Source organism: Lactuca sativa, chromosome 6, assembly GCF_002870075.4.
Source record: "Lactuca sativa cultivar Salinas chromosome 6, Lsat_Salinas_v11, whole genome shotgun sequence".
Taxonomy (NCBI): domain Eukaryota; kingdom Viridiplantae; phylum Streptophyta; class Magnoliopsida; order Asterales; family Asteraceae; genus Lactuca; species Lactuca sativa.
The window spans coordinates 125731168-125803256 of record NC_056628.2 but is presented as its reverse complement, the minus strand read 5'-3'; the positions used below and the strand labels follow the sequence as shown (position 1 = coordinate 125803256).

General features: G+C 40.0%; 3 protein-coding genes across 5 annotated transcripts; all 3 read left to right on the top strand.

Annotated features, from left to right (window-relative positions):
• The first annotated feature begins 24645 nt into the window (after window positions 1-24645).
• On the top strand, window positions 24646-28058 carry LOC111880475 (probable GTP diphosphokinase CRSH, chloroplastic). The gene is made up of 4 exons (XM_023876910.2): window positions 24646-25272; window positions 25828-26760; window positions 27109-27399; window positions 27657-28058. Exons 1-4 carry the CDS (start codon window positions 24850-24852, stop codon window positions 27792-27794), a joined length of 1785 nt encoding a protein of 594 aa, XP_023732678.1. The 5' UTR covers window positions 24646-24849; the 3' UTR covers window positions 27795-28058.
• A 27042-nt stretch (window positions 28059-55100) lies between these two features.
• On the top strand, window positions 55101-57361 carry LOC128126718 (uncharacterized). The gene is made up of 2 exons (XM_052764709.1): window positions 55101-56293; window positions 56599-57361. Exons 1-2 carry the CDS (start codon window positions 55345-55347, stop codon window positions 56634-56636), a joined length of 987 nt encoding a protein of 328 aa, XP_052620669.1. The 5' UTR covers window positions 55101-55344; the 3' UTR covers window positions 56637-57361.
• A 4145-nt stretch (window positions 57362-61506) lies between these two features.
• On the top strand, window positions 61507-70512 carry LOC111880477 (ABC transporter B family member 11). Of its 3 annotated transcripts, none has more exons than XM_023876913.3 (14): window positions 61507-61562; window positions 61775-61863; window positions 62609-62931; window positions 63043-63097; window positions 63312-63487; window positions 63697-63918; window positions 64560-64798; window positions 65010-65535; window positions 65621-65894; window positions 66026-66870; window positions 67930-68196; window positions 68500-68763; window positions 69609-69902; window positions 69986-70512. In XM_023876913.3, the coding sequence occupies exons 3-14, from the start codon at window positions 62650-62652 to the stop codon at window positions 70340-70342; spliced, it is 3801 nt and encodes a 1266-aa protein (XP_023732681.1). In that variant the 5' UTR covers window positions 61507-61562; window positions 61775-61863; window positions 62609-62649; the 3' UTR covers window positions 70343-70512. The 3 variants fall into 3 exon arrangements, with proteins under 3 accessions (XP_023732681.1, XP_042751796.1, XP_023732682.1); XM_023876914.3 differs by having other exon boundaries at window positions 61521-61625; XM_042895862.2 differs by lacking the exons at window positions 69609-69902; window positions 69986-70512 and having other exon boundaries at window positions 61517-61863; window positions 68525-68660.
• The last annotated feature ends 1577 nt before the right edge of the window (window positions 70513-72089 follow it).

The window sequence follows — 72089 nt, the reverse complement described above, 5'->3', positions numbered from 1 at the left end:
TAACCTTCTCTTCCTCTGCTTTCCTCTTCCCGAGGTGCTCCAAATCAATCTCCCTCTCCCTCGCCCTGGAAATCATGGACTCCATGGTCGAGCAGGATGAGTAGCTGACATGCTCCCGAATATCAGCCCTCAACATATCATGATAGCGAGTCTTCCGCATCTCCTCATCCCCTACATACTGAGGTACCAACAAGGCCCTCTCTCGGAACTCGGCGGTGATCTCCGCCATTGACTCTGTAGTCTGTCTCATGTCAAGAAACTCCCTGGCCAGCTCCTGAAGCTCCACAGCTGGCGCAAACTCAGCCGTGAACCTGTTCACAAAGTCTGACCAAGTCATAGCCTCGATGGTTGGGGCTCCCAGTGACTCAGAAACTGACTCCCACCAATCCCTAGCCCTATCCCTCAAACAACCCGCTGCAAAGCAGACCTTCAACCCCTCCAGGCAGAAGCTCGTCAACTGAGTAGACTCGATGTCTGTGATCCATCTCCTAGCAGCAATGGGGTCCTTCGTCCCCATGAAAGTCTGGCGCACCACTTCCCCTGAAGTCCTTGAAGGACATTGTGCGCGAACCCGACTGGCTGGATGCCAAGTCACTCCTGAATGTACGGAGACGATCCTCCATCAGCTCAATAATCCCCTCCTTGATCGACCCAAAAATGTTCGGGGTCATCTCAAGGATACCTCTCATGATCTCCGACGCGATGAACTCGCGTAGCCCGTCATCAACCTGCTCGGATCCTGCACCCGAGCCTGAGCTTGATCCTGATCCAGACCCTGAACCTCCTGCTCCATGTCGCGTAATCGCCATACTCAAATAAAACACATAAACGTCAGGGTCATACATATTCTCGAGAGGTCTCACACACTCTCCAAGTTTCCTGGTTCTATCTCAGCCCTCCTTGATTCAAGTACGGATCCTCTGCTTCAAGTAGTACGAGCCCATACTACCTTCCACATCTATTTGTACTTTCCTCAAGGATTGCTTTGACTTCATCAAGTCCCTTCTACTAATACTGCTTTCCAAACTCATCTCATCCTAGGCTTGTCCTAGGGCACTCTGCGACCTACTCTCCGCCATCAGTTGCACAAGGATTCCCTACCATCTTTCCCTAACTAGCCTGCGGATACTATTACATATTCGATTACTACTTAGTTAAAGCTAGCTAGGACCCCTATCAGCACAAAGCAAGCAACATTCGTGCATTGAGTAACCATTACCAGGCATAACCTAATCAGGCTACCATACTGGTGACTAACCAGCCCAAGCATATAGCTCAAAAAACTCATACAACATGCATGTAAGGCATCCTTCCTAGATCCTTAGCCCTAATCTAGCATGTAGTTCTCATATTCACATAACAGGCATATAAGGCATCCCCCTAGATCCTTAGCTCTAGTCTAGCATGTAGTTCTCATAATCATATAACATAACATAACATAACATAACATAACATAACATAACATAACATAACATAACATAACATAACATAACGTAACGTAACGTAACGTAACGTAACGTAACGTAACGTAACGTAACGTAACGTAACGTAACGTAACGTAACGTAACGTAACGTAACGTAACGTAACGTAACGTAACGTAACATAACATAACATAACATAACATAACATGTATGGGTATCTTGGGGAAAACATAACATAACATAACATAACGTAACGTAACGTAACGTAACATAGCGTAACGTAACGTAACGTAACGTAACGTAACATAACGTAACGTAACATAACATAACATAACATAACATAACATGTATGGGTATCTTGGGGAAAACTTACTTGAGCTAGGTCGGTCGCACGCATCACACACCTTATTTTTTTTTTTCAAACTCCTTATTTTTAATATTTAGAAAACTATTTTTCTTGTAAAAATCCTTCAAGCCCTCAGTTTGAGTCCAGATACCCCCGATGGTGTGCCCGAATCGCTCAAACCAAGGCTCTGATACCAACTTGTAACATCCCAAAATCAAGACCCAATTTTTTTTGTTTAATTACATTACTTATAAAAATAGTTTACGGAAAACATCGTTGCTATCATTTCAAAACATCAAGTCACAAATCACAAGTCTCGAAAACCATACATCAAATAGTAAAATATCAGAGTATGATCCTAGGGTTCTCAAAGCAGAAATCATACATGTGTGATGCGCTGCTACCCTGTCGGCTCCTTCCTCTTAGCTGAAGAGGTACCCGAAACCAAAACTAAAAACGGTAAGCACGAAGCTTAGTGATTTCCCCCATCATACCGCATACCATACAACCATATATACTATCAGGCAGTTCTAGGGTGCCTGGCCTACCCATGTCAAGCTATTCTGGGGTGCTGACTTACCCATGTCAAGCCATTCTGGGGAGCTGACCTACCCGTGTCAGGCCATTCTGGGGTGCCTGCCTACCCTCCGGTCTATCTCTCCCGGTCAGGGGACTATTTCACCCCTACTACTATCACATAATAATATATATCATAATCATGTTCTCATCCATATCTGGGGTGTCCGACCTACCCTTCGGTCCTAACGACCGAATCGGGGACTATTCCCCTTCCTACTAACACTAGCACATAGAACATATCATACTGGCACATAGAACACATCTAATAATAGCAAGCAGAAAATTATCACATAGACAATCATCTCTACTGTAATCAACTACTAGTGGGTCAGCCTTGGTGCCTTAGACCCATTTCTACTGGAAGGCAACTCACCTCAATGTTGTGTTGTGACTGCACTGTCCTCGGTACAGAAACCAACTCTTTTCGACTCCTCGATTCCTATACGACAACTTTTCTAAGTTATCAATTCATAATCATAATCCTTACAAGGGTCACTTAAATCCCAGTCATAGTCAAGGTCAAAACCTTGGTCAAAGTCAACCTTGGTCAAAGTCAAGATCTGGTTGACTTGACTCGCCGAGTTGTTCCACCAACTCACCGAGTCCCCATGACTATAAAATTTTGTAATCCCCTCCCTACTCGTCGAGTCTAGCAAGAGCTCGACAAGTTTGACTTCAACTACACATCAGACTATCTTCAACCGACTCGCCGAGTTCTTCCTTGAACTCGTCGAGTTCATCTTCATCCATATGAAGGTGTTCAGTCTATGACTCGCCGAGTTCATCCTTGAAAACATCGAGTCCGTCTTCATGTGGTTGGGACATTGCCTTGAACTCGTCGAGTCCTTCGATCTTCAAGTCCATAACAAACTCATAACAGGTTGATTGTTCCTTGCACTCAACCAAAGACCATTTCCAGAAGGCATTTAGGGAAAATGCGGCCCGACTCGCCGAGTCACCCAAGTGACTCCCCGAGTCCCTCTTTGTCCAAAACTATTCAATCGATTATAATGGGTCTCATTGCATCAAAACCATAGATCTGGCCTCCTAGGGTCCATTTAACAAGTAAAGCTACAAACTTGATGTCCATGCATGGGGCCTTTAGCTTAAAAAGCCATAAAAAGGGGTTTATATGTTGCATGGATCTCCCAAGGCCATAAAGTTGGCACCTTTATGCCATGGGAACCTTTAATGGTTCCAGATCTGAAGTGCAACTTCCAAATACATACAAATCCGAGTATAGCCCCTCAAAAGCTTATAAAAAGTAGAAAATAGCCCCAAAACAAGATCTAGGAGATAGATGGTCAAGGTTCAAGCTTTTTACCTTGAATGAACTGAGAATCAAGCAAAACCTCTGGATCTACTAGCTTCCACTTGAACTCTCAAGCTTTCTTCTTCTCTTCCAACTTCAAATGCACTTAAAAGTGACTAAAAAGCTCAAGAACACTCAAAAGAGGCTTAGGGTTACGAGTTAGGGTTCTCCGCGTTGGGAGGGACGATGGGGGCTAGGTTGAGGTAGAATAAGACGTTTAAATAGGGTGCAAACCCTAAGATTAGGGTTTCCTCCAGACAGCTCCTACTCGTCGAGTCGGTCCCCCGACTCGTCGAGTAAGTCACTAAACCTCCAGGTCAAAAGTCGAGTCTACTCGATGAGTTGGGCCTCCAACTCGCCGAGTCCCAGGGAAAAACATGGAAAATACTTGAATTAAATACGTACCATGGACCGAGTGTTACACTAATTGAGGGTTGTCCATATATAAAGAGTGAGATGGACTCCTTCCTGGCCACCATCCTCAGTCAATAAACCCTCTTAAACCCTAATCCTCGTTCATGAGCTTGTGTGTGTCCATTTGAGAGCCTTAAGTGAATTTGTTTGTTCTTGGAGTAAAGAGGGAGCTTTGGAGAAGAAGGAGTGAGAAGTCCTGGCCTTGCATCTGAGCATATCTGAGTTGGGAGCTTCATATTGAGGTATTAAGCTTCAAGATTTCTCACTCTTTTGTTTTGATCTTCATATTAGAGTATTTTAGGGTTTTTGTCCCAAAAGTTGGAGACTTTATGAGTTATTGAGTGCCAGAGACTGTGACCAACCACATTTGGGTGTATTTAGTGGTGTTGTGTCATAAAAATCAAGCCTTGGACGTTGGAATCAAGCCATGCATGAGTAATGAACATTTTGATTTAAGAGAGTGAGATTTTTGTGTTTGTGACCTTATCAGCCATGCAAAGGCTTAAAGTCACTGACTTTATGGAGTAAGAGCTATTAGGGAGTCCAGATCAGTGATATGAGTCAAGGTCTTAACTGATTAAGACCAAATGAGTAGAAAGAGTGAATCTGGGGAGTACGCTAAGCGTAATTCTAGTATACCCCGCGTACTGCTCTAGTGTCCCCAATGGCCAATCTGGATTCGTGAGTACGCAGAGCATACCAAGGGAGGTATGCCTCGCATAACCTCACTGTGGACTTTTAGGCTAAGTCTTATTTTTGGGCCTTGAATGTTGGGCATCGAGTTTGGGCTTGTTGCAATAGAGTTTTGGACCAGAGGATTATATATATATATATATATATATATATATATATATATATATATATATATATATGTGTGTGTGTGTGTGTGTGCTTAGGGCCCTTGAGTTGGGCTTGCCATTTAGATTTGAGAGTTAGGCCTCGGGAGAGCCCATTTATTATTGGGCCTTGGTGGGCCCAATGGGTTTTAGGTTATGGATGGGCTAGTTAGTGGACTACCTTTAGACCTAATGAGTAAGAGTTTGGACTTAGTTCCTAATTGGGTTAATTGTGGGTTTAGCTCAGAGTTAGAGGTCATGCGTAGCAGCAACGTTTATAGGGGTTGTTCATCATCAGAGGTGAGTCTTCTCACTATACTTTACCTAGAGTGGTAATTCTTGTGTAACCGGAGAGTCTTATGTGTTTATATTGAGTACTGTGATATCATGCATTATGTATATGTGATTTATGTTGTGTATTATTTTGTGCTTACTGAGTTAGGACCGGAGGGTGCACTTGAGTTATGGGACCGGAGGGTCCCACTGAGACACATTGACTGGAGGGTCTTACTGTGTTATAGCCTCAAGTGGCTAATGAGCTGTGCGTGGTATTTTGGAGAACTCACTAAGCTTCATGCTTACCGTGTTATGTGATATGTGTTTCAGTTTTTTCTTAGGATCGCGGGAAGGCACCGACTTGCTTGTACACACCAGTGAAAGAGTTATATTTTGAGGATCCTGGGTTATTAATCAAACAATTATACAGTTACGATTTGAAAGCTAAATAATTGAGATTTTTGTGAAATGTATATGAGAATTATGTGATTTTAAAATGAAAAATTTGTTTGAAAATTTACGGTGTTACAAGATGGTATCAGAGCCTTGGTTTGAAGGATTTGGATGCACCTTCGGGTATGTCTGGACTCAAACTGGGGATTTGAGAGAGCTTTTCAAAAGAAATGATTTTTCTAAAACGAGCAAGAGTTTCTAAGAGAAAAACGAGAAGGAGCAGTGTGTACAATTAGTCAGAGCCCGAACGGTGATTTCCCAAAATACCCTTATTTATTTGTGTTATGAGTTATTAATGAGATATAAGTGATGCATGCTAGAAGATAGGCTAGGTGTTTCATATTTTAGGGCTAGAGTTGCCTGATTTGTGATGCCTTAGCCTAGGAATGTTGCTATCTGTGATGTGCTTTGAGTATGTGCGGAGTAAGAGTATCCAACAAAAATCTTTTAGAGAGAGAGCTTTGAGTAGTGGAGTAATCTAGAAGAGATACCTAGATGAGCATTAGAGGAGCCTACTGAGAGAGTAGTTAGATACCCACGTGGGGTAGAGTTGTTTGAGTTCGGTGACACCTTTTGAGTGTGAGTAGAGCAAATAGAGTTGTACCCTAGAGTAGTTTTACGTGATGGTGGAGATTATTCGATGCCTGCATGCTACTTGCTTTGTGCTTTGTGGAACTCTTGGTGATGGGAGTCAGCTACTAAGTGAATATGACGATATTCAGGAGGTAAATGGCTGGCATCATAAGGAGTTCTTCAGCAGTTGATGGCAGAGAAGTGTGAGAACCTAGGAAGAGCCTAGGGAGTGACCTTAGTCAGATGAGTACGCTGATAGATTAGAGTATTCGCTGGGGAGCGACCAGGTTTAACGGGATTGGTGATCGAGAAGGTTGATCAGCCACTTAGGAAATCTGGGACGATCCGTGTGGAAAGTATGGGTAGATGTGGCAGGTAGTATGGGCCCGTACTACTGAAAGTAGAGGACCCGTACTCGAAACAAGGAGAATTCCAGAGGTTCTAAGTAGCAGATTGAGAAGTGATAACATGGTTCGGGTACCATGATTCGTAGCAGATTAAGAGGTGATAACATGGTTCGAGTGCCATGATTTTTAGCAGATCAAGAGGTGATCACATGGTTCAAGTACCATGATTCGTGGCAATTAGTGTTTATGGTTTTACCAGTTATCCCGTTGGGATTGAGTAGACTGAGAGCAGATATGATAGAGTGTGGGCCCAGAGGGCCATGTCGAATGAGTTTCAATGGAGCTTACCTTGAGAAGGAAATCGAGTTAGTTTCTAAGAGATTTTTTGTGAGATGCCAGTTGGAGTCGCAAGACTTAGGGATAAGTAGAGATGATGCTTATTAGGAGATCGCGATCTAAGTTGAGCAATCGACTGGTAGATGAGGCGTCACCTTCTGTGACAAGAGTTGTGTTATCCCTATTTTTGGGAGACGCGAAGGAGATAATGGTTTTCCGGTTTCAGAGTTTGAAGGTAAACCCCGTGGGGTAACATAGGGTTGCAACCTTTGCGCCAGAGTATTTGGGTAGTATGTTTGCTGTGAGGTATTTTCATACCATGAGACAGTCATTATTGGGACTATGATGGAAGAGAACAAGGAGGTGCCTTATTGAGGGAGGCATACTTTTAGCAGCAGTTCCAGGTGATCAAGAGGAGTATATCGGGGCGGTGGCCCTCGTTGTCTACATTGTGTATCTACTGTGAGAGTGAGATCTCTTGCTTTTATGATGATTCCTGCGATGAGAGGTTGGTCGAGGAATCAGTGACGAGGTGCGTGATAGTGTATTATTTTGAGATTGAGATGACTAGAGGCAGTCACGTTGGGAGGAATCTGAGATTTTTGTTTGAGTTACGGGATATTTGGAGTTGCTTGGTTTCCATTGGGAAGATCATTGAGTTTACGAGGTACGTTCCAAGAGTCAAGTGTGGTGTAACTAGTGAAACAGTATGTGGAGTAGATTGTTGGTATGCCAATTGGTGATGGTTCGAACCCTGAGTAGGCCGGAGAACTAGGTATTCTATTGAGGGGATCTGCGATCCGTTCAAGTGCGGTTAGGGACCTGGTTATGGAGGTCGGCGGTGCGGACACATGAGACCTGGGTTATTGGTGGATGAGGCGAGGTGCAAGGCAGGATAATGTATGGGTATGTGCTTACAAAAGGATGAGTGAATACACGACGGGTGGCCGTTGGTCAGAGAATTTATTGGGGCCAGGGAATCTTTCGGGTTTGCAAAGGTTGAGTTCGAGGTGGTTGGGGCGCTGAGTTCAGGGTGCAATACCTAAGATATGCGGGTATAGGTATAGATTGTGATCTATACTCCAGGAGGGGCAGCAATTTATTTGTCAACCAATTTCATATTCGGTATGAGTAGTTTCGTATGGGTGGTGATCAGTAGAGGGTGGATCTTCAGATTTTCATGAATGTGTTTTCAGTCGTTGACGATTCCTCCATGTTTCAATTTGGGAGATGGGAGTATTTCGAGGTTTCGAGTTGCGTAGGTGGAAGATCAGTGGTTGAGGCAAGACAGCGCGAGGCGCTATGATGGTGTACTGAGGTACCCGAGTATGATGTCCTGATTTTAGTCATGTTGAGACTCGAGTTGTGAGATGGCGAGTGGAGTACCGAGAGACTTTGGCTCCAGTGGGAACCCATCAGTTAAGTGTCGCCAGAGTGCGACTGTCTAAGGGTGTATCTGTGCTGAAAAAAGTGCCTTGCCTACGAGAACTACATCAGGAGTGGTGGTGCATAAGATGGGTGGGTGTAAGCACCCATCTATGTTGAGCTGCGAAACTTGAGTTAGTGAACTCAATGTAGTGATAGCTTGATGATGAAGATTATGGGGTGATAAGAGAGCAAGTGGATCCGAGTAGGAATAATCTCTTGGGATTATCAGGAAAACCATGGAGTGAGCCCATGGTGAGTCAATGAGCGAGAGAGTGTTGTAAGACTACGAGGAACCGTAGTATCCATGAGTCAGCGAGAGAGTGTTGTGATACTGCGGGGAGTCGTAGTATTCACTGGTTAGCGAGAGAGTGATGTGATACTGCGCGGAGCCGTAGTACTCACTAGTCAGCGAGGGAGTGTCATGGTACTGCGGGGAGTTGTAGTATTCACTGGTTAGCGAGAGAGTGTGGTGATATTACGGGGAGCTGTAGCATTCATGAGTCAGTGAGGGGTGTTGTAGGACTACCGGGGGGGACCGTACCACTCAGTAGTCGATAAGAGCGAATATTGTTCTACCGGGAGCTGTAGTATTCACTAGTCAGAGTATGACACAAAAGAGTTCTTAGGTTTGGGTAGCCTTACCAATTAAGTCTTAGGGAACCTGGTTGCCAAACCAGGGGCGAGACTGAGGTCTCCGTGACGGTCGGGAATCGTTATATCCCTAGGATGAGGAGGGATTATCGTAATCGGAAGGAATTGGAGAGATGCGGTGTGCATAAATTCACGAATCTTGGGTAATGGGTTGAGTACCAGATAGGAAATGAGTGGTTTCAATTCTGCTGTTGAGTCAGACTCTCGAGTTGAGTTTGGGTCAAATCGTGTATTGAGTAAGCGAGGTGAGGTTCCGGATTTGTAGATGGGTTTCATTTTTAGGGGTGTTGATCTTCATCTAATGTCTTAGATTGGAGCGGGTCAGTTTCGTTGGTATGAGAATACTCGCGAGACGCGTGGAACCTATAGGTGGCAGGCGACAGAGGTCGGAAGTGAGACGATTTCAGATGGGTTTGTAGTATTCGCTTGGGGTAAAGCGAACTTCATGACTTGTGTGTCACGATGAGCTGAGATAGTTATTGTGAGAAGGAAGTCGGTGAGACGTTTTTGGTATGCAATGAGTAACCTTTGGAGGTTCATCTATTGGGTCGGGAGTTGACCCGGTGTTCAGTGTTGAAGGGGAAATTTGAGAGGATGTTGGGGCTTATGTCTATAGATGTCATAGGATACTTCCAAGCAAGCATGGTATTTTTCTTGTGTTTGAGGTCAGATTTTTGGAGTTCGTTCTTTCCAATGAGTTCTGATAGCTGTTCAGGCGGTGGGTCATTAGTGGGTTATGACCTTTCCGTTCCTCTTGAGTTCGACCGGGATCGATTAGAGAATCAGAGTTGGTAGAGTGTTCTTAAAGTCAGTTAATCGATGAGCGATTAAGATGATATTTTGCGAGGGTGGTCTGGTAGGGAGACAGACCACTAGATTTTTCAAGTTCGGGAGAGTCATATCGAGTACCGCGGCGGCAGATAGGTCTATCCTTCTTCGAGGTAGGAAATTCCTGTTGGGATCAGGTGTCTTTAAAAGAGATTGTTGTATGATATGATCTCCTTTCGGTAGTGCTTCTCGGGTTATTGTGTTCGATCTATGTGTTGATAGGAGCGATTTAGAGGGCGAAATCTAATTCAAGTGAGGGAGAATTGTAACATCCTGTTCCAGATCGTATGAGACTAGGGTTTGGGGGCTGCAACCCAGGCATGAGGAAGTCTCGGGGTTGCGACGAGTTGCTATAAGCATACGGCATCTCAACACCTTTTCGTGAGTATGAGGTTCATTGGAATCGCAGTTATATCGAGGAATCTATGGAAGTTTGAAGTTTTGGCAAGATAATTCCCTCATTTGAGAAAGGTGGTAGCTAAGTATGTTGGGCGTACGTGTGAGTACACTTAGCGTACTTATGTGCGTGACTTTTAAGCGGAGCCACATAGTACGCTGGACGTACTAGGCTCATAATGAGAAAACCTAATTGAGGGGTGTCCCCGTATAAAGAATGAGATGGACTCATTCCTGTCCACCATCCTAAGTCAATAAACCCTCTTAAACCCTAATCCTCGTTCTTGAGCTTGTCTGTGTCCATTTGAGAGCCTTAAGTGATTTTGTGTGTTCTTGGAGTAAAAAAGGAGCTTTGGAGAAGAAGGAGTGAGAAGTCCACGCCTTGGATTTGAGCATATCTGAGTTGGGAGCTTCATATTGAGGTATAAAGCTTCAAGCTTTCTCACTCTTTTTTGTGAGCTTCATATTAGAGTATTTTAGGGTTTTTGTCCCAAAAGTTAGAGACTTTATGAGTTATTGAGCTCCAGAGACTATGAACAACCCCATTTGAGTGTATTTAGTAGTGTTGTGTCATAAAAATCAAGCCTTGGACGTTGGAATCAATCCATGCATGAGTTATAAGCATTCTGAGTTAAGAGAGTGAGAGTTTTGTGTGTTTGTGACCTTATCAGCCATGCAAAGGCTTAAAGTCACTGACTTTATGGAGTAAGAGCTATTAGGGAGTCCATATCGATGATATGAGTCAAGGTCTTAACTTATTAAGACCAAATGAGTAGAAAGAGCGAATCTGGGGAGTACGCTGATCGTAATTCCAGTACGCCCCGTGTACTACCCCAGTGTCCCCGATGGCCAATCTAGATTCGTGAGTACGCTGAACGTACCAAGGGAGGTACGCCCCGCGTAACCTCACTGTAGACTTTTGGGCTAAGTCTCATTTTTGGGCCTTGAGTGTTAGGACTGGAGTTTGGGCTTGTTGAAATAGAGCTTTTGACCAAAGGATTAATATATATATATATATATATATATATATATATATATATATATATATATATATATATGTGTGTGTGTGTGTGTGTGTGTGCTTTGGGCCCTTGGAGTTGGGCTTGCCATTTAGATTTGAGAGTTGGGCCTCGGGAGATCCCATTTATTATTGGGCCTTGGTGCGCCCAATGGGTTTTAGCTTATGGATGGGCTGGTTAGTGGACTACCTTTAGACCTAATGAGTAAGAGTTTGGACTTAGTTCCTAATTGAGTTAATTGTGCGTTTGGCTCAAAGTTAGAGGCCGGTGCGTAGCAGCAGCATTTATAGGGGATGTTCATCATCTGAGGTGAGTCTTCTCACTATACTTTACGTAGAGTGGGAATTCTTGTGTGATCGGAGGTTCTTATGTGTTTATATTGAGTACTATGATATCTTGCATTATATCTATGTGATTTATGTTGTGTATTATTCTGTGCTTACTGAGTTAGGACCGGAGGGTCCCACTGAGACACATTGACCGGAGGGTGTTACTGTGTTATAGCCTCAAGTGGCTAATGAGCTGTGTGTGGTATTTTGGGGAACTCACTAAACTTCGTGCTTACCGTGTTATGTGATATGTGTTTCAGGTTTTCTTAGGATCGCGAGAAGGCACCAACTTGATTGTACACACCAGTGAAAGAGTTATGTTTTGAGGATCCTGAGTTATTAATCAAACAATTATAGAGTTGCGATTTGTAAATTAAATAAATGAGATTTTTGTGAAATGTATTATGAGAATTATGTGATTTTAAAATGATAAATTTGTTTGAAAATTTACGGTGTTACAAATATGCAATAAGTCATCTATTAAGTTCTTTTGAGCTTTAAGAGCTTCATTTAGCCATGCATGAACATAAAGTTAGCAACTTTACGTGATAATCCAACTTAAGGAAGTCAGATCTACGTTTTAAAGCAATGTCTTAATGGATTAAGGGTTAAAAATGGAAGATGGCTGAATGTGGAAGTACGTTGGGCGTACAAGCCAGTACGTTTCGTATATAAGCCCTAAAGCGTGTACGCTTAGCATATAGCTGAGTATGCCCTACGTACTTAGTCAGTGGGTTTCAGACATTTTTGGCTTCAGTTTGGACCATTCTATTGGGCTTAGATGCTTAGGGATTTGTTGGGCCATCTGAATGCAAGTATTTTGGACTAGGGATATTTTTTGGGCCTTGGGTTACGGCCCATGTAAGGGTTTGGACCCAATTTGGAAAATTGGGCCATGAATGGACCTTTGGATTTTAGGTTGGGGCCTTAGTCTTAGACCAAACTAGGTAAGGGGTGAAATGGTCTTTTTACCCAATTTATGGACTGTTGGTTTTGGATTTTAAATCCAAATATTTATGGGATGTTATTTGGTATTGATAGCTCGAGGATTTGTCAGGCCGACAACCAGAGATCTTTCAATGTGATTCAGCAGCTCGAGGTGACTCTCTCACTATACCAATGGGTCGAAGGCACCAACGTCGGCCCATTACTTGACATATGGAAATGATAGTTGTCTATGTGTTTACTTATCTGAAGACCCCATGGGTAGCCCGTGGCACTTATATGAAAGACCAAGGGGGTAGCCCATGGCACCTAGATGTCAGACCATGGGGGTAGCCCATGGCACTTGGAAGTCAGACCATAGGGGTAGCCCATGGAAATCATAGGCTTAAGGTCGTTTAAATAGGACCCAACCCCGAGAAATTAGGGTTTCTCTGCCCAGCACCTACTCGGCGAGTCGACGCTCTGACTCGTCGAGTCCATTCATTAATGTCACGCGGACAACTCGACTCTACTCGACGAGTTGGACTCACAACTCGCTGAGTCATTCCACGAATCTCAAAGTTAAACACCTTAATGCACCTGAAAGTCTGGATGTTACAGAATCTGTGGGTCGAAGGCACCAAGGCCGGCCCACTAGTGTTGATATAGCTTAATAATTGTCTTTGTGATAATTATTAAGGTGGCATGTATTGTTGGATTTTTATTTGAGATATGCATGATTTTATATGGTAGTGGTAGGGGTGAGATAGATCCTGTAATCGATTGCAATAAGACCGAAGGGTAGGTCGGGCACCCAAATATGTCTGATAAGGGTAGGTCGGGCACCCAGACATGTCTGGCAGGGTAGGTTGAGCACCCAGATATGCTCAGCAGGGTAGGTCGGGCACTCGAATATGCTTGATAGTATGTTAGGTTGTATGTGTATAGTGAGGGAAGCTCACTAAGCTTTATTCTTACCGGTTAGGTTTGTGTTTTAGGTACCTCTAGCTTGAAGGGGAAAGGGTCGGCTTGATCGCATTGCATCACACTATGATTTTCCGCATTTAAGATTTTGGGATTTATACTTTGATGATAACTTTCTATGTACTGTCTTGATTGTACAACTAAAACTATTTTGTGTCCTTCTGGTTTTGAAAACAATGATGTTCATATTATGATTTGATAAACTTGAAAATGAAATTTTAGGTCGTAATTTTTGGGGATGTTACATTATGCATGCAAGTTATACATAAATAGAATCACATACATTGTCAAATAAAGTTTCTACCCTAAGTCCACAACCAAACAAGGAATAGGAAATGAGGCAGAATCCATCATTCTAGGGCTATGCAATCCTAAGCATATATAACTTTGAAATCATACACTTAGAAAATAACAGAGTCAACATTGATTCCAAAAAATATATGGCATCGAATTTTCCTACGCTATAAGGCGTCACACAAATCAAAAAATTTTATCACACAATCCCTGAAGGTATCCTTAACCCTACTCTAGCATGCATTTCACATACTAACATACTAGTTGCAATACATACACATGCTTAATTTTTGGGAAACACTTACTTGAGCTTGACCGATCGCAGGCATTGCACTATCCCTTTTACTTAAGAAAAACCTTTTTAGAAAATTTTGATCCTTTTTCTTTTGAAAAGATTGTCATTTCCTCAGTTTGAGTTATGACACACCTGAGGGTGTGCTCGAATCCCTTAAACCAAGGCTTTGATACCAGCTTGTAACAACCCAAAATCCAAATAAATTTTTTCAATTTCAAAAAGGAAATTACATCCATAAATTGTTTCCAAAATCCATTCCACCTTAAACATGTTCCATTATCAGAGTTACAATATCAGTAAGTCCGGAAAAATAGTGGAGAGTAAATGTTGCGCCATCAAGCCGAGCCCTTCCCCTTAGTGCCGGAATTACCTGAAATCACAATCAAATTGTAAGTAGAAGCTTAGTGAGTTCCCAAAAATACCACATAACATACAATCACAAAATACCATGCAACATATATATGATTTCCATGGGCTACCACTAAGGGGAAGGGCTCGGCTTGATGGCGCAACATTTACTCTCCACTATTTTTCCGGACTTACTGATATTGTAACTCTGATAATGGAACATGTTTAAGGTGGAATGGATTTTGGAAACAATTTATGGATGTAATTTCCTTTTTGAAATTGAAAAAATTTATTTGGATTTTGGGTTGTTACAAGCTGGTATCAAAGCCTTGGTTTAAGGGATTCGAGCACACCCTCAGGTGTGTCATAACTCAAACTGAGGAAATGACAATCTTTTCAAAAGAAAAAGGATCAAAATTTTCTAAAAAGGTTTTTCTTAAGTAAAAGGGATAGTGCAATTCCTGCGATCGGTCAAGCTCAAGTAAGTGTTTCCCAAAAATTAAGCATGTGTATGTATTGCAACTAGTATGTTAATATGTGAAATGCATGCTAGAGTAGGGTTAAGGATACCTTCAGGGATTGTGTGATAAAATTTTTTGATTTGTGTGACGCCTTATAGCGTAGGAAAATTCGATGCCATATATTTGTTGGAATCAATGTTGACTCTGTTATTTTCTAAGTGTATGATTTCAAAGTTATATATGCTTAGGATTGCATAGCCCTAGAATGATGGATTCTGCCTCATTTCCTATTCCTTGTTTGGTTGTGGACTTAGGGTAGAAACTTTATTTGACAATGTATGTGATTCTATTTATGTATAACTTGCATGCATAATGTAACATTCCCAAAAATTACGACCTAAAATTTCATTTTCAAGTTTATCAAATCATAATATGAACATCATTGTTTTCAAAACCAGAAGGACACAAAATAGTTTTAGTTGTACAATCAAGACAGTACATAGAAAGTTATCATCAAAGTATAAATCCCAAAATCTTAAATGCGGAAAATCATAGTGTGATGCAATGCGATCAAGCCGACCCTTTCCCCTTCAAGCTAGAGGTACCTAAAACACAAACCTAACCGGTAAGAATAAAGCTTAGTGAGCTTCCCTCACTATACACATACAACCTAACATACTATCAAGCATATTCGAGTGCCCGACCTACCCTGCTGAGCATATCTGGGTGCTCAACCTACCCTGCCAGACATGTCTGGGTGCCCGACCTACCCTTATCAGACATATTTGGGTGCCCGACCTACCCTTCGGTCTTATTGCAATCGATTACAGGATCTATCTCACCCCTACCACTACCATATAAAATCATGCATATCTCAAATAAAAATCCAACAATACATGCCACCTTAATAATTATCACAAAGACAATTATTAAGCTATATCAACACTAGTGGGCCGGCCTTGGTGCCTTCGACCCACAGATTCTGTAACATCCAGACTTTCAGGTGCATTAAGGTGTTTAACTTTGAGATTCGTGGAATGACTCAGCGAGTTGTGAGTCCAACTCGTCGAGTAGAGTCGAGTTGTCCGCGTGACATTAATGAATGGACTCGACGAGTCAGAGCGTCGACTCGCCGAGTAGGTGCTGGGCAGAGAAACCCTAATTTCTCGGGGTTGGGTCCTATTTAAACGACCTTAAGCCACCTCATCAACCTCCTTACCTCTAGAGAGAAACCCTAATAGCTTAAAGGCAGCCAAAAGAGAGAAGAGACATAATTTTGGGCATGTTGTGACCTTTTGGAGGAAGAAGTGGAGAGCATCAAAGCTTGGATCAAGAAGAGGCTTTTGGATCCAGAGATTCTTCAGAGTTTTTATTCATTTGGAGGTAAAAATATGCTAGCTTGACCATTTCCTTATGAGATCTTGTTTAGGGAATCTTTAGGGTTTTCTTCCATCTAACTTGAGTCATAGAGTGATTGGTGCATGGATTGAGGTTGGAACCTCAGATCTAGACTATAAGTGGCCTTGTGAGTCTAAAGACTCGAGCTTTATTGAGCTGGAGGCAAGCTCTTGTGCATCTAGCCCTTGTTGGTGCATGTGTTGGCATTATGAGCATTATATGCCATGTATGCACGTAAAGCTTGCAGCTTTATGTGCTATTTGAGACTTCGGAAGATAGATTTGGAGTGTAGGTTTGTAGATCCGCTTAGAATCGTCTGAATAAGAAATCAGATCGAAGGGACTCGCCGAGTCCATGGCCTGACTCGACGAGTCGGTGAGGGTTTGTCTCGATGAGCTTGATCGTGTGATAACTCGGCGAGTTGGGGGTCATCTCGACGAGTTGAGTTGGACCTTCATGAGACTTCTGAGGAAATGAGTGGACTCGACGAGTCACATAGGTGCACTCGACGAGTCGGGTCAAACATGGACGGTTGACTCAAGTTTGACTTCTATTGACTTTAGGGTTGGGTCAAACATGAGTAATGGAGACCATGGAGGGGTAAAATGGTCTTTTACCCACTTCAAGAGTTAGAAAGAGGAAGAATAACCTTTGGTTTACATAGAGTCGAGAATCAAGTATTTATTGAGATAATTACCCTATGTGTTAGGCGGTGGCTAGTTCGAGATTCGAGTTCGAGGATAATTGCTTGCTTTCTTGCAAGGTGAGTCTTCTTACTATACTTTACCTTGAGTGGTATTTATGAGTGACCAGAGGGTCTTATGTGCTTAATTGAGTTATGCATTTTCTCTGTGTGATATATATGCTATGTTATGTATTATCGAGACCGTACCGGAGGGTCCAACAAGCTGTGAGACCGGAGGGTCCTCACCGAGATCGGACCAAAGGGTCCAACGAGCCGTAAGACTGGAGGGTCCCACTGAGACACATAGACCGGAGGGTCTTACAGAGTTATAGCCTCGAGTGGCTAATGTGCTATATGTGGTATTTTAGGGAATTCACTAAGCTTCGTGCTTACCGTGTTATGTGTTATTGTTTCAGGTTTTCTCAGGATCCCGAGAAGGCACCGACTTGATTGTATACACCAATGAAAGAGTTATGTTTTGAAGATCCTAGATTTTAATGAAACAATTATGGAGTTGTGATTCATAAATTAAATAAATGAGATTTTTGTGAAATATGTTATGAGAAATATGCGATTTTAAATGAAAATTTTATTTGAAAATTTATGGTGTTACAAGTTGGTATCAGAGCCTTGGTTTGAGGGATTCGGATGCACCTTCGAGTATGTATGGACTCAAAATGAGGATTTGAGAAAAAATTTCAAGAGAAACAATTTTTCTAAAACGAGTAAGAGTTTCTAAGAGAAAAATGAGAAAGAGCAGTGTGTACAATCAGCCAGAGAGCTCGAACGGTGATTTCCCAAAATACCCTTCCTGTTTGTGTTATGAGATATTTATGCAATATATTATGTATGCTAGAGAGTAGGCTAGGTATTTCATATTTTAGGGCTAGAGTTGCCTGATTTGTGATGCCTTAGCCTAGGGATTTTGGTATCTGTGATGTGCTTTGAGTATGTGTGGAGTACGTATCCAACAGGAATATTACATAGATCGAGCTTTGAGTAGAGGAGTAATCTAGGAGAGACACCTAGATGAGTATTAGAGGAGCCTACTGAGAGAGTAGTTAGATACCCACCTGGGGTAGTGTTGTTTGAGTTCGGTGACACCTTTTGAGTGTGAGTAGAGCAAATAGAGTTGTACCCTAGAGTGGTTTTACGTGATGGTGGAGATTATTCGATGCCCGCATGCTGCTTGCTTCGTGCTTTGTGGAACTCTTGGTGATGGGAGTCAGCTACTAAGTGAATATGACGATATTCAGGAGGTAGATGGCTGGCATCATAAGGAGTTCTTCAGCAGCTGATGGCAGAGAAGTGTGAGAACCTAGGAAGAGCCTAGGGAGTGACCTTAGTCAGATGAGTAAGATGATAGATTAGAGTATTCGCTAGGGAGCAACTAGGTTTCACGAGATTGGTGATCGAGAAGGTTGATCAGCCACTTAGGAAATCTGGGACGATCCGTGTGGAACGTATGGGTAGATGTGGCAGGTAGTATGGGCCTGTACTACTGAAAGCAAAGGACCCGTACTTGAAATAGGGAGAGTTCTAGGGGTTCTAAGTGGCAGATTGAGAGGAGATAACATGGTTTGGGTACCATGATTCATAGTCGATCGAGAGGTTGCCACATGGTTCGAGTACCATGACTCGTGGCGGTTAGTGCTTTTGGTTTTACCAGTTATCTCGTTGTGATTGGTTAGACTGAGATCAGATGTGATAGAGTGTGGGGCCAGAGGGTCATGTTGAACTAGTTTCAATAGAGCATACCTTGGGAGGGAAATCGAGTTAGTTTCCGAGAGATTTTTGGTCATATGTCAGTTTGAGTCGCAAGACTCAGGGACGAGTAGAGATGGTGCTTATTGGAGGATTACGGTCTGAGTTGAGCAATAGGCCGATAGCGGAGATGCCACTTTCTGTGACCAGAGTTGTGGTATTTTCTGGGAGAAGCAGATGGGATATTGAGCTTTCGATTTCTGAGCCTAGAGGTAAACCCATGTGGGGTAGTGTTGGTTGCAATCTTTCACCTGAGTATCTGGGCAGTATGTTTGTCGCAAGGTAATATTATAGCATGATAGGGTCATCATTAGGGAATGAGATGGTCAGGGACATTGATACACCCCCATTTTAGGATAGTAGGGCATATGTTAGTAGCAGTGTCGGGTGATCAAGAGGAGTATTTTGGGGCGGTGGCTCTCATTTTCTATGATAGATATCGAGTGTGGGGGTGAGGTCTCTGCTCTGATGATAATTCTCATGATGGGACGTTGGTTGGGGAGTCGAAGATGAGGAGTGTGATAGTTAATTATTTTCAGACTGTGAGTCATGGCTACTACGGGACAATTGAGATGTCCGGTAGTGTATCTGTGTGAGATTTTGGATAATGCGTTGGGAAGTTTTTTGAGGATTTTATCTGAGATTCGGGATGTTTGGAGTTGCTTGGTCTCTATCGGGAAGATCACCGAGTGTTATGTGGTACTTTCCAAGAGTAAGTGTGATGTACCTGGTGGATCAGTATGTGGAATAGATTGTTGGTGTAGAAAATGGTGATGGTTTGAGCCCTGAGCGGGGGAGAACCGAGTATTTTATTGAGAGTATCATAGATTTGTTCAAGAGTGGTTAGAGGACTAGATATAGTGACCTACGGTTCGGATACATGAGACCATGGTTATTGGTGGTCGAGGCGAGGTGCAGAGCGAGATAATGCATGTTGTACGGGTTCAGGAAAGGATGAGTGTCTCCACGGAAGGCGACTATGGGGCGGGGACCTTGTGGTGGTTCGGAATTCTTCGAGGTTGTAATGGTAAATTCAAGGTGGGTGGCTCGTAAGGATAGTTTCGGCGGTTGAGAATTTCTGGTTCAATGTATGGGTTGTTTTATGCACTCCAGGAAGGGTAGAAGTTGATTGGGCAACCAACTTCAGGGTTAGTATGTGTATTCTTGCATGGGTTCTGAGCAATAGAGGAGGGAGTTTCGGATGGTCGTCAACGTGTTCTGAGTCATTGATGAATCCTCCGTGTTTCAATTGAGAATTGGAATATTCCGACATTACGAGTTGTGTGAGAGGAAGATCAGTTATGAGATTTTGAAAGGATGCATTGCTGTATCTGAGTATGATGCCTTAAGTAGGAGATTAGTGGTTGAGGCAAGACATCGTGAGGTTCTGTGATGGTGTACCAAGGTATCCGAGTAGAATGCCCTGAATTTCAGATTATTTTTAGACTTGAGTTATGAGATGGCAAGTGAAGTATCAAGTGACTATGGTTCCAGCGGCCTTCAGCTAATTGTCATCAAATGGGAGTATCTGAAAATGTGAATTGAAGCGAGAAAAAGTGTTGGTCACGACGGTTGTCGTCAGGAGTGGTGATGCTTAACCTGGGTGGGTGGGTGTACCTATCTATGTTGAGCCGTGGAGTATTCACTAGTGAACTCAGTAGGGTGATGAATCGAGGAGGAGATTATGGGAGATAAGAGGGTGAGTGGATCCGTGTGGGAGTAATCACTTCGGATTATCAGGGGAAAACCATGGAGTGAGCGCATGGTGAGTCAGTGAGAGAGAGTGTTGTGATGCTACGGGGAGCCGTAGTGTTCACCAGTCTGCAAAAGAGTGTTGTAATACTACGGGGAGCCGTAGTGTTCACCAGTCTACAAAAGAGTGTTGTGATACTACGGGGAGCCGTAGTGTTCACCAGTCTGCAAGAAAGTGTTGTGATACTGCGGGGAGACGTATTATTTGCTAGTCAGAGCATGACGCAAAAGAGTTTTTAGGCTTGGGTAGCCTTATTCTTTGAGTTTCGGGAACCTGGTGGTCGGACCAGGGGCGAGACTAGGGTCTCCATATTTGCCAAGGATTGTTATATCCTGTGGTTATCGCAATCAAGAGGAATTGGAGGAGTGATGTACGTGTGGGTTGCGGGTCATGGGTCATGAGTTGAGTGCTTCATTGGGACGAGTGGTTCCAATTCTGTGTCGGACCAGACTCTCGAGTTTGAGTTTGGCTTTGGTGGTGTATTGAGTTGGCGAATGAGATTCCAGATTCAGAGATGGGTTTCATTTTGATGGGTATTGTGTGTCATATAATGTCTTAGACCTGAGTGGGTCAGTTCGTTGGCATAGGAAGGACCGAGAAATGCTTGGAACTAATGAGTAGTAGAGGACAAAGGTCGAGGGTGAGACGATTTCCGCTGGGATTGTAGTATTCACTTGGGGTAAAGCGGACTTCGTGACTTGTGTGTCACAATGGGCCGAAATAATTGTTGTGAGAAGGAAGTCAGTGAGACATTTTGGGGGCATGCAAAGGGTAACCTTTGGAGGTTCATCTATGGGGTCAGGGGTTGACCTGGTGCTCCGTGTTGAGAGGGATATCTGAGAGGGAGCTGGGGCTTATGATTTTTAGATGTCAGAGGATACTTCTGAGCAAGCATGATCATTTTTCTTGTGTCTGAGGACAGAGTGTTGAGAGTTCTTTGTTCAGATGGGTTTCGATTGCGGTACCGTGGATGGGTCTCTGGTGTAATTTGACCATTTCGTTCCTTGGAGTATGATATGGATCATTTTGTATGTCTGGTATGAGTGATCGGTAGCCAAATTTTGGGCTTTGACTTTTTCTATCAAATCGCAACGAGAGAATCAGAGGGGCAGTAAGTTATCGGGGTCTATTATTCGAAGAGCGAATAACATGGTGATATCTTGAGAGGGCGGTCTGGCAGTCAGACAGGCCACTAGAGTTTCCAGATTCTGGAGAGTCAAAAGGGGTATCATAGTGGCAGAAGGGTCTGTCTTATTCCAGTTTTGGGAGTTCCTGTTTGGATTCAGGTGTACATGGAGAAATATATCTGTGTGGTATGAGATCCTTTTAGTGGTGCTTTTCGGGTTATTGGGTTCGATCTATGTGTTATTGAGGAGCGATTTCGAGGACGAAATCTAATTCAAGTGGGGGAGAATTGTAACATCCAGACTTTCAAGTGCATTAAGGTGTTTAAGTTTTAGATTCGTGGAGTGACTCGGCAAGTTGTGAGTCCAACTCGTTGAGTAGAGTCGAGTTGTCCGCATGACATTAATGAATGGACTCGACGAGTCAGAGAGTCATGTCGCCGAGTAGGTGTTGGGCAGAGAAACCCTAATTTATCGGGGTTGGGTCCTATTTAAAGGACCTTAAGCCGCCTCATCAGCCTCCTTACCTCTAGAGAGAAACCCTAATCGCTTAGAGGCAGCTAAAAGAGAGAAGAGACATAATTCTGGGCATGTTGTGACCTTTTGGAGGAAGAAGCGGAGAGCATCAAAGCTTGGATCAAGAAGAGGCATTTGGATCCAGAGATTCTTCAGAGTTTTTATTCATTTGGAGGTAAAAATATGCTAGCTTGACCATTTCCTTATGAGATCTTGTTTAGGGAATCTTTAGGGTTTTCTTCCATCTATATTGAGTTATAGAGTGATTGGTGCATGGCTTGAGGTTGGAACCTCAGATTTGGACTATAAGTAGCCTTGTGAGTCCAAAGACTTGAGCTTTATTGATCTGGAGGCAAGCCCTTGTGCATGTAGACCTTGTTGGTGCATGTGTTGGCATTATGAACCTTATATGCCATGTATGAACGTAGAGCTTGCAGCTTTATGTGCTATTCGAGCCTTGGGAGGATAGATCTGGAGTGTGGGGTTGTAGATCTGCTTAGAATCGTCTAAATGAGAAATCATATCGAAGGGACTCGCCGAGTCCATTGCCTGACTCGACGAGTCGGTGAGGGTTTGTCCCGATGAGCTTGATCGTGCGCTAACTCGGCGAGTTGGGGGTCAACTCGACGAGTTGAGTTGGACCTTCATGGTACTTCTGAGGAAATGAGTGGACTCGACGAGTCACATAGGTGCACTCGGCGAGTCGAGTCAAACATGGACGGTTAACTCGAGTTTGACTTCTATTGAATTTAGGGCTGGGTCAAACATAAGTAATGGAGATCATGGAGGGGTAAAATGGTCTTTTACCCACTTCAAGAGTTAGAAAGAGGAAGAATAACCTTTTGTTTACTTAGAGTCGAGAATCGAGTATTTATTGAGATAATTACCCTAAGTGTTAGGCGGTGGCTAGTTCGAGATTCGAGTTCAAGGATAATTGCTTGCTTGCTTGCAAGGTGAGTCTTCTCACTATACTTTACCTCGAGTGATATTTATGTGTGACCAGAGGGTCTTATGTGCTTTCTTGAGTTGTACATTTTGTCTGTGTGATATATGCTATGTTATGTGTCACCGAGATCGGACCGGAGGGTCCAACGAGCTGTAAGACCGGACCAGAGGGTCTAACGAGCCGTGGGACTGGAGGGTCCCACTGAGACACATAGACCGGAGGGTCTTACAGAGTTATAGCCTCGAGTGGCTAATGTGCTATATGTGGTATTTTAGGGAACTCACTAAGCTTCGTGCTTACCGTGTTATGTGTTATGTGTTTCAAGTTTTCTTAGGATCGCGGGAAGGCACCGAGTTGATTGTACACACCAGTGAAACAGTTATGGTTTGAAGATTCTAGATTTTAATCAAACAATTAGGGAGTTGCGATTTGTAAATTAAATAAATGAGATTTTTGTGAAATATGTTATGAGAAATATGCGATTTTAAATGAAAATTTTATTTGAAAATTTACGATGTTATAGATTCCATGAAGGGAGACTCACCTTAACTATGAATGACGAATCGTACTCCACAAATGACTTTGGGCTTCTCTCCCTAAAACACAACAACTTCCTAACTAGTTATTGAATCCAAATATAACTCCAAAGGCCCAATTCTAACATATAAGGCAAAGGTTCCTAATCTTTGTCCCAATTGGGCCTCTTCTTCCCAAAGCCCAACTTCCATAATAAAATGTCCAAGCCCAACTGATTAAGCTTTAAGGCCCAATATAATAATCCCAATTCTAGGCCCAAGGATTTCAATCCATATGTGGGCTTAAGACCCACTAAATCTAAGCCCAACGCTCACAGCCCATAAAACAGCCCTTGGGCCACTATTTTATGATGAAGAGTAGATGATGATTTGACAAAGCTATGTATGATTAGGGGTGTTCAAAACCGGATATCCAAAAAATTCGGATATCCAAAAATTCGGATAGTTGATTTTTGATATCCGAATTCGTATCCGAAATTTCGGATACGGATTCGGATATTAAATCGGATATCCGAATTTCATTAGTTTTAAATAAAGAAAATAAACCCTCCAAGAACAAGAACGTTTCCATGCATTTGTTAGGTATAATAAGACTTCATTTGGTCCGGTTAAATGCAAGTTACCTCATGATACCTGCAGATCTTGAGAAATCAAACTCAAATTACTAAAATCAACATAAAAAAGGTAACATTTATACCATCCTCACTTTGCGTACCAAGTAAAAATGTTAATAATTTATCTTTTTGAATTTCAAATGAAAAACCCAATGCATTAAAACTATTTTTAATACTTTTTTATATTATATATTTCGGATTTCGGATATCCGAAATATCTGAAATTTTCACATTTTAATATCCGTATCCGAATCCGAAAAACCGGATATCCGAATTTTGGGTATCCGATTTTTCGGGTATTTTCGAATTTTTCGGATCGGATGTTCGGATGCGGATATTTTTGACCACCCATAGTATGATTGTGTTTTTATCCAAAGTAATTATCTCATTTTCTACAAATAACTCTTAAAATATGTTATATTTAATTACTTTTTTTTTAATATTTTTTTTATTCTTTATGTATGAGTTTCACACATATACTCAACCGTCGACAACATACCAAGAAAGCCGGGGTTGTGGTAAAATGGTGAAATGACGTGCTTCCTTCTAAACCAGAAAGCCGTTGTCGGTAGTCATCGTCGTTATCAAGGAACCAAAACACACAAACACACAGTTTTCTTCTTTTCCCTCTTCACTCCGTAAAGCCCTCGCAAACAACTTCAATGGAGGTTCTTATGCACACTCGATCGCCATACCATCTTACGCTCATCTTCCCCAAAAGTAGCATTAAGATCTCCACCAAGTTCCCTTTCCTTCTTCAAACCTCAACCACCTCCCGTGGACTTCATCACACTTCCTTCTTCGTCGCCGCAACCAGTACCCCTCTTCCACTTCCTCCAACTTCTCCAGTTTCCCTTGAACAGCCTGGAGGGAAGATGGTGGTGGAACTGGTGGGGACATTCAATGAGCTAACCGAGAGGATGAAGAACAGTAATCGCCAATTGCTCTCCACCAGCTCTTCTGGATTGCTCTTCAAAACCCTAAAACTTTGTCTCCCGATTTTACAGACTCTACCTCTTGCTCCCGATGGTCGTTCCCCTCTCTCCCGTGCACTATCTGCAGCTATCCTTCTCGCCGATCTTCAGGTAACCACATATATTAGACGATTTAAACATGGGGTTTTCTTTCATGAAGGGATTTTCATAATCTTGAGTGAATAAAGATTGAATCTCGTATGCCACTCCCAATTTGATTATTAGATAATTATATTCTCATTTGCAATTGCCAAATTTCGCATTGCCACCACCCAATTATATCTTCTTTTCCCGATAAAATTGTATATTAAAGGAAACACCCTAGATAGTAACCAAGTTTTAGACTTGTTCCAAAAGGGTTTTACAATATAACTTTCAGTTATAAGAATCGACACCACATACTAAAAAGTTTAACACTTTTCCAAATAGGTTATATAACCATTTAACTTTCAAACTTGCTCCATTGGTATGAAAGCAGATGAACAATTTTGCAAGGTTATTGAGTCAATTTCATAAAACAGTAACCAAGTTCCATAACAATAGAACAAAATTGAAAGTAGGTGAAAATTCTTGAAAAGGGTGAACATGTGTGAAACTTGATTGCTATTTAGTGATATCATCCTTAAAACAAACTACTTCTAACAATTAAATTTCATTCCCCTCTAGATGGATGCGGAAGTTATTTCTGTTGGTATTCTACGTGAAGTTCTTGAAGCAAATGCCCTAACAATGTACCAAATAAAGGATAGAATCGGTATTAGCACTGCTCATTTATTACACGAAACCTTTCGAGTCAAACACATCGCGTCCAAAATCGACATATACGATGAAGAAACCGCTTCCGCCCTTCGAAAATTTTGTCTAACATATTACGATGTACGCGCCTTAATTCTCGATCTTGCCCTTAAGCTTGATAAAATGAGAAACCTAAATCACCTCCCACGATACCAACAACAAATGGTATCTCTTGAGGTTATGAAGATCCATGCTCCATTAGCACACGCTATAGGGACAAATTCTTTATCACTCGAACTTGAAGATCTTTGTTTTCGTTATTTGTTTCCATACTCCTATCTTCACGTAAACACATGGTTAAGAAGCCACGAAACCGGAAGTAAACCGATAGTAGACATTCTCAAGGAACAACTGCTCCAACTGCTAAAATCGGATTCGGTTTTAGGGGAAATGGTGGATGGGATATCGGTTGAGGGTAGGTATAAAAGTCATTATAGCACTATGAAGAAGTTATTGAGAGATGGGAGAAAGCCTGAGGAGGTGAATGATATTTTAGGGTTACGTGTTATACTGAAGCCTTCGTTGAAGTTGATTAAGGAAAATGAATGTGAGAAAGCGTGTTATAGGGCTCAAGAGGTGATTAGGGGTTTGTGGAATGAGGTGCCAAGTAGATCAAAAGATTATATTTCACAACCTAAAGCTAATGGTTATAAGAGTTTGCATATGGCGGTTGATGTTAATGGTGGTGGTGGGGTTAGACCGCTAATGGAGATACAGATAAGGACCGAAGAGATGAATACGTTTGCATTGGATGGAATGGCTTCACATGCTTTTTATAAAGGTGGTCTTACTAATCCAGAAGAAGTAAGGTTTTATTTCCTTTTTTTTTCATTAAGTGCAAAAACGGAGTTAAATGCAAGAAATAACAATGTACTTTCATTTATTTGTGCATCTATTTTTTTCTATCACAACATTGTACTTTCAGTTTCTTTTTTAAAAAGTTCTTTAATAGGTGATCGTTTTGATGAGAAAAAAATTGAAAGTAAAACATGATAATATAAAGAAATGAAACTAAGAAAATGAAAATAAATTGCTATTTCTTGCATTTAGACCTTAAACAAAAAAGAAACAACACCTAAGTTTCTTACACACATGACGCATTCATTTAGTTTATGTGGTTTTGATTATTAACAATATACTTGTAATCCACAGGCGAAACACCTGAAGACAATTATGATTGCTGCTGCAGAATACGCTGCATTGCGCTTAAAAGATTTTATTTCCACAAACCCTAAAAATCATGTGATTGATGACGGGAATCGGAATCGTGTATTCCGATTCCTGGACAAGAATGGAGATGGTAAAATTAGCATTGAGGAGCTCACGGAAGTGATGATAGAGCTTGGTGCACAAGGGGATGATGCACGTGAGATGATGCAACTCCTTGATGCAAATAGTGATGGTTCTTTGAGTTCCGATGAATTTGATATGTTCCAAAAACAGGTAAACATTATATTGTATGTGGGCCCCACTTTTTACTGTATTTGGTATGTGTTGGACTGACAACGACGTTACTTGACATCATATGACTGACTGATGTCAATGAGACAAAAATTGTACTCCTGACTCACAAGAAACAAGGTGGGAGAGGGTTCACTCTCGATTTCTTGTTTGTACAAAAGATGTGAATGCCCTCCTTATCATCTTCATCATCGTAATCAAAAATAGCCATAAATGATGTGGTGTTTTGTATTGGACAGGTTGAACTAATGCGTGGTTTAGAAGATAGAGATGATGAATACAAGACGATGTTAAATGAGAAGCTTCAAGTTACAGATGGCAGTGGTTTGATCCAGGTGTACAGAAAAGAACTTGAAGATAGGCTTGCCATAACTTGAAGATATACAAATTATAATTTATTTAAGAACCCATGTTTTAATTTAATGTGGTTTTTGAATCTGACCCTTGGCTGTAAATAAACATTGTAAAGTGGTGTATATTTGGAAAACAAGATTGCCAGATAAGTTAGTGTATATATGTTGGTTTTAGAAAGGTTTGAGAGGCCAAAAGAATTGAACATATGTGTGGCTATGTATAATGTATGTATGTATGTATGTATGTATGTTTGGAAGTAGTGTATATGAAAGGTAGTTTCTAGTAAACATATATGAATATATGTATGTTTAGAAGTAAGTGTTAGAATTTTATAGGATAAAGGAAGTAGTCACCATCTGTAATTCAGTGCGTTAAAAATGAAGAGGTTTGTGTGATGATCAAAATGCAAAATGAATATGGTTTCATGGTGGACTCGATGAGATTGGAAAGTTTCATGGCGGACTCGATGAGATTGGAAAGAAGGCATTCAAGGAAGCGTACTAGGAAAGCACATCCATATACAAGATCCAATCAAATTATCCAGATCTAAGCCCAACACAAGATCCGATCAATTTATCCAATTAAATATCCAATTTGATATCTAATACTCCAATTACCCAATTGTTAAACAAGCAAGCAAAGAAAAAAAAAAGATACATTACAAAAAATAATTAATGTGGTGTGTCAATATGAGATACATCTACCTATACAAACCAAATATCTCTTCTATTAAGCAATTGTTTCAAATGATACATTGGAAACCCTAGTTACCAATATTTATAACTAAAAACCCCAACAATTATTGGGTCGAACCCATATATAAGTAAATATGAAATAATTAAACAGATCCATACATGTTGGTTCCGCCCCCTCACACTCTCCGTAGGAAACGTGTTTTGTCATGTACAGTTTCGAACATAATGGCTCAAATCCTACTTCAAACATTTATCCTTTCAGATGAATTTTCAACGTGCTTGGCGAGCATGTTGATAATTTAGGTCCTGTAGATACTAGTTAAACATTTCCTATTTTTAGATATGTGTCTGTCTTTATACAGTTAGATACAAAATTGTCTATTTTTAAAACCGGAATTAAAGTAGTAGATCTTTTAGCCCTTTATCGTTGTGGAGGAAAGATCGGACTATTCGGGGAGCTGGCATGGGTAAAACACTACTTAATATGGAGTTGATTAACAATATTGCCAAAGCTCACCAAAGGTGTATCTATATTTGGTAGAGTATGTGTGAACAAACTCGTGAAGGAAATGATTTTTATGTGTAAATGAAAGAATATGGAGTAATTAATGAAAAAATATTCCAGAATCAAACGCATCTCTAGTTTACGATTAGATCAATGAATTGTCGGGAGCTTGTATAAGAGTTGGTGATTTTGGGTTTCGTCACTTCAATCAGGTCCGGTCATAAATCCGTTACCACTATCAAAAACCAAATCAGGCTCCAGCAATCTCCGCATAGACTTGAACCATCCCTAACCACCAATGTGTAACATCGTGATTTTCACCCAAATTTTTTCTTTTTATTTTAAACACTTTTTAACAGAATAATGCAATGAAAGTCTTATTAAAAGTTTATTTGAAAACATCACCAATGTTACTTAAATATCGAAAGCAACCTCTTTCAAAAGTTTAAGTTCACCAAACAAGTTTTAAAAACCAAAAGTAGATAAAATCTTATCGACAAGTACAAGGTAGTATCATCACTAAAAATATGCTAAATGGACTACATAAGTCCTCATACTCACCAAGCCATCAAATTACGCTACATGTACCACTGCAAGGCAAAAAACAAGGAAATAAATAAGTGCCAACATACGCTAAGTGACCCAGTCATAAGTACGATGTTATGGAACGTACATATCCCAAATGAGTCAGACACTGCATCATATAAACATGCATTCAAACACTCACATATCATGGCATCAGATACATCGCATAACCAACACAATAATGTAGAAATACTATTATTCTTCTTTTCAGGTTTTTGTAACATCCATAAATTTTACGCCAAATTTAAACTTTTTCAATCATAATTAGAATCAAACAATGTTTGTTTACAAAAATGTTTTCAAATCAATATCCATCAGAGTGTCCCAAAATCATAACATAAGGATGAAGAGCGGTACGGTCACACCTTCGTCTTGCCATGATCTCCTGAAGTACCTGAAACAATAAACTGAAAACTGTAAGCCCGAGGGCTTAATGAGCTACCCCCAAAATACCAATACCACACCGCTAATACCATATCAATAACAGATAATCAACAACATCCATACTGGGCCTTCGACCTGATTGGACCACCCTACAGGGCCTACAGTCTATATGGATCTATCCCGAGCCATCGGCATGACTGGTCCGCCACGTAGGCCTACAGTCTCGCCGGACCGCTCATAGGGTATGTTGGCCTTCAACACAAAGCAGGACCGCCTCAACCCAACCAACAAGCAAATAAACACGTTCGCATAACTACCATATACTGGCATATATAAACATCAAACACATCTATCTCACTGATCATCAATCATAGAATTCTCTTGTAACTAGAGCACCGACCTAGCAGGTCACTAACATACCAATCCCTACGGATCATAAGAGCATAACATACTGTCTACCCTGATTCCGATCTAACAGATAATAACACGACATAACATACCATAACAATAACAACTAAAGGGTCGGCCTTGGTGCCGTAGACCCTATCAATATAGTGAGGATAACTCACCTTGCAGATGTCGACTCGAAAGGTAAACTCCAACTCTCGGATCACTTGACACAGGCTCCACCACCTATTATCATAGTACCACATACTCATAAGTCCTTAACCTTATAAGGTACTCCATAACCCACTAGTCAACCCCTGGTCAAAGTCAAAGTCCTCAGTCAAGGTCAACAGTCCATGTTGACCTTAACTCCCCGAGTACCCTCGGCTACTCGCCGAGTTCCTTGAAGCACTTTCCAACTCGCCGATTTATCGGGGTGACTCGTCGAGTTCCTTCGATTCTCGATCAAACTTTAAGGCCACCCGTCGAGTTTCCTCCTTGCAACTCGACGGACACACACACATACATATCCTGGAGAAAACCCATCTGATTCGTCGAGTTGTTCTTCAACTCGTCGAGTTTATGGCAATATTCATCGGACTCGCCGAGTTGTTCATCCAACTCGTCGAGTTCACGGCCATCTTCATGTGACTTGCCGACTCAACCTTGCGACTCGCCTAGCCCATTCAGTCCTTTTTCTATACAGACTTGTTTTGAGCCATGCAGCGACTTCAAATCACAGATCCAAGCTTCTAGGGCATGCTTATCACGTAAAGTTGCAAACTTTACGTGCATGCATGGCTATAAAGGCTCTAAATGCCTATTTTAAGTTCTTAATGGAGCTTCATGCTCAAGAGGGACCTTAATCATGACCAAAACTGCAACTTTATGCTTCTAGAACCCAAGGAGGGTCCAGATCTGAAGTTACAACTTCAGATCTAGCCCATAGCTCATCTTGTCAACTTAATATTCCATAAAAACCCTAAAACTCAACCAATAGAAGAGATCTACAAGGAAAATGGCGATTTGGGTACCTCTAGAAGATGATAAGTGAGATAAGTGTTGATTCCCACACTCTACTTTTTCCAATATCCTTCTCCTCCAAGCCTTCTCCCTCCAAAGGTCCTCTTTTCAAGCTTCAAACACACAATGGGCACACACACACACACACGTATTAGGGTTCTCAAGGACTCTCTAGAACTGTAAAGAGGCCCAAGGGAGGCTAAGGTTCCTTTAAATAGGGTGCAAAACCCCAGGATTTAGGGTTTCATCAGCCAACTCCTACTCGTTGAGTCCCAATCTGGACTCGTCGAGTAGGTCACTTAACACGCGATCCCACCCCGCTGCTACTCGACGAGTAGGGCAACCAACTCGTCGACTAGGGCTTAACCCAAGAAATCTTATTTAAAACAATACCTGAGAATCGAGGCGTTACAGTTTTACATTTAGTTACACTTCATTATTCATCTTTGAAACTAGTTATTACTTAATTCATCACTACAATATTATAAGATAAGATTAATCTCCATTTTCATCATTAACAATTACTCTCCTCTTAATCACCTTCGTAATTATTATCATAATACTTCCTATGACGAGTCTATATCTTCATCAGTAATCCCAATGTAAGTATCATGTTCGCTACTAATATGACCGACATGACCTAATGTATTATATGAGATGTGACTCTCACCCGTAACATTGCCCCTAGTTGATGCGTTCAATACTCCAGAGTTGCATATACTAGTACATGCATTGTTGTTAAGGATTGATATAAATGATGCTAATTCTACCAATACACCTCCCGAATACCATGTGGTGTTTGCGCTGACGTTCCATCAATCGTCAAAATCACTCCAGCCCTGGAAATCATGGACCATGCCTCGAGTGGTTGTTTAGAAAAACCACTTGAAGTCAATGATGGATTAAGCTCTTATCCTATAGGTGTTTTTCAATGTACTAGGCCATCAGACAATCCGAATAGGATACACACCTAAGTCTTGGTTGCTACCCTTGCCCCTCTAAGTGTATTCCTCTTTTTAATTACTAAGTTATTAATTTATCATACAAATATTATTGTTAAACCTCCTTAAGTAATTATGCATAATTATTATTATTTGTAAGAGCATTTTACTTCACAAGTTTCTCATTATGTAAACATGCAAACAAGTCAATACAAGTTAAAGCATTTACATCATCACATACTATCATGCATATTTGATCAGTTCATAATGATGGCTTATTACATCACTAGCATGCTTTGTCCTAATCATCATAAACAAGAATTTTTCAAGAAATCATAACATGCATACATCATGCACAATCAACACAAAACCCTCTTTCTCTCATGGACCTAATGTATTGTTGGAAAGAGTGTCCAAGGTCATTAACTATTGGTAATATTTTTAATAATAACATTGTCATATTGGGTTGCACTCAAGACCTAGATTGAGTAGAATAAAAATGGAGGAATTGGTTCATGAATTATTATAGTTTAATAATTAATTAGAAACTAATCGTAAAATTTGGAAATTAAAACAGTTTAATTAATTTAAGGGTTGAATATCAATTAATCAATAGTTGGTTGATCAGGAATATTCCAGAACCTTAAGGGATATGGGGATGGACAAACACTCCTTGTCCTATATGAGATGGAGGAGAAAACCTAGGAAGGGATCCAAGGCTATAAATAGGCCTTAGGGTTCACATCCTTCCTTACACCTTGGCTTGATTTTTCGCTTTTTTCTTTCTCCCTTTCAGGAAACGAAATTCTTAACCCTCTTTAGGGTTTGTAGAATTTTCATCCCACCTCATAGTTATCTTCTATTCTACCCTTTTGAGTTCATTGGGTGTGAACCAAGAGAGAGATTCTGGTTGGGATCCTTTCATCCAAACAAGGTGGCATGCACAAGGGCTAAAGCATGAATGTTGTTGGTTGCACGGGAGGTATGTGGTTTTTCCTTTTGTATTTATATTTCATAGGGTAGCTGTAATTAGTATGAAACCAAGATCCTAGGGTACATGTACACTTATCTATATCACAGATTGATTTTCCGCTACCTAGTTTAAGTGTATTTGATGCATAGAAAACCCAACAGTGGTATCAGAGCCACATACAACTAAATTTAAAGAGTTTCAAATTTACCCCTTATATATTTTAGAATTGTATCTATTATATGATTAAAAAAATGACAACATGCGTCCTCGCATATTTAAATATTGACATTGTCTATCTTACCATGACAAGGCTCACCTACTTTAATGTAGACGTTTAATAAGATATCTATGATTCCTAATGGGGTTTGGTTTTAATATGCTTCATACTTACCACCCTCACCACCTTATTGCATTTTGATAATGGAGTTACCGAAAGTATTTGATTGTGATAATGGTCGATCTAAAATTATTAACACTAAAAGCATAAAACAAAATCCCATTTCATTAATTAAATGTGAATCTTATGTTATCCATGAAAGTTGCACACATTATCTTTATAACTAGTTGATGGAGCTCATGTGGTCAACCGGCACATCAATTTGAGAGTATAAGTAGAAAATGATGTGGAACTCATGAATCTCAAGCGTTGTAACACCCGGATTCCCAGGTATATTATTTTATTCCTTTATATTTCGGAGGTTGGGAGGGGACTCGGCGAGTTGGTGTTTAGACTCGCCGAGTATGGTCGCGGATTCTTATCCGGGTTCACAGCTGGACTCGACGAGTTCATGAGTGGACTCGGCGAGCCACGCTGTTTAATGAAAACCTAATTTCCTGGGTTTGGGACCTATTTAAAGGCCCTTAGGGCCATCATTTGCGGCTACCACACCCCAGAGAGAAACCCTAAGAGATCTAGAGCGGTTGTGAGGAAGGAGAGGCCATTCTTGATCATTTTGTTGGTGTAATTGCAAGAAGGAGGTGACCAAGGCAAGAGGAGGCTGAAGGAGGTGCGATTCTGGTGACTTCAGAGTTCATAGACTTCATCTTAAGGTATTTATTTGGACCTTCTTTAGTTTTGGTGTTGATTTTTAGAGTTAGGGTTTTCTAACCCCTTTAGAGGATGGATATGTGGAGCAATTGGTCCCCTCTCGAGTTTATGCTTTGGATCTGGACTCAAAGAGGTCCATAGACCTTAACCCTTGGAGATTTATGAGTTATTTTGGGAGCCATGAGCTTAGGATGTTATTTTTGGGGCTAAATCACCAAGCGAGACCATCTAGATGTTATATGAGTGTCAAGGTCTGGACTTTACATGATTATCATGATTGGGAAGGTCAGATCTATGGATTAAAGGAACAGATCTGACCTCGGGAGGTCTATGGAGTTTGTGCATGGCATGAACTTGCCGAGTCCAAAGATCAGACTCGGCGAGTAGGGTGAGGGTTTCCCATAAATCACTCAGTGAGTAGACTTGCCGAGTTGGGGAAATAACTCAGTGAGTCAGAGGGGGGTTAGGGGACTGGAGTTCAAGGCGGAACTCGCCGAGTTGTTCTTGAGACTCGGCGAGTTGAGTCGGGGTGGCCCCGCGATTCATGTCAGGTGTGACTCATCGAGCAAGGGGAGGAACTCGATGTGCCAAGCGGTACTAAAGAGTTAGTGGACACGTGTCGACTCGCCGAGTCGCCCAAGTGCACTCGACAAGTCGGGTCAAAGTTTGACCATTGACTTTTGTTGACTTTTAGGGTTTGGCCAACAATGTGGCCTTTGAGCTAAAAGAGGGGTAAAATGGTCTTTTGCCTGCTGAGGGTGCCTAGAGAGGGTTGAGTCTAGTCCCGAGAGTTATATTTATGAGAATATTTACTTTATGTGATTAGGCGGAGGCTAGATCATATTTCTACCGAGTCAGAGATTTACCGAGACATCTGAGGTGAGTCTTCTCACTATACTTTACCTAGTGTGGTAACAAAATTATGTGACAGAGTATCTTAGAGTTATATGCCAGGGTATTTGCATGTTTTTATGTGTTGTGATTATTTTGATATGTGATATGTATGATTCAGAGTTTACAGAGTTAGGACCAGTGGGTCCACAGAGTTATGGGACCAAGAGGGTCCCACGGAGATATTCGACCGGAGGGTCAACAGAGTTACAGCCTTGAGTGGCTGATATGTGTTTATGTGGTATTTTGGGGCACTCACTAAGCAAATATGATTACAGTGTTATGTGTGGTTTTTCAGGTACCAGCAATGATCGCGGGAAGGCGCCGGCATGACTCGTACACATGCACACTGGAGTTCATATGTTTTGATCTTGGGGTTTTGTATTAAGATAATGATGATACAATGTTTTAAAATGTGGATGTGAATGAAATTATATGGTTTTTAAAATGCGAAAAATTGTTTAAATTTTTACGGTGTTACAAGCGTAACTTAAGCTGGGGAGCGTAGAATTTTATATGAATGATCCACCCTCTATTCAATGATATGCGATGACTCCGTCATTGGATTTGAGATGAACGTAATATGAGATTAACATGTCATTGATAGTAAATGAATCTCAAAGATCTAGGAATTTCTTGGTAATTCAAATTGGCAAATGACTTTGCCTACCTAAATAACTTTATGGTGTGTTTACGACGACCCTTTACACATCATGAAGCCAAATATGGATCCTAGACATAATTTTATTTAGGGTAATTATTTTCTAATAATAAGCAAAACAAACTATAATGGAAATTGATATTGAATGATGTCTATACTTTTATCCACTTAAAATCTACTACTCCTAAACCTCGAAAAGGATAAGTTATAAGAATGATCAATCTTGTCCCAATTCTTAGTTTAGGAATAGTTCTCATAAACGAAAGAAAGATCACGCCTTTAATAAAGCTCTTCCTAAAGTTCCTCCAACCACTGCATTTTTAAATAGTAGAAAGAGCATTTATCAATATATGTTGTAAACTGACATATTGAAGTAAAATGGAATTTCCTTGAGTTAGGAGCTGACTAGGGCTAGTCAACTAGCTAACATGTACATATGATCAGTTCACTCTGATTTTTATATAAACAACATCGAATTACCATGGAGGAATTGTATGACATGTTAAGGTTTCCTTTTGGAACTAACATGGGCAATCATAGAAACTCAAACTTTAAATACTCCCATATATTTACTATCATGAATAGAAGTGTCAAGAAAAGGAAAGCAAGTTGTTTGTGGGTTAAAAGGCGATTAGTGTCAGTATACCTAATCTGGGCCCAAACGCCAAGGACAAAGAAAGGCTTATTCTGTGAAATGTTCTAATAGGCTATTCGTTTTCATAACATGAAAAGGACCAACAAAGCATACATGCCCCATATATATATATATATATATATATATATATATATATATATATATATATATATATATATATATATATATATATATATATATATGAAAGGACTAAAACATGGAGAAGATAATTTGATCATGGATTACGAGCCCATGCTACTATCCATAAGATCCAAAGACAACTCGTTCCCCCTTAATGTTTGGTCTTCAATCAAATATATGAATTAATAATACCACTAAAAATTACTTCTAATCATTTGAGTATTTTACTAAGGATTAAGTACTAACATTTTCAAGAACGTACAACGACTAGACGAAAAATGAAAAAGGTAATTTGATCATGAACACTAAGCCCTTACTACTATTCATAGAATCAGCTGACAAATATTTTTCCCAAATGTTTTGTCTATGGTATTATAATTCAAATTTTTTATACAAATTTTCATGATATCGTTTGGACTTATATAAATATAGAACATTATTACATGTTAAAGGAAAGTCATGAAATCTATGAAGCTAGTATAATGACTATAGTTCAAAGCTGTTTCGAATATTTGAATAAGATGTATTATTATGGAATCATCTTCTTGGACATCAGAATTGCATTACCAAATATCCAGCTGGATAGGATTTCAGAATTCCTTTGAACGCAAGTTATATGATAAATTCTAGTCATTTGTCAAGATGGATGATGAAAATACTACCCTATAGTAAGAATATATGTTGGAATTAGTTCAACTAATGGATCATCTAGACTGACCAATATTCCACTATACATACTGATTTAAATACATCCAAAAGGCTTTGGGTGAAGTTTATTTTTGGAATTATATTCTTGATCATATAAACAAGAAATGCGTTACCAAGTACCTAGTTAGATCATATTGAGGATATCATTTGATCATAATTCTTATGATAACTACAATTCTTGTTTATCAAGATAGTTGATGAATACATCACTAGGTGATGTGAATATCTGTTGGAATTAGTTCATACAAATGGACCTTTTAGATTAACCACGATACATGGTAAGACCAAATTTGTATGAACATGGGTCTGGAACCTTTTAGGTGTTCAGAGAACTCATAAAGCAAAGCTAAGAATCAACTAGGAAATAGGATGAGATAGGATAGTGAGCATCTCAGTTAAAACTTTATCGACCATCTACGAAACAGTGAAAGAGTTTCACGAGCTATCTCCACCTGGAACACTACCACAAATAATGTTAGTTAGATAGAGAAACAAATCATTGATTGATTTTGCACTGGATGAGTTGTACTACGCTTACTAAAAGTTCATGGACTGTACCATGAATAATGTTATGAAACGTCCTTTGGTCTTGTACCAATTAAGAAAGTTCATGAACACTCTATGATATGTTAAGTAGGTTTCACTCCTCACTAACACATATAGAAGACTATTATTATGAGTCTTACGTTTATCATGAAGTGCTCGAAACTATAGAACTTAGAATAAAGATGTGTTATCTCATTGAACATCCCAACAAGAATTTTGGATATTTCTTTAAGAAGCCTTCCGAGAACAAAGTGAGTGTTGCTCGAAAGAGAGTCTTCCAAGAGAGAGAGAGAGAGAGAGAGAGAGAGAGTTGATATCTAAAATTGCTAGTGGGAGCCATATTAATCTTGATAAGATTTGAGAGTCAACCAACAAAGAATCTAAAGTTAGACCTATCATTCAATTCAAGATTGAAAGAGTTACTTAGGAAATTGAAATACCTCCACCTCTTTCTTATAGATCCGATAACCGAAGTCATACACGTAATTATATAAGAGTTTATGTTACTAGGTTATATGAGTAACTAGTAGATAGTAATCAGAGAATGCCAGTTACTGGAAGCTATGGTTGGGCATAAAGGCTGCAACATGGAAGGAGGACATGGAGAGTGAGATTCAGTCCATGTATGTTGAAACTTGGTAGATCAAGCATTTAGACTTAACTGTTAAGTGTAAGTGGATCTTCAAAGCATGGATAGTAATAAACACATAATCAAACCAAGATAGGTTGTGAAGGATGTGTAAGCTTGAGAAGTTCATTTATGGACCAAAATGAGAATCTCACAATTAGACTCTTTATTTTAATGAGAAAGATCAAGGAGTTTGAATTTTGAGAAATGAAGATGAGCAATATATATATATATATATATATATATATATATATATATATATATATATATATATGTCAAAGCTAATAGGAGCAATTGGAATCCTTATTTCAATGAGACAGTTTAAGGAGTTTGAATTTTGAGAAACATAGATGAGCCATATATATATATATATATATATATATATATATATATATATATATATATATCGATGCTAGTGGGAACATTATTGTTACCCTTATGTTGTGTATAGAGAGTGTATGATTCATAGGAAATTATGTTCTAACTTCGCAAGTGTAAAAGCTTAGCTTCGTTTGGAAATGGTTTTGTTATGATACACATAGGAGATACATCACACATGTAAAATATAAGGATCTATGGAGATAAATATAAGTGATTCATTGGATTAAGCCATAGTACATGGAATATTGAGGAAACTCAACTTGCAGAACTCAAAAAGGGTTCGTGCTGAGTAAAATACGACATGAATTTAACATAACGTCCTAGTTCTACTATTGAGCAATATAAAATTATTCATGCCCTACATGCTTATGTTATAGGATCAATCATATATGCCATGACATGTACATGATTTAATGAATCGTATGCCTCGAGCAAAAGAATTCAGATTAGATCAATTTGGTGAGATCAAGAATGGAAGAGATCAATGTAAAGGTTACATTGATGCTAAGTTCCACATTGATAAAGATGTTCTCGTTCGCGGTCGGAATTCATGCTTTTACTGAATGTTGAAGTATCAGCTTGGACAAGTACCAAGTAATACACCATAATGGATTTAGCAACAAACTTAAAGTATATTGTAGTTGGTTCAATTGAAAATAGAAAAATGTGACTAAAAGAGATTCATTAGTGACATCATTTTGAAATTCAATCATTGACGGTCCTTTTAAAGGTTCTTGTGACTATAAGGGTGAAATTACCTCGTATGTTGTTATTAGTATACATAACAGTGTAGATTGACCTATATACATCGATTACAAGAAATTTTCAATATATTTTTGTTGGGAAACAAATAAAAACATCACTCATTTACCCATCTAAATTTCCATGCCTAATATATTATGTGTTTCACCCAAATCCTTCATCTCGAACTCACTTTTCAGTGAAACTTTCCAGTCATTAATTTTAGTCATATTCTTAGCTGCAAATTGCATTGCATTCAACCAAATCCTTCATCCTGAACTCAATTTTTAGTAAAGCTTTAACTCATATTATGTTTCGAGTCATCATAGATCGTTATTCTTGAGTAAATATGTTAAACTTTTGTTTGACTCTTCGGTTTGACAGAAGATGTTAAAGATATTTTTTTTGTAACGACCATAAAATTCGAGCCAAATTAAAACATTTTAATTCATTCAAAACCATTAAGTTCATACATTTGTTTTCAAAATAGTTTGGACATCAGAGCATTTCCTAGAACCATATCACATAAATCACAAAACATGAGGAGCGGTACGATCACGCCTTCGCCTTGCCACAACCTCTCGAAGTACCTGAAACAATACACTGAAACTGTAAGCCCGAAAGCTTAGTGAGTTACCCCCAAAATACCAACCAGAATACCACACACATATCATAACATATCATAAATAGAACGGCCATGCGTATCAAGTCTACAGTGTGACTGGTCCACCTACACCAGGCCTTCAGTCCACCCGGTCCACTCTCTCTCCGAGTCTACAGTATGACTGGTCCGCCCACACCGGGCCTTCAGTCCACCTGGTCCACTCTCTGAGTCTACAGTATGACTGGTCCGCCCGCACCGGGCCTTCAGTCTGTCTGGTCCACTTTCCGAGCCTCGGCACTTCTAGTCCGCCCTCTTGGGGCCTTCAGCCTATCCGAACCGCTCGTCGGGCCTTCGGTCTAACCGGTCTGCCCCGGGTATGTTGGCTTATAGCACAAAGCAGGACCCGCCTCAACCCAACCCCAGTCCAACAACGATGTGCACATAAACGTATAATCATATAGAAATTCACAACTAATCAACCGATCTAGAAGATCACATAACATAGCAACATCCTAACCCGGATACTAACATAGCATCATCCTATATACCAGGATACCGACCTTAACCAGGTCTCTAACATATACCATCCTAACTACCAGGATACCGACCTTAACCGGGTCTCTAACATATACCATCCTAACTAACAGGATGCAGACATAGCAAGGCAATAACATAACAAACAACTACCCGGATTCCCATCCGATAAAGGGCCGGCCTTGGTGCCTTAGACCCTGTTGATAGAGTGAGGATAACTCACCTGAAATTGAATTGTAACACCCCGAGATTCAGGTGCATTTCTTTCACCCTTATTCTTTGTCAATTGGTCGTGATTGGTCCTTGAGCGGAGGAAACCTTGCAAGTGAGTATGATAGGCGTACCAGAGGGGTATGCCGCGCATACTCATGCGCTTATTTTGGACGCGGAGTCGCTAGGTACGCTAGGTGTACCCATAGTTACGCCGGGCGTACCCGACCCAGATGCAAAACCCTAATAAGACTTATGCACTATTTAAAGGATGCTAAGGCTCATTCCTCAGCCTCCATATCAGTGAGTAAAACCTAAAGAGAGGGCCTTCCATCATCCTTAGTGAGTGTGTGTGTTCTTGGAGCTAATAGTGCCTTGGTGTGTTATTGAAGAAGGAAGAAAGGAGCTTGTGGAGACTAAAAGTTTGAAGTGTAAGCTTGGATCTGAGATCTACAGAGAAAGGAGCTGCATTTAGAGGTTTAAAGTTCAAAACTTTCCTCTTCTTTTTGGTTGTGGTTGCATGTGCAATTTCTAGGGTTAAAAACCCCAAAGGTGGAGACTTTATGAGTGTAAGGTGCTCCATGGTCCAAGATCTGTCCCTTTTCTATAGTATTTGTGGTCTAGATCCATAAAGTCCCCATTTTGGTCGATGATATGAGGTCATGCTTGAGTTCTATGCCTTCTAGGGTTAGAGAATGAGATGTTTTGGGTGCTAGTGACTTATTCAGCCATGCAAGGGCTTAAAGTCATCGACTTTATGGTTTTGGAGGGTTAGATATGGTCAGATCTAAAAGTTGGACGTGGGTCTTAACTGTTTAAGACCCCAAGAGCTGAAGGACTGAAACTGGGTATTACGCCGGGCGTAATTCCAGTACGTGCAGCATAGGGGGTGGCGCACCCCGATCTTCTGATGTTATCGGTTACGCCCAGCGTAACCCGAAGGGTTGACTTTTGTTGACTTTTAGGGTTTGGTCAACTTTAGGGTATTTGAGCCATGTGAAGGGTAGAATGGTCTTTTACCCTCATAAGAGTATTAAGAGAAGGGATGGTCTAGCCTTGGTAAATGTGTTGATATTGAGTACTTATTTCATATGATTAGGTGGAGGCTAGGCCTTATCCCACGGAGTCCGAGATTTCCGAGATTTGCGAGTTACCGAGCTACACGAGGTGAGTCTTCTCACTATACGTTATCTAGAGTGGTATTTATGTGGACCAGAGGGTCTTAAGTGTTATGTATAAGACTATGTGAATCTATGTGCTATGTGCTATTTTTATGCTATATGATTGTGTAGACCGGACCGGAAGGTCCAACGATACAGACCGGACCAGAGGGTCCAACGATTTAGACCGGGCTGAGGGCCCAACGAATCAACGGGACTGGAGGGTCCCGCTGAGACACATCAATCGGAAGGTCGTAATATAGCCTCGAGTGGCGTATATGTTGTATGTGGTATTTTGGGGAACTCACTAAGCATTTATGCTTACAGTTGTGTGTTATGTGTTTCAGGTACTAGTGATGAGCGCGGGAAGGCGCGGACATGATTCGTACACACTTATGGAGTTTATGTTTGAGATTTTGGGGAGATTTTGGTATCAGATCCTTGGTTTGAGGGATTCGGATGCATCTTCGGGCGTATCTGAACTCAAACTGAGGATTTGAGGAAAATTTCGATAATAAGGTAAAAAATTTTGAAAAGAATAAAAAGAGTTTTGAGACAAACAGAGCAGAGCCGTGTGTACGATTAGCCAGCGCCCGAACGGTGAATCCCCCAAAAGTACCCTTACATTATGTGTTATGAGATATGTTATGTCATGCATGCTAGAGTAGGCTAGGTATACATATTAGGACTAGAGTGGCCTGATTTGTGATGCCTTAGCCTAGGAGATTTCTGCTGCTGAGATGCTTCGTGAGCGAGTAGATAGCAGTTAGGAACTCATGAAGATAAAGTACTTGTAATCCAAGATCCAAGGAGGAGGACTTGGAGTGAATGCTGATGCGGTGTGGTCAGTAGTATTGGGCCCGTACTACTGAAGACACCGGATCAGTGGGCATTCCAAGTAAGAATCTTTTGGACAACGGAGGACAAGTAGGGTTGCGTCATCGAGTTTGTGTATGCTCGATCGGGTCTCTGATAATTTTGTTGTATTTCAGAGGCATCATGGTTGGGACCCGACACACACCAGAGAGCAGTGGTGTCAGCGACGAGGAGATCCGTCGATTGATTCATGAGGAGGTGGCTGCTGCCATCCGGGCTGAGATTCCTGAGATGTTTGGGGACATCAAGACCACATTGATTGATACTTTTGATGAGCGGTACGCAGCGTTGACTGAGACTGCTACAGCTGCAGCTACTGCTGCTGTTGCTGCTGCCAGACCTCAGGGAGGTGACTCGTTGTTGTTCCGGGAGTTCGACAACACGAAGCCACCAGAGTTCGACAGGACGCAGGATCCGATTGTCTCTATGAGGTGGATCTCTGACATCGAGAGATGTTTCTATATGTGTTCTTGCCCAGAGCACTTGAGGGTTCGGTTCGCCTTGAACCAGCTCCGCCTGGGAGCGAATGATTGGTGGAAGTTCGTGACGGCGAACTTCACTTTGGCTGAGATTTCCGAGGTGACCTGTGAGAGGTTCACCGCTATGTTCAGAGAGGAGTATGTTCCCCTGGTGGAGAGGGAACGGTTGATTCATGAGTTCTTGACCCTCAAGCAGGGTACTGATTCTGTAGCAGTGATCACCAGGAAGTTTCATGAGAGGGCGATGTTTTGCCCTGAGCAGGTGTCATCTGAGCAGGCTCGTATGAGCCGTTATCTGAGTGTGATGAGGAGAGATATTCGGGAGTTCGTGGCGAACTCGACTTATCGGAAATTTGCTGAGCTCCAGGCAAATGCCCGGAAGAGGGAGATCGAGTTGGAGACTCAGGCCAGGGAGGAGGCCGAGTCACAGAGGGTGGATCGGCGGCCGGCTCAGTCTCAGCCGGCAGCCAAGCGGGCTAGACCCGCTTATTTGAGATCTGGGGGTGTGAAGGGGCGCACTTGTGGGAAGTGCGGTAAGAGTCACGAGGGGTCGTGCAGGGCTGGGGTATGCTACAAGTGTGGGAAGGAGGGGCATATCGCGAGGGATTGCCCCAAGGGATTTTCGGTTTGCTTTCATTGCAACCAGACCGGCCATCAGAGGGCCGAGTGCCTGCTGCTTCTTCAGGGATCAGCACAGGGATCTGCGCCTGCTGCTAGGACTACCGAGGTTCGGCCGGTGAAGGTCGAGGCCTCGAAGGCTCGTGGGAGAGCATTTCAGTTGACCGCGGAGGAGGTCCGCGCGGCGCCCGATGTTGTGGCTGGTATGTATTCTCTTTCCATCTTTTATTTGAGTTGAGTTTTATGCTTATATGATGGTATGTGTAGGTACTTTTCTTGTGAGTTTTGTGCCTGCGTTGGTATTATTTGACTCGGGTGCGAGTCGGTAGTTTGTTTCCGTAGCATTTAGTCAGCATATTAGTATCCGTAAAGAGGCGTTGGATCGGCCTTTGCGAGTCTCCATAGCTGATGAGCGAGCAGTGTATGCTTCTGATGTGATTCGTGGATGTGTTCTTGAGATCTTCGGTGTGGAGTTTCTGATAGATCTGGTTCCGATCGCGATGGGGGACGTGTGTGTCATAGTGGGTATGGATTGGTTAAGCCGATATGGAGTTGTGATAGATTGCAAGCGTCAATTGGTGACGATTCGAGACCCTAGTGGGGGAGTTCTTACGGCGACGAGGGTACACGCTCAGGGTCAGCATTTTGTTCGGCCGCCAGAGCGAGACAGAGTCTACAGCAGGGTTGTAGGGGATTTGTGGCATATGTGTTGGATGCGAGGGTTGATTTAGAGAGACCGGAGTCAGTTGATGAGGTCCCGATAGTGCGTGAGTTTCCGGATGTATTTACAGAGGAGTTGTCGCGTGTGCCTTCGGAGAGGCAGGTAGAGTTCGGTATTGAATTAGTTCCGGGAGTTGCGCCTATCGCCATGGCACCATATCGCCTTGCACCTCCGGAGATGCAGGAGTTATCCTCGCAGCTTCAGGAGCTGCTGGGGAAGGGGTTTATCAGGCCGAGCAGTTCATCATGTAGGACACCTATTCTTTTTGTCAAGAAGAAGGATGGTTCGCTCCGGATGTGCATTGATTATCGTGAGTTGAATAAGCTAACGGTCAAGAACCATTACCCATTAGCGAGGATCGATGATATGTTCGACCAGTTGCAGGGAGCATCTTGGTTCTCTAAGATCGATTTGAGGTCTGGTTATCATCAGGTGAGGGTGCGGGAGGAGGACGTCCAGAAGACAGCATTCCGGACTCGTTATGGGCATTACGAGTTCGTGGTGATGCCTTTCGGACTCACCAACGCACCGGCGGTGTTCATGGACCTCATGAACAGGGTGTGCAGACCGATGTTGGATCGCTCAATGATCGTGTTCATCGACGACATTTTGGTGTATTCGAGATCCAGAGAGCAGCATGAGGAGCATTTGAGGGAGATCCTCGGAGTTCTGAGATCGGAGAGGCTTTATGCCAAGTTCTCCAAGTGTGAGTTCTGGCTACGAGAGGTTCAATTTCTGGGGCACCTCGTTAACCAGAATGGGATATTGGTCGATCTGGCCAAGATTGAGGCGGTCATGAGGTGGGAGGTGCCAAGATCACCCACCGAGATCAGGAGTTTTCTGGGTTTGGCCGGCTATTATCGAAGATTTATTAAGGATTTCTCCAAGATCGCCGTGTCACTCACCAAGTTGACCCAGAAGGGTGTTGTGTTTTCTTGGGGTCCGGTGTAGCAGACCTCGTTCGAGACGCTTCGCCAGAAATTATGCGAAGCCCCAGTGTTAGCCCTTCCAGAAAGGATGGAAGATTTTGTGGTTTATTGTGATGCATCGATATCCAGATTGGGAACGGTGCTTATGCAGAGGGGGCATGTGATTGCATATGCATCGAGGCAGCTTAAGCCTCATGAGTCGAGATATCCCACTCATGATTTGGAGCTGGGAGCGGTAGTGTTCGCTCTCAAGATCTGGCGACATTACCTGTATGGGGTTCGGTGTACGATATACACGGACCACAAGAGCTTGAAGTATTTGATGGATCAGCCCAACCTGAATATGCGCCAGAGGAGGTGGTTGGACGTTGTCAAGGATTATGATTGTGAGATCCTGTACCACCCAGGCAAGGCTAATGTGGTAGCTGATGCCTTGAGCCGTAGAGCGGAGGGCGCTCCAGATCGAGATGTTTGTTTGAGATTGACAGTGATGACCCCAGTGTTGGATGCTATTCGTGGGGCCCAGGCTGAAGCTGTGAAGCCAAAAAGCTAGAAGAGAGAGCGAGTTGTCGGGCCGGTATCGGAATTAGTTACCGATAGCCGGGGGCTTATGACATTTCAGGGTCGGATTTGGGTACCGTCCGTGGGCGGCACGCATACCATTTTGATGGAGGAGGCTCATCGATCGAAATTCTCGATCCATCCCGGGGCCACTAAGACGTATTTGGACCTAAAAAAGGATTATTGGTGGCCCTGTATGAAGAGGGATGTCGCATGGTTTGTAGAGAGATGCTTGACCTGTCGCAGGGTGAAGGCCGAACACCAACATCCACATGGTAAGATGCAGCCATTAGAGATTCCCGAGTGGAAATGGGAACAGATTACCATGGATTTCATCACCAAATTGCCGAGGACCGCGAGGGGTGTTGATGCAATTTGGGTGATTGTGGACAGATTGACGAAGAGTGCTCACTTCCTGGCCATTAGTGAGAGCTCTTCCACGGAGAAGTTGGCAGAGATGTACGTGAGAGAGGTGGTATCGCGGCATGGAGTGCCAATCTCGATAGTCTCAGATCGAGATGTACGTTTCACTTCCAGATTCTGGAAGAAGTTTCATAAGGAATTGGGTACGAAGCTACATTTTAGTACCGCATACCACCCACAGACTGATGGGCAGAGTGAGCGGACGATTCAGACGCTCGAGGACATGCTCCGGGCATGTGTGTTGGATTTCGGCGGGAGTTGGGACATGTTTTTGCCCTTGGCGGAGTTTTCCTATAACAATAGCCACCATTCGAGCGTTGTCATGCCGCCCTTTGAGCTGTTGTATGGAAGGAGGTGTCGAACCCCTATTTGCTGGGGAGAAGTAGGGCAGATTGTGATGGGCAACACCGAGATTGTGCTTCAGACGATAGAGTAGATCCAACAGGTCAGACAGAGGTTGTTGACCGCTCAGAGTCGTCAGAAGAGTTATGCGGATAGACGCCGGTCCAAGCTCGAGGGGCAAGTTGGGGCCCCGATATATTGGTCCTTTCAGGGTGATCGCGAGGGTAGGCAGGGTAGCCTATCGTTTGGAGTTTCCAGCAGAGTTGAGGCAGATTCATGACACTTTCCACTGTCGCAGTTACGAAAGTGTATAGCCGATGAGTCGGCAGTGGTGCCATTAGAAGATATTCAGGTGGATGCGAGCCTGAATTATGCTGAGAGACCGGTGGCGATCAGGGATCGGAAGATCAAGGTTTTGAGGAACAAGGAAGTGCCTCTGGTTCTGGTTCAGTGGCAACATCGGAAGGGGTCCGAGATGACTTGGGAGTCAGAGTCGGAGATGCGAGGGCAACATCCAGAGTTGTTCGAGGAATGAGACTTCGGGGGCGAAGTCTGGTTCTAGTGGGGGAGAATTGTAACACCCCGAGATTCAGGTGCATTTCTTTCACCCTTATTCTTTGTCAATTGGTCATGATTGGTCCTTGAGCGGAGGAAACCTTGCAAGTGAGTACGCTGGGCGTACCAGAGGGGTACGCTGCGCGTACTCATGCACTTATTTTGGACGCGGAGTCGCTAGGTACGTTGGGCGTACCCATAGTTACGTCAGGCGTACTCGGCCCAGATGCAAAACCCTAATAAGACTTGTGCACTATTTAAAGGATGCTAAGGCTCATTCCTCAGCCTCCATATCAGTGAGTAAAACCCAAAGAGAGGGCCTTCCATCATCCTTAGTGAGTGTGTGTATGTGTGTTCTTGGAGCTAATAGTGCCTTGGTGTGTTATTGAAGAAGGAAGAAAGGAGCTTGTGGAGATTAAAAGCTTGAAGTGTAAGCTTGGATCTGAGATCTATAGAGAAAGGAGCTGCATTTAGAGGTATAAAGTTCAAAACTTTCCTCTTCTTTTTGGTTATGGTTGCATGTGCAATTTCTAGGGTTAAAAACCCCAAAGGTGGAGACTTTATGAGTGTAAGGTGCTCCATGGTCCAAGATCTGTCCCTTTTCTGTAGTATTTGTGGTCTAGATCCATAAAGTCCCCATTTTGGTCGATGATATGAGGTCATGCTTGAGTTCTATGCCTTCTAGGGTTAGAGAATGAGATGTTTTGGGTACTAGTGACTTATTCAGCCATTCAAGGGCTTAAAGTCATCGACTTTATGGTTTTGGAGGGTTAGATATGGTCAGATCTAAAAGTTGGACGTGGGTCTTAACTGTTTAAGACCCCAAGAGCTGAAGGACTGAAACTGGGTATTACGCCGGGCGTAATTCCAGTACGTGCAGCATAGGGGGTGGCGCACCCCGATCTTCTGATGTTATCGGTTACGCCCAGCGTACATGTTTGGTACGTGCAGCGTAACCCGAAGGGTTGACTTTTGTTGACTTTTAGGGTTTGGTCAACTTTCGGGTATTTGAGCCATGTGAAGGGTAAAATGGTCTTTTACCCTCATAAGAGTATTAAGAGAAGGGATGGTCTAGCCTTGGGAAATGTGTTGATATCGAGTACTTATTTCATATGATTAGGTGGAGGCTAGGCCTTATCCCACGGAGTCCGAGATTTCCGAGATTTGCGAGTTACCGAGCTACACGAGGTGAGTCTTCTTACTATACGTTATCTAGAGTGGTATTTATGTGGACCGGAGGGTCTTAAGTTTTATGTATAAGACTAAGTGAATCTATGTGCTATGTGTTATTTGTATGCAATATGATTGTGTAGACCGGACCGGAAGGTCCAACGATACAGATCGGACCAGAGGGTCCAACGATTTAGACCGGGCCGAGGGCCCAACGAATCAACGGGACTGGAGGGTCCCGCTGAGACACATCGATCGGAAGGTCGTAATATAGCCTCAAGTGGCGTATATGTTGTATGTGGTATTTTGGGGAACTCACTAAGAATTTATGCTTACAGTTGTGTGCTATGTGTTTCAGGTACTAGTGATGAGCGCGGGAAGGCGCCGGCATGATTCGTACACACTTATGGAGTTTATGTTTGAGATTCTGGGGAGATGTTTTGTGATGATAACAATTGATACAATATGTTTTGACAATATTTTATGAGTATGTGTATGTTTTAAAAATGAAAAATTGTTTTGAAAATTTTACGTTGTTACAGTCGACTTAAGAAATAAGATCACGCTGCTCCAACCACCGACACGAACTCCACAACTAATCAATACCAAATAACTGAACTCAATAAATACCAATAATTACCAAAATATCCTTGGAAGTCAACTGGTCAACTCTTGGTCAAAGTCAAAGTCCTCAGTCAAAGTCAACCTTCCTGGTTGACCCTACTCGCCGAGTCAACTCATTGACTCGTCGAGTCCCTATACTCAGAAACACCCAGTCATGACTCAAATCGCCGAGTCACCCCAAGACTCGTCGAGTCCAACAATCTTCGAGTCCCATCCTGCTCAACTCACCGAGTCATTCCTCGACTTACCGATTCACCACTCAACCAGAAAAGGCTAGGGTTCCACGACCAGACTCGCCGAGTCTAAGGCAATCTTCAACAGACTCGCCGAGTCCAAACGTGACATCTTCATTCAGACGATTCCAGGCCATTCCATTGCGTCCAATACATAGATCTGGACTCCTAGGGTCAGATCCACACGTAAAGTTTCCAACTTTACGTGCATGCAAGGCTCAACAAGCTCTAATCAAACTAAAATGAAGGTTTAAGTCAAGGACACTCTCAATCAATCCCCAAAGCTACCACTTTCTAGATTCATGAGTCAAGACCAGTCTAGATCTGTAGTAGCAACCTCAGATCTGAACCCAATACTCGAAAAAAGACTCATATATGACAATTTGGCCCTAACACTTCATCTATGAACAATCTAAGCACAACAAAGCCAAGGCAACAGCTTTTTACCTTCAATCTGATGCCAACAAGCAAGGAAATCAGATCCACTTCGCTCCTCTATGATCCCACCAACTCTTGCTTCAAGCATCCTTCTTCTCCAAGCTCCAAAACACACTTAAATCCTTCTCACTCTCAATTTAGGGTTTGAAATCGATGGGGGATAGCTTCTGGACATCAAAGGGAGTGCTAAAGAGGCTGGGGTGGGGCTTAAGGTTCCTTATATAGGGTGCAAACCCTAAAAATTAGGGTTTCTTATTCCAGCACCGACTTGCCGAGTCTAGCCGCCAACTCGCCGAGTCGGGTCACTTATTCACGCGATCCACACGCGACTCAACTCGCCGAGTTACCTTTCCAACTCGCCGAGTTCAAACCTCCATTTACACTTTACACCCTGATCTCTTGCTTTGGAACTTAGGATGCTACATTTTTACTTTGTATTTGTCTTTGTCCATGTTTTTCTCCTAATCTATTATGTGATTGTTGCTCCATGATTGCGTACCATAAAAACTAATGAACGGAAACAAAGAATCAGGAATAACAAAAATGGAATAGAGGATAGAAGCGAATGTGAGAAAGATGACTTGAAGGGTCTCTAGAAATTGTGTTAACATGATGTGGTGGCATATGTCTCTACAAATCCATATATCTTTCTATGGTGGGAAGAAGATTTGCTTTTGTAAAGTTCTTGAATGTGAGTAATGAAAATCACATGGATTTGAGTCTTTCAAGTATGGTCCTATATTTTGATAAGCTAAATAACCAACCGATCATTCCTCACTCCATGGTTCGGATAATTTTAGGTAATGATAAACATACTTGTATTGGAAGGAGGCATGGATTGGTAGTGTACAACTTATGGATTAGTTTCCTAGACTTTATGAGTTGGAGATGGATAAAGATTGTGTAATTATGGATAGAGGGTCGATTGAGACTTGGAAAAGGTCATGGTGTAGGAATATACATGATGATGTGGATGCTAAATAGTTGACTAGTATGGCTTCTTTTCTTATAATGTATGGTTGAGTGAGGATCCTGATTGGTAGGAATGGGAACTAGTCGTGGATGGCCAGTTCTCAGTTGGAACCACCAAAAGGCATATAAATGATTGTCGTCTTCATCTTGTTTCTACTTCTAATCGTTGGAATAAGCTCGCCCTAGTTAAGATAAATGTGTTAATATGGAGAATCATACTTGCTAGAATTTCAACTAGTTAATTTGGTCAACCATGGAACTGGTGTCCCCTCGTCCGTTTATCCTTCATATGGTGATAATTAGGAACATTCAAATTATGTGTTCTTGTTCAATGAGGTTTTGGTTCAAGTTTGGGTTTCCATCGAAAGGTGGGTGAATCTTCCTTTCCAAACTCATATTAACTTGGGTAGATACAATGCAATTTACCAAGATGAAGAGGAAATCTTTAGAGGTTATCATTTTGACTACAATATGGGTGATGTAGCGACTGTAAACTATCAGATCTAATAGAAACACAAGGAAACAAATAAATAATATTGAGAATTATATGTTGATTAGTTGAGAATAATAAATCCAATTATTATTAATACAATTACCGAGTTTCATCCAAAAACCAGATTGATCATTTGTAATCAGAACAAATTATATGAAAGGGGTAGAAACAGACTGTCCTGTTATTGGACAAAATTAAAAGATGTAATAGTAAAGTAAAACCAAACTTGTAGTTGTAGATCTTCGACTTGTAAATGACTGCACGAAAGAAGCTCCTGTCCTTCAATATTTTTACATCCCTTTAAGGCTGTAAGCTTCAACGTAAACACCCATGATTTGATGCAGATTATTCTTCGTTGCAACAACAATGGAAGAAGAAATAAATGCAAAACTATTACTCATAAAAACAGAAGAAACTAGATTTTGCAAAAGCAAAAATCGCAAACAGATGGAGAGAAGAGACTAGAAGATCGAGGGGTGTGGAATACAACTCCTAGAGAGTTGTATTTATAGGAGCTGTATTCCTAGTTGTAGAAACCCTAGATTGTAGTAAAAAAAATCGAGGGTGTGGAATACAACTCCTGGAGAGTTGTATTTATAGGAGTTGTATTCCTAGTTGTAGAAACCCTAGATTGCAGTAAAAAAATCTTCCATATGGCTGGCCCCAAGAAAATGCAGCTAAATTTACGGTTACCTTGGCTCTCCAAGTAACACATTCTCTGGGCCTCGCAGTCGTGCACCTAAATCGTGTCATTGACTAGGCTTGGTGCACATGTGGGCATGTATCATCTCTTGATCCACTTAATGCGCTTGTATGGCTATCAAGAGATAAATCTTATAAGCCCACTTTTGGTTTCTTCCCCACCTATGTGAGATAAAGAGAAACTAGCCAACTTGCATTTCCCAATATAATATTCACTAATGACTTAGAAACAATGTTGTTTTTCAATTCGTTAAGTTTCCGAAGAGTAGCATTGTGGAGAAGGTCATCTAATGGCTTTTAAGTGGTTAATTATCTAAATAGGAGCAAGAAGATTAAGGTTACAAAACCTTTGATGTTTATTTATGTACAACAATTTGCTAGCTTTCTAGTTTCTTAATAAAATCATTTGGTTGTTCAAAAAAAAAAAAAAGTCGTCTAGAGCTAGACTTCCTTGATGGCATTTCCGTTTACGAACATATACGCCTTTCTTTTACTAATTCGTAAGCATAAAACATATACCCAAGGTGATAGAATAAAGTTGTAATACTAATATACAAGCATATTTATACTTCGACTCATCTCATCAATTTTGTTTGCTAAAAAAAATAAAACTACGAATACGCTTTTTGTATTTTAATTACTATGATATTTTCTGATTCTCATCGATTTCATTTAGTAATTTCCTGCTGTGCCAAAAAATATAATTTGACCCATCTCAACGATTTTGTTTGTCACATGCATACAACTACGAATATGCTTTTGTCTATTTTATTTATTATGATATTCTATTATTCTCAGAGTACTCTTATTCTCGTTATCTTTTTCCTTTTCAATTTTTGTCATTGAATGACATCGTACAAAAGTAATTAATTTTATTTTGTGAACAAAACCATGGATACCATATCTTTTCCTTTTTGAAAAAAACTATTATTTATTTCTAGAAGTTGACCTAATTGATGGTAAACATCAACAAGAAAATGCTTGCCATGTTAGCATTAGTACTACACAACGATTAAATGGATTTATGTCTTCTAAAGTTCACAATAATAACAAGCTAGCATATTAAAATGCTCTCAAGGACTGTATCGGTTTACTTGTCAAATCATAATGTACTTCAACAATATTCAATTCCACAAACAAAATAATTGAAACCATTTTCGGGACCAAAGGATGCTTATATCAACCCATCGCATATAATATAATGAGCATGCACACAATAATATTAATTGGTTGTCTTAATATTGAATGAGTCATCTGAAAACGAGATCATACAAAATACCAAAGCGGTAACAATCAGTAGGTGATGATCACGTAGATGCTATGTTTCCCAAGCATCTTCGATTTGCAAGAAACGCTAAATTAATTAATAGAGCAAATAAAACAATAGTAATAATAATGTCAAGAGTAAATTACTAAAATCGTCCTTGTACTCTGATCAGAATTACAAGTTTCATCCTCATTTTTTTTTTCACTTGAACCATTCCCCACTTTCATCTTTGTTGCATGTTAAGTCCTTCCACCAGTCAGCCATCTATTTCCTTTGTTAATGAATCCACATGCCATGCTAGGCTATTCATCGAGTCACTAGGCAAAACGAAGTGTTTCCTCCCATGTCCCCAATCATTGCTCTCCATTACCTCCAAAAAAAACAATGATTTTAAGTCTATTAAAATAAGAAAATCCTAATTGTGTCCCTCTTTTCAATATATGCATTTCTATACTATGGATCTCCTATCCCACATTTGATCAATACACCGCCCTCGTTGTATGCAATTAAAAACAATAATAAGAGAGAAAATATTGGAAATGAATCCCATGAGATAGAAGTGACAATATCGATATTTGACTTAATATCATATTGTTGATGAAAATTTTGTTTTAAATTTTGGAACTTGTTTGTTTCACTGGAATTAGCATTATTTTTCAGCTTGCACTCTAAGTTGAGAAATTCGGACGCCTTCATTAGGCGGAATTTTGGTTGTCTTATATGTTTATATGAGAAATGACATCTTCTTTATTTAATTATTGCGGAATGAAGTAAATAATGAGCATTCAACTCGTGTTCACGCTAAACGTTATTTCCTTTCATTTGTTTAAGCTTCATTCGTTATCCTCAACTCTTCATTCTTTATTTCCGCTCTTTGTGGGGTATTATCAGGGACGGACGTAGGATTTCACAATAGGGGTGCACGGGTAAGTCAGAGGTTGCACGATAGTAGAAAAAATAAAAATTTTAAAAAAATTCGAAAAAATTTCGACTGCAACCGGAAAAGTTAGGGGTTGCCGGTGCCACCGATGACCCCCCCCCCCCCCCCCCCCCCCCCCCTAAATCCGTCCCTGGGTATTATCGGGATGTGGAACCATATATTTTTAACTGAAAGTCATGCATTCCAAAATCAGACAAAAAAATACAACATGACATAGGTCTATAGCTGTAAGAGTTATTGTCTGTCTGTCTTGGTTTCAATCATTTCTCGTGGCACAGATTAAGTAGTCACGACGCGATATGTATAGTGCCTTCATTTTTTCTTAAAAAATTTCTTTGAGTCGACTAATGTTGATCAATAAGTTGTCTTTATTTCTTTATAATCTCTTTATTTTGCTCCTAGTGAGATAGTCCCTCATTTATTGGACGCCATCTCCTAGCGATCAATTTTTTGCCATAACCTACTCACTTTTATGAGTTTTCCAAATACATCCAAATCGTCAAAACTTATTGCCAACGTGGAACTAAGGTGTTATTTGTTTTTGAAAAGGTAAAAAATATGTAGTCCGTGGATCATATCTATAGAAAAATAGGTGGACCACATGTGGTCAAGAGTCTTTTTTAGATAATAATTAGTTTTGTGGTTATCTTGTATGGTGTATATCCGATAGTTAGTTTTGAAGGTAGATAATTATCCTGTATTGTATACCCTATATATGTACTTATTGGTTATGTGAATAATAAGTAAAAAAAAAGCCCTTCATACGTATTCTGAGTCTATATGGTATCAGAGCATACCGTTTGAAACCCACATCAAAAACAAATCGAAGCACGAATAACCTCGAATCGCAATGACTGATAAGGATACCACCGCTCCTCAAGAACCTCGTCTCATCGTCCAAGATGCTCCTTTTCCGACGGGGATCATTCTGGACGAAACCAATTATCAGTTGTGGTCCCAACTGATGGAGATGAGGATTGGCGCTCGAAACAAACTTGGGTTCTTGACGGGAACCTCCAAGAAACCTGAATCCGGCGAGAAACAGATCGAAACCTGGCTAATGGATAATAATCGAGTCAAGAGTTGGCTCATCGATTCCATGAGTCCAACCTTGATCTCGACGTTTATCCGGTTGAAGACGGCAAAAGAAATCTGGGACGCCGTGGCGAAAACCTTCTACGATGGAACGGATGAAACGCAGTTGTTCGAGTTAAATCGGAGATCGTTCAGCACGAAGCAAAATGGACGGCCACTCGCAGCATACTATAACGAATTGGTTGGAATTTTTCAGGAGATTGATACCCGACTAATGGGTCATGAAGATGAAGTTGATAAGATCGTATCCTTGAAAAAAATCTTGGGACGACTCCGAGTGCACATCTTCCTCGCGGGATTGGACGCTGAATTCAATCAAGCGAGGGGAGAGATCTTGCGTAAGGACCCTCCAATGGACCTAGAAGCTTGCTATGCTTTCGTTCGCAAAGATCAGCAACAACGATCTACAATGGAGGACGTGAAACGCGAGACCGACAGTGTCGTGAACTTGGCTACTCGGAGTCGCACCGTGAAGGAGAAAGAAAAGGAGAAGAGTTCCAACAATAAGAAGAATAATTTTGTGTGTACCCACTGTGGTGAAGAGGGACACTCAAAACAAAGGTGCTATGAACTAGTTGGGTACCCCGAATGGTGGGACTTCTCAAAGAGGCCACGAAGGAAGGTGGGACAGACATCCATGGCTACAACAAAAGGTGATGATGGGACTCCGGTTGCGGCACATACCGAGTCATTTAGTGATCACGGTAAGCCTACTATATCCCGATTTTTTAGTCATGAATGGGTCATTGATTCCGGCGCTACGGATCACATGACAAACGATCCTTCTATATTGGAAATTAAAACCCAACCAACACAAAGTTTAATTAAAACGGCAAACGGAGGATCGGCTGACGTAATTTCCGAAGGTTCAGCAAAAATTTCGGAATCAATGAATCTTGAATCAATCCTTGTTGTCCCATCCTTATCTTCAAGTTTGTTATCTGTTAGCCAAGTTATTGACCAACTCAATTGTTATGTCTCGTTTTGGCCGAATAAATGTTTCTTTCAGGATATCGCGACAGATCAGATTCTTGGCTATGGTACTAGGAGGGGCAGGTTGTACTATCTCGAAGAAGAAAGATTAGCGGAGGCGTATAACGTAGAAGGAAGAAACGAGTTAGCGTGGTTATGGCACCGTAGATTAGGACATTTGTCGTTTGGGTATTTAAAAAGATTAAAACCTGAATTATTTTTGAATAATAAAACATTTGATTCTAGTTGTGATATTTGTGAATTGGCTAAGCATCATAGAGTCTCATATCTTCCCAGTGAAAACAAAACAACAATTCCATTCATGAAGATCCACTCGGATGTTTGGGGTCCGGCTAAAATTGCAACCCCAAGTGGGTATCGTTATTTTGTAACTTTTATCGATGAATTCTCACGTATGATTTGGGTGTCGTTATTGAAAAACAAGAGTGAAGTACCGCATGTGTTCAAGGAACTATATCAGATAATTAAATCTCAATTTAAATGTGAGATCAAAGTGCTCCAATCCGATAATGGAGGTGAGTATGTTAATCAGGAAATGGAGGCATTTTGTAAGGCAAACTCCATTCGACATCAAACATCATGCGCCAATACTCCTCAACAAAATGGGCTCGCGGAAAGACGGAATAAACAAATACTCGAGATTGTAAGAGCATCTCTTTTCGACATGAAGGTACCCCGTCAATATTGGGGAGAAGCTGTGCGGAGTGCGGCATACCTAATGAATCGGACTCCTTCCAGAGTCCTCAATTTCAAAACACCTTTACAAGTAGTACACGAAAAACTGGAATTAATCATCGGACCCAATCTCGAACCAAGAGTATTCGGGTGTTCGGCCTATGTGCATAGTAATGATGGAAAATTGGAACCACGGGCCAAAAAATGCATGTTCATTGGATATGCTGATTACAAGAAGGGGTACAGATGTGTTGATCCGAAAAGTGGGAAGGTTTATGTTACTCGTGATGTTAGCTTCCATGAAAAAATTCCATATTTTACACCTGAATATTTCCCTCAGGGGGAGAAATCTAATGAGGGAAATATACAGCCCAATGAGTTGGGTCCATCCGGAAATGCGATTTATGAAGATGGACTAAGCGAGAATGGGCCGAACGACATAGGTAATGGCGGATCCGATTCAGGGGGAGATGGGCAAAACGGTAGTGAAGCCCAAACAGATAGTACACCAACAGATAGTACAACGAGCCCGATACCAAGCGAGTCTGATCCAAGCGAGCCTGTTAACGAGCCTCATCCAAGCGAGTCTGATCCAAACACGTCGCAAGGTATGTTTTTTAATGAGAACTCTAACGTGTATGGTGAAGTTGTGGGTGAACAGGAGCATGAGACACCTGCGTCTAGGTATCCAGTTAGACGTAATAGAGGGGTACCACGTAAACAATATCAACCGGATCTAACATCGAAGTCTCGATATCCGATCAATAACTTTGTCTCGACGGCCAAGCTAGCCGACACTCAACGTTGCATGGTGGAAGAGTTATCATCCGTGGTGATTCCGAAAAACATACAAGACGCAATGAAACACCCTGAATGGAGAAAAGCGGTGTCTGAAGAGGTTGACGCTCTCAAAAGAAATCAAACGTGGGAAGAGGTGTTACTCCCAACTGGAAAGAAAACCGTAGGGTGTAGATGGGTGTTCACTGTGAAGCTCGATTCAAATGGAAAGGTGGCTCGGTACAAAGCAAGGTTAGTTGCAAAGGGTTACACGCAAAAGTTCGGTATTGATTATGAAGATACCTTTGCACCAGTGGCTAAAATTAATACTATTAGAGTCCTTGTGTCAATTGCGGCAAATCAAGACTGGCCACTTAAGCAGTTCGACGTGAAAAATGCTTTCCTCAATGGTTATCTAGAAGAGGAAGTGTTTATGGATCCTCCTCCTGGAATGAATTATGGCGGCAAGGTGTGTAAATTGAACAAAGCACTATATGGGCTGAAGCAATCCCCTAGGGCGTGGTTCGGAAGATTTTCAAAGTTCATGAGAAAGATCGGGTATAAACAATCAGACGCAGATCACACTTTGTTTGTGAAGAGTTACGGTGATAAGGTCACAGCCCTAATCGTGTATGTGGATGATATGGTTGTTACGGGCAACGATCCAGACGAGATTAACACACTACAAGGTTTGTTGAGTCGCGAGTTTGAATTGAAGGATCTCGGGGACTTACGGTATTTCTTGGGAATTGAAGTTGCTAGATCTAAGCATGGGATAGTAATGTGTCAACGAAAGTATGTTTTAGACCTTCTTGCAGAAACGGGAATGTTGGAGTGTCAACCGATTGATACTCCTATAGAAGTGAATCATAAGCTTACAGAATCGACAGGTCAAGTTCCAACCAATAGAGAGAGGTATCAAAAATTGGTCGGAAAATTAATCTATCTTGCACATACACGACCGGATATTGCATATGCGGTTAGCATTGTAAGCCGTTTTATGCATGCTCCTAGTGAGAGTCACATGAAGGCTGTTTTCCGGATTCTACGTTATTTGAAGTCGTCGCCGGGTAAGGGTTTGTTCTTTGGCAGAAATGGAAGCGTAGAAGTTAAAGGGTATACGGATTCTGATTGGGCAGGAGACAAGTCTGACGGTAAGTCCACGTCAGGTTATTTTGTATTTGTTGGTGGTAATCTTGTAACGTGGCGTAGTAAGAAACAGAAGTTTGTGTCGCGCTCGAGTGCGGAGGCAGAGTTTCGAGGTATGGTTCACGGTGTATGCGAGTTACTTTGGGTCAAACGGGTGTTAAAAGATCTGGGCATAAATGTGAAGGGTACTATGGAGTTATTTTGTGATAATCAAGCGGCTGTGAAGATAGCGAGTAATCCAGTTCAACACGATCGGACTAAACATGTTGAATTGGACCGGCATTTCATTAAAGATCATCTTGAGAAAAAGACGATTAGTTTACCGTATGTGAATTCGAATGAGCAGTTAGCTGACATGTTAACCAAGGCTGTGTGTGTGCGAATATTCAACGACTCTTTGGACAAGCTTCGAATGATCGATATACATTCATCAGCTTGAGGGGGAGTGTGGTCAAGAGTCTTTTTTAGATAATAATTAGTTTTGTGGTTATCTTGTATGGTGTATATCCGATAGTTAGTTTTGAAGGTAGATAATTATCCTGTATTGTATACCCTATATATGTACTTATTGGTTATGTGAATAATAAGTAAAAAAAAAAGCCCTTCATACGTATTCTGAGTCTATACCACACGTATATAGTCTGCAAAAAAGAATACATGTTGTATAAAGTATGTAGATTGGTAAAATATATTGAAAGCACTTAAAAAAACTTATGTGTTTACTTGTTTTTTTTTTATCAAAGGGACATTCAAAATTGCTCCTAATTAACATGAAATATCATAATCATTGCCACGGTAGAAATGAAAATCGAAATGGTGATTTGAGATTATTACACAAAAATGAATAAAGGAATGATCGAAATGTTATAATAACATTTCCCAAGCTTATAACACAAAAATGAAATACCAAATAAGGCTCAACGTATTTTAAAAAAAAATCTAAAAGATCAAAATAATCATCTTGAAAACAATTAAAAAATAAACCTTTAAAACCTTTCAACAGTCGATTAAATCACCCGGGTTTCTTATTAAGTTCCAATATAATACGTTGACTATCAAATAAAGAATGGCCAATCAAGAAAGTCAGGAGGTAGGACCCTTTAAGAATAAAACGTTTCCGAAATCCAACAATCAAGCCGAATCTGACTTTTCTGACACCGGTCTTGTTGTAAGTAGAATTATGTGTATTATATTTGGGCATAATAATCAATTTAGGTGATTCAGCTTAATGAATGGAAAGTAAACAAGTATTTCAAAATAAATAAACCAAACTAAAGATAATATAGAAGGGTAAACATCCTTGTTAGAAATAGCTATGTTGCTCATGTACTCTCGATGTATTGGTTTTAAAGGTAGGGATGATTGACTAAATCTTTTGCATGCAAGAAGAGGTTTGTAAAAACAAAAAACATTCCAGACCAATTAGACTATATCAGGCGGTTTCTTCACGCCATAACCAATAAGCATAACAAAAGGAACCAAACTAGTAAAGAGCAGCAAGAGTTCGGTTTTCCGCTTAATCACCATGATACGCCTTGTTATACGTCTTGTGGATTGAGTTGGAAGAATCATCCAATTTGTAAACTACTTGGGCCAAGCATTCCCTAATCGTGTGCAATCGCCAAACCCATGCAAGTAGACAAATCAAGAATTATGTTGCTTATGCTTAAAATTCGCGGCACGATTAGAGAAATCTTGTTGTGGTCAACGATTAAAAAGGGTTCTTTGCAGCACGATGATGATAGGTGAAACATGATTCTTATAAAAAAAAACTCCACTTTTTTCGATTGGATTTCTTCCGTTATGACCCCACACTTGATTTACTTTGAATTCATTACCACCACAACATCAAAATACCTTTCCAACAAGATACATGTATGTTATCAATGAAAAACAAAAACTAAAAATCACATGAAAAACAATAAAATTTTAATTTTAAACTTTAAAACCGAACAAACCAAACTTAGACCATCTACACCAGACAGTGTACAAGATCTTGAATAACATAGTTTATATAAGGATGTTGAACACATAGGGAACAAAAATGTACTACAATTGTTAAATCTAATTATTAATCAACCTCAAAACAAAACATATAAAAGGAATTTACGACAAGTGTAACTCAAGTAAACAAACAAATAAACTAGCAACTGAGAAAACTCGCAAATGCATGGATGTAACGTGCAATATAAACAAAAGTGGAGGACGGTTGAAGTGAAAAACAAAAGATAGGGACAAAACTTGTAATCTTGACCAAATCACATGGGCCATTTCAATAATTTACTCTGATATTAAAAACAAATTGGTGATCCTCGTTTCTATTATTATTTTTAGCAGAGAAAGTTTCATCACGACGGACCATACAAGTATAAAGATCATGTAAGTTAAACTCACTATCAGTAAGATGCTATTATTAAGCTGCGTCATAAGCTAATTAAGAAGGTAAGAAGCAAAGGTTAATCGCATATATCATTCAAGTTGAACAATGTCTAGTCAATGAGTCACATCGGATCTCAATAGAGACCAGACAACTTCGTTTAATCATCCTTGGATATAAGTACTATTCACTTTTCATCATTTCTACTATACAGCATCAATTCCACGATAGTTCAGTCATAGCGACACATCTTCCTTGGATGTTAAGATTTGACAAAGAACATATGCCATTTGGTGTTTTGAGGTAAAAACTGTTTTCTTTTTCTCTTTTATACGTTTCTTCAGTTCGATATAGAATTTTGCTAGTTGATTATATAAAAGGGTTTCTGGAGACATTCTTCATGGCAGCTGCTAGAAATCCGGCATCAGCTACAAAATTTCAAATTTAATTAATAAAATAATGGCTTGACATCGCAAATGAACAAATGGATAGTTCTCGTTCTAGGATGAAAGTTACTTGTTTTTTTCGATAACTTTTTTTAGAACGGCATTTTGTATTTTGTTCAACGAATTGAAATAGATTCTCTTTAAGGAACAAAATATATGCTTTTATCTTTTTGGTTTTTAATGTTTTATTTTATTATGCCATTAGAGTGAAAAATAAAAGTTCTGATGACAAATCTTTTTAAAGAACTTTATGATTATTATATTTAACTTTTATTTTGTTAAAATTATTGAAATTATTATACTTAAATTTAATGAACTTTTGTTCTTCTATAGCTTTGTAAAAAGTTAAATTTTATAATCAAATAATATTACATAACATTATTACTGAAATATATTCCACTAACCAAACACAATCTTACTTATTATATTAATCACCTTGGTCACAACGTTCCTTTGTCATCCGTTCCACCAAACAAACTTATACTCTTAATGGTTATTACATGCTTACTTTTCACAACTTCAGTTCTTAGTGAATGATGGATTCTGAGTTATAGCAATACATATTAAATTACTATGACAGTTATTCTTGTTTTCTCTTGTAGCCCCAATCCACTTTGATATATATAAAGCATTTAGGGAAGTCATGAGTGGTTCGAAAGGAGAAAAGAAGCCAGAACAAGGCACTGAATCAACAGCAGTGGATCCAAAAATGTCTGAAAAGCCGAAGGAGACAACTGATGCTGTACCATATCACAAGCTTTTTGCCTTTGCTGACTCCACCGATTATGTACTAATGATCATAGGGACAATCACTGCAATTGGAGGTGGAATCAGTATGCCTCTCCAGACATTGTTATTTGGGGAGCTAATTGACACATTTGGAGACACTACAGATAACAAAGCCATTGTTCATGCAGTTTCCAAGGTATAAAATCATATCTCAATACTAATGCCCATTTCATCAAATCTTTTATTACTTGCTATGACTAAACCATTAAGTGCATTAGCTATTCTCTCATTCATAAATCGTATTCAGGTATCCCTCAAATACGTCTACTTGGCTCTGGGGTCGGGAATTGCAGCATTTTCCCGTAAGCTTATGAAACTAAAGCTAATTTTGTTACACGTTTTTTGGTGGGACAAAAATTGCAATCTTTGTCTCATTGACATCAGTTCAATGCACGTCAAATGCAAGTATAACCGGTTTTGTTGTGTGTAACAAAAAGGGATAACAACTAGCATATGATTACTAGGCTTTGGAGTGTCTAAAACTCTAACCATGAACAATATTTGTCACTTTTGTAGAGGTGCTTTGCTGGATGATCACAGGGGAGAGGCAGGCTGCACGAATCAGAAGTTTATACTTGAAAACAATACTTAGACAAGATGTGGGATTTTTTGATCAAGAAAGCAAGACTGGAGAAATAGTTGAACGTATGACTAGCGATACCGTTATTATTCAGGCGGCTATGGGAGAAAAGGTAATAAAGGAATGTCAGACTTTGTCCCAAATTGTTCCACGTTTTAGGTTGGAAAAAAAATGAAATTTTGTCAGTTTGATGCATGCCAAATGCAGTACAACTTGTTATATCATGTCTTGTCTTGCGTAAAATGCGTAACAAAAGTGGACAAGGTTTATATCTAATGTTTTTGATATAAGTTTTAAGAGTTAATCCGTCTCATTTTTTAGGTTGGGAAATTTATACAACTAACTTCAACTTTCTTTGGAGGCTTTGTGATTGCTTTTTCAAAGGGGTGGCTTCTTTCCATTGCGTTATTATCTACAATTCCTGTTCTTGTGATCTCAGCGGCCTTTATGACTGCCATAATGGCAAAGCTAACGTCTAGGGGCCAATCTGCTTATTCTGTTGGTGCAACCGTGGTTGAACAGACAGTCAGCTCTATCAGAACCGTGAGATTTTTTTTTTTTTTTTATCTTTACTTCCGTTTTTTTATTACAACATTGTATTTAATATTTTTTCTTATTAAAATATTGTACTTTTAAAAATTGACCCAATTATAGCATTGTACTTTTTTTTTTCATATTAGGTCATTGTACCTTTAAAATCTAGCCAATTAGAATTGTACTTCCATTTTTTCTTATTAGGTCATAGTACACTGAAAAGCTACCCGGTTATATGTATTTTTATTTTTTTCTTACAACGCCATTGTACTTTGAAAAATCTACCTAATTATAACATTGGACTTTCAATTTTTTCCTTACTAGGATATTCTTTGAAAAATCTACCCAATTATAGCAATGAATATTGCTTTGTATTTGGATGGCATTGCTATAAGTGGGCTGGTTTTTGAAAGTACAACGCTATAATATGACCAAATGAAAGTATATAGGATGCTATAAGAAACATGTGTATAATAGTATTTTGCTATTTCATGCATTTAACACTCTTTAAATTTGTACTTATTATTAAGGCATTGCACTTTGAAAAGACTACCCGATTGTACTTTAAAAAACTTCATATTAAAAAGTATGTTGCTATTTCTTTCATTTTTATAAAATCTGATTTTGATAATGATTTTTTATAACTACAGGTTGCATCATTCACGGGGGAGAAGCAAGCCATTGCCAAGTATGACAAGTCATTACAGAAAGCTTATATGGCTGGGGTGCAAGAGGGTCTGGTTTCCGGACTTGGTTCGGGTATATTTATGTTTTGTCTATTCGGTTGCTACTCTTTGGCCATATGGTTTGGTGGCAGATTGATTATAGAAAAAGGATACACAGGCGGACAAGTCATAAACATCATGATCGCTATCTTATTAAGCTCTTCGTAAGTACTCTTTTATATTTTCAAAATACTTCTCATGATCATATATAGACATAATTAAGGCCCATCTTTTACACACGACAGAAAACGACAAAGATAGAACAGGTTGTACTGTGTTTGTTGCAGACTTGGTCCTTTAACATAAAGTTCTATCTTTGGTACAATATCTTTAGTAACTTTTTTAAAACTTTTCCTCACGAAACTTTTGAATTAGTTCATTAGGGCAGGCTTCACCATGCTTGAGTGCATTTACCTCCGGAAGAGTTGCAGCTTTCAAACTATTCCAGGTGATAGATCGAAAGTCAGATATAGATCCTTACAACACCAATGGCCGGAAACTAGACGATATTCATGGTGATATCGAGCTCCGGGATATTACTTTTAGCTATCCAACTAGACCCAAGGAGCCTATTTTTGATGGATTATCTCTCACCATACCAAGCGGCACCACCATGGCTCTGGTGGGACAGAGCGGGAGTGGGAAATCAACGGTCATCAACCTCATAGAGCGGTTTTACGACCCCCAAGGAGGAGAAGTTGTTATTGATGATTTTAATATCAAAGAGTACAACCTCAGATGGCTTAGAGGGAAGATTGGTCTTGTTAGCCAAGAACCGATTTTGTTTAGTTCTACTATTAAAGATAATATTGCCTATGGGAAAGATGATGCAACACTTGATGAAATCAAAGCAGCAGCTGAACTCGCCAATGCTGCCAAATTTATCGACAAATTCCCTGAGGTTGAACTTCATACGTTGCTAGAAAATTAACTAAATAGAATTAACTTTCATTATTGCATTCCAAACCTTACCTATATGCATATAGGGACTCGACACGATGGTGGGTGATCATGGAACTCATATGTCAGGAGGACAAAAGCAAAGAATAGCCATAGCTCGGGCAATCTTGAAAGACCCAAGGATTTTACTACTAGATGAAGCTACAAGTGCTCTTGATACAAATTCTGAAAGGGTTGTTCAGGAGGCGCTTGATAGAATCATGGTTAACCGAACTACTGTTATTGTAGCCCATCGATTGAGCACTATACAAAATTCTGATGTCATCGCCCTTATTAATCATGGGAAGATTATCGAGAAAGGTCATTCTTTTATCTACCTTGTCTTTCGACATATTTTCTCGTTTCATAATTACATTTATACAGAATCTGTTACACGGAAAAGTAAACTTATAAAAGTACATTACGCAACTTCTTTTTAATTAATCAAGCAGGTTCACATTCCGAGCTATTACAAGATCCCGAAGGTGCATACTCCCAGCTTATACGATTACAAGAACTCAAAAAACACTCACAAAATCATGAAAAAGTTGATCAAGAATGGGCCGAGATTACCATGGCATCCGGATCACATTCAAGTCAACGCATTTCTATCTCAAAATCCATAACTCACGAATCACCTAATCTTAATAACAGTAATCGCCACTTGGTTAACTTAGCCCCAACAGATAATCAGAAGGAACCGATACCCGACAAAAAAACAAACTCTTCCCTTTTTCGCTTGGCTTATCTTAACAAACCCGAAATCCCGGTGATCCTACTAGGTTCCATAGCCGCTTTAATTAACGGGGCAATTTTACCTCTTTTTGGGTATCTTCTTTCGAGTATTATAAAGACATTTTTCCAGCCTGCTCATAAACTTCGAAAGGATTCAGAGTTTTGGGCGTTGATGCTTCTTGTTCTTGGTTTGGCGAGTTTAATAGCGACACCACTGAAGACGTATTTTTTTGGTGTCGCTGGGTGTAAGTTGATAAGGAGAATCCGATTAAAATGCTTCGAGAGAGTGGTTCAGATGGAGATTGGTTGGTTTGATAAGTTGGAAAATTCAAGTGGTTTGATTGGAGCAAAGTTGTCTTTGGATGCAGTATCAGTGAGAGGTTTGGTGGGGGATACACTTTCGTTACTTGTTCAGAATACCTCAACAGCTGTTTCCGGTTTAATCATTGCGTTTGTTGGAAACTGGCAGTTGGCTCTTATAATTATATTATTGTTACCTTTGATTGGACTTAATGGGTATCTTCAAGTGAAATTCATTAACGGTTTCGGTGCTGATACTAAGGTGAGGTTTTATTTTTTCCATAATTGCAATGTACTATTTTACTCTTGCCTTTTATATATTACTTCTTACTCATAGTAGTAACGTAGTTGCATGCATTTTTTTCTGACATATTTGACCACTAATAGCAATTTACTTCATATGTTGCATATTGCTATTTATTCCTAAAAGTTAGTTAGTATGTTGCTGTTGTGGTTAAGGATTGTATATAGGTTGCTATTTATGTGTAAAGAAATCCAAGTAAGTTGTTATTATGGGTTACATATTGTTATTATTCGTAGTAAAAAGAGTTACTAAATTACACTATTATGGGTAAAGAAATGTAACTACATTGCTACTTTAGGTCAAACAAAGTGCATTGCCCATATTCATAAAAAGAGTAAGTACAATACTATTTCCTACAATTTGTTGGCAAATAAAGTAAGGCCTTGTTTTTTTTTTTTTTTTTTTTTTTTTTTTTTTTTTTCACATGTGACACGAGGATAAATAATGTATAAAAAATATTTGAGAAAACCACACCACATGAGGGAGAGTTTGTAAAGAGTTATAACTAAATGAGGAATTAACACACACATATATAGGTTATTAGATTAAGCCATGTTTCTTTTTTTCCCCATTAATTTTTTTTTTCGGATAAATGATGTGTATTGCGAAAGTGATGGCATGCTTAGGTAAATAAAGGAAAATACAGGAAGTAGAGGTGGGTATAGTGTTCTTGACATTTAAGGGGCTAAATGCAAGTAATAGAAATGTACTTGTATTTATTTGTGCATTCTACCATCATACTTTCATTTTCCTTCAACTACATCAATGTACTTACGATTTTATTTTATTAAGGAACTGTACAATAGATCATCTACTCAACTATAGCATTGTATTTTCAACCTCTTATTATTACAACATTTTACTTTAAAAAAAATATCCAATCATAGTAGTGAAAATTGTTCTCTATTTTGACAACATTGTTGTAAATTGTTAGATTTTTCAATATTTTTGCATCTAGCCAAAATAAAAACTAGTTGAATGGAAATTACAAATGACGGGAACTTGTATTGATTTCAGAAACTATACGAGGATGCAAGTCAAGTTGCGAGTGATGCGGTTGGAAGCATTAGAACAGTTGCTGCTTTTTGTGCAGAAGAGAAGGTGATGAAACTATACGAAAAGAAATGTGAAAAACCTCGAAAAACAGGAATCCAACAAGGTTTAGTTAGTGGTGCTGCTTTTGGTGTGTCCATGTTCTTGATATATATAGTATATGCAACCAGCTTTTATGTTGGAGCTCGCTTTGTTGAAGCCGGAAGGACTACTTTTTCTAAAGTATTCCAGGTAGGCCCATCATACTTGTTTTACAAAAGGTTCACATCTCTTTTGGATGATTAGTGATAATTAGCGATGAAATGTTGTTACTAAAAACTCACGAAAACGGTCGCCAGCTGTCAATTTAGGGCATTCGTGACAATTTGTTGCAAATTGCCTTATTTTGTCAAATTTGAGAGAAATTAGCAACTAAAAATTCATTTGCTAATTTTAAGAATCTTCATCACTAATTACATCTGAAAGTTAACGACGGATTAGAAACGAATGTTTCTGTTTGAATGCCTTTTTTTTTTTTTTTTTGTCTTTTTGAAGGTATTTATGGGGTTGAGTATGGCAGCAATGAGTGTGTCTCAATCGGGATCATTCGTTCCGGACTCTGGAAAAGCCAAGATTGCTGCAGCTTCAGTTTTTGCTCTTCTAGACCAAAAATCAAAAATAGACTATACTGAAGAGTCTGGAACTACATTACAAAATGTGAAGGGAGACATCGAGTTTATTCATGTTAATTTCAAGTATCCTTCTAGACCCGACATTCAAATCTTCAAAGACCTGTGTTTGACTATTCATTCTGGCCAGGTATTTTATGAAATTAACTACACTCCGACTACAATATGGACAATGTACTTTTCTTTTTTACCCATAATAGCAACATACTTGTAATTCTTTATTGATAAAAGCAATACACTCTATGTTTTACCCATAATAGCAAGATACACTAATAATTTCTACCCATAATAGCAACTTACATACATTTCATTACCAATACATGCACTATACTTTATTTGTCACGTACTTATGTATGTTGCTATTATGGCTAATGAAGTGTAAGTACATTGTTATTATGTGTAATAAGATGTAGATGTGTTGCTATTATGGGTTAAATATTTCTTTATCCGGTAAAAGAACGTAAATACATTCCTATTACGCACAAAAAATAAATTACATTACTTATATTGGTAAATAGAGTAAATTACATTGCTATTTTCTACAATTTGCCTTTCTGAAAAAGTCACCTAAGGATTTTAGTCGGTTAGCACGTTGAGTCTGTACACACTAGAGTTTTACATAGAAGCTAATAACATGAACGCTATATATTTCTAGTAAGACTAAAGCGTTTATTTTTTACTCAATGTCTTAATGGGGAACATGACTTAATCTACTAACCTGTATATTCTATATATTGTTGTTTCTTTTCGAATTAATGCATAACGAACTATTTGATAGAAAAAGCCAAAGAAATGTAGTTTTTCCCGTTTACCTCCTAAACATTCACAAATTTGCACTCATTCATTTTTTTCCTTCCAATTCCATACGTGCACCACAATTTCTTAAAACGATTTTAAACATCACTTACCATGAAAAAACATTATCCTGAAAAAAAGAAACATGGACTAATTTGTGTTTGACTTTTAATCTTCAAGACTGTAGCTCTTGTTGGAGAAAGTGGAAGTGGAAAATCAACTGTAGTTTCTTTGCTGCAAAGGTTTTACGATGTTGATTCAGGCGAAATAACTCTGGATGGAGTTGAGATCCGAAAGCTAAAAGTGAGGTGGTTAAGACAGCAGATGGGTCTAGTAAGCCAAGAGCCTGTTTTGTTTAATGACACCATCCGTGCCAATATTGCGTATGGGAAGGAAGGCAATGCCACAGAAGCAGAAATCATGGCTGCAACAGAATTGGCAAATGCCCACAAATTCATTAGCAGCCTACACCAGGTGATCATGTTACTTTTAATTTCATTGATACTCTACTTTTGCTAATACTGTTAATTATTGTTACATGTCGTGAATTTTTTCAGGGGTATGATACGAATGTAGGGGAAAGAGGGATCCAATTGTCGGGAGGGCAAAAACAAAGAGTGGCTATAGCAAGAGCAATTGTAAAGGCTCCTAAAATATTGTTACTAGATGAAGCCACTAGTGCTCTAGATGCTGAATCTGAGAAAGTGGTACAAGATGCACTTGATAGAGTTATTGTACACAGAACCACCGTTGTGGTGGCTCATAGGTTATCAACAATCCAAGGGGTGGATGTTATCGCAGTGGTGAAAAATGGAGTCATTGCAGAGAGAGGGACACATGAGAAACTTATCAATATCAAAGATGGTATATATGCGTCTTTAGTTGCTTTACATACTAGTGCTTCAGTTTCATAATCGTGTGCCACTTTATTCCTATTGTTATTATTGTCATTGTGATGAAAATGGAGTCATTGCAAAGAGAGGGGAACATGAAAACCTTATCTATGTCAAGGATGGTATATATGTGTGTTTGGTTTCTTTACAAACTATTATTTTTGCTTCATAACCATATGCCTTTTCATTTTTGTTGTTGTAGTTATTGTTAGTGGAGCTGTTATTGTTATTGTGATTCACAATTTCACATATCTCGATGATCGATGTTATTAATAAAAGATAGCAACAATGCACATAGCGACTGAAACAGAAAAAGTGAGGTAACATTTTCATCACCTTGATGGAGTGCACACGTTCAACCTCTTCTTCTCTCCGCCTTCTTTTGCATTTTGCGACCTGACCTTCATCTGCATTTTGCACCCCGTCAATCTCACTAGTCTTCATCATCACCTCGTATTTCACAGAGTTCTTAATTTGAGTTATTTTGAAAAACTAGGGTAAAATCATAAAGTTCTGAATACGGAAAATTGATAGGAGCAACATACAAAATGCAACAAGCTAATAGCAAAAGTTATTTTATTTTATTTTATTTATTTATTTTATTTATTTATTTTTTTTTTTCAAACCAACATTTTTATCCATTCAACTTTTAAGGTAATTTTTGCTTGTATATTTTACTTTTAAGACAATTTTTTTACCCTAATTACTTATTATATAAATGTGTTTCTTTAAACTATTTAATTAAAATGCATGTATTATCTCCAACATACTATACCATTTACAAAATAATAATAATAATAACAATAATAATAATAATAATAAATAAAAGATAACAAAAAAAAACTTGATACCATTGAATTTATGCAAATATCGAATATTATACCATGTTATAGATTACTAAATTAACTAAAAACAAAATTACAATATAAAACTAACACATAGTTACAAGATAAATTAGAAAAGGCAATTATAATGTCAATAAAATTTACATGATTCACATGCATTAAATTACAATATAAAATGTGACAACCCGAAATTTACATTCTGAACAAACCATTTCAATCCAATAGAAGTTAGAACAGTTACAGTGAAAACTCAGATTTCGAGTATAAATTGGCAGTTTCCAGGATTTTACACTTAAGGAGATATTAGGAGAGTGGATGCACTAGGGTTTTGTGCAACACTGTTATTCCAAGACTCTAGGACATTAGAGTTCGTTCCAGGAATAAAAATATTTTCTGCCAAAAATATTTCAGGACTATAAATAGATTTCTGAACTAAATTCATTCATTATTCACAATTCCAACTAGAGAAAAGCTGTTTTCTCTCTCACGGATCTTCGGGTTTTTATCCCAAATCGTGAGTACACTTCTCTAGTTGTGTTTTAATGCTTGTTTTATGCCTATTAACATAGATTGTAAGTCAAATATAAGAGATCCGGGAGTTTACCGCCCAAGAACGTTCTTGGGGAGTAAACTCCATTTTAAGGTCCTTAAGGGTTCAAATGACCCTCAAAGCTTTAGAACTCGAACTAGGAGCCTCCAATTCATGCTTTATACCACAAAACAATTAGGAATCATGGTTAGAAGGGAGTTTACGGCCAAGGAGCTTCTTAGGCCGTAAACTCCATGTTTTAGGTGCCAAATTGCTTTGAAACACTACCTAAGGCTTGGACTCTATTTTAGACAAATACCCTACAAGGTTTAATACCTAGAAAACATAAGAAAAGCACAAGTGTTGAAGAGTTTACGGCTAAGAGTGGTTCTTG

Coding starts and splice junctions, on each gene's coding strand:
- LOC111880475 (XM_023876910.2), top strand. CDS start 24,850: ATGGAGGTTCTTATGCACACTCGATCGCCATACCATCTTACGCTCATC. Junction 26,761..27,108: donor GTCTTACTAATCCAGAAGAA/GTAAGGTTTTAT, acceptor TGTAATCCACAG/GCGAAACACCTGAAGACAAT. Junction 27,400..27,656: donor TTGATATGTTCCAAAAACAG/GTAAACATTATA, acceptor TGTATTGGACAG/GTTGAACTAATGCGTGGTTT.
- LOC128126718 (XM_052764709.1), top strand. CDS start 55,345: ATGACTGATAAGGATACCACCGCTCCTCAAGAACCTCGTCTCATCGTC. Junction 56,294..56,598: donor CGAGTCATTTAGTGATCACG/GTAAGCCTACTA, acceptor TGTTTCTTTCAG/GATATCGCGACAGATCAGAT.
- LOC111880477 (XM_023876913.3), top strand. CDS start 62,650: ATGAGTGGTTCGAAAGGAGAAAAGAAGCCAGAACAAGGCACTGAATCA. Junction 63,098..63,311: donor GGGAATTGCAGCATTTTCCC/GTAAGCTTATGA, acceptor TCACTTTTGTAG/AGGTGCTTTGCTGGATGATC. Junction 64,799..65,009: donor GCTATCTTATTAAGCTCTTC/GTAAGTACTCTT, acceptor CTTTTGAATTAG/TTCATTAGGGCAGGCTTCAC.